The 51,455-nt window shown below is 46.4% G+C and overlaps 2 protein-coding genes and 1 pseudogene across 8 annotated transcripts; 1 reads left to right on the forward strand and 2 right to left on the reverse strand.

Moving 5' to 3' along the window:
- Window positions 1-2,179: 2,179 nt before the first annotated feature.
- LOC150065177 (semaphorin-4D-like) lies at window positions 2,180-24,536 on the forward strand. 7 transcript variants are annotated; one of them, XM_090329746.1, is made up of 7 exons: window positions 2,183-2,459; window positions 3,967-4,080; window positions 4,928-5,079; window positions 7,495-7,670; window positions 7,753-7,909; window positions 9,264-9,485; window positions 24,168-24,536. In XM_090329746.1, exons 3-6 carry the CDS (start codon window positions 5,023-5,025, stop codon window positions 9,375-9,377), a joined length of 504 nt encoding a protein of 167 aa, XP_090185872.1. In that variant the 5' UTR covers window positions 2,183-2,459; window positions 3,967-4,080; window positions 4,928-5,022; the 3' UTR covers window positions 9,378-9,485; window positions 24,168-24,536. The 7 variants fall into 7 exon arrangements, with proteins under 7 accessions (XP_090185877.1, XP_090185871.1, XP_090185872.1 ...); XM_090329747.1 differs by having other exon boundaries at window positions 2,183-2,411; XM_090329748.1 differs by lacking the exon at window positions 2,183-2,459 and adding an exon at window positions 3,549-3,600.
- On the reverse strand, window positions 22,065-40,996 carry LOC150065178 (semaphorin-4D-like). The gene is made up of 14 exons (XM_090329028.1): window positions 40,846-40,996; window positions 39,519-39,664; window positions 36,087-36,149; window positions 34,541-34,639; window positions 32,590-32,683; window positions 31,191-31,304; window positions 30,168-30,319; window positions 27,980-28,155; window positions 27,746-27,899; window positions 26,697-26,919; window positions 25,753-25,868; window positions 23,604-23,779; window positions 23,488-23,531; window positions 22,065-22,360 (listed from the first exon to the last, which is right to left on the reverse strand). The coding sequence occupies exons 1-14, from the start codon at window positions 40,994-40,996 to the stop codon at window positions 22,065-22,067; spliced, it is 2,004 nt and encodes a 667-aa protein (XP_090185154.1).
- Window positions 40,997-47,188: 6,192 nt separating this feature from the next.
- Window positions 47,189-50,484, reverse strand: LOC150065179 (semaphorin-4D-like; annotated as a pseudogene).
- Between the last annotated feature and the right edge of the window lie 971 nt (window positions 50,485-51,455).

The following is a 51,455-nucleotide window of genomic DNA, read 5'->3' on the forward strand; positions in this document are numbered from 1 at the left end:
TGGTCCACCTGCTCCTGCAGTGTGCCTGCCGCGGGGAACTCTGACCCGCAGGCATCGGGCGTGCTTGGGGACAAGTCCCCTTCAGTCTGGAGGAGAACCACACAGGGACAGTTCAAGTGCCATGTGCAACACTACAGGAACAGTCATGGACACACACAAATTTGACCACTCACAGGAACACACACAGGGACACTCACAGGGACACCCCCCCCCGCACACACCCCTGCCCCCCCTCCACACACGCGGGAAGGAAAAGTGGTGATGCACAGGGAGATGAGGGTGGAAGGTGTCCTAGCCGTTTCCTGCCCTGGTCTGTCCCATGTTACCCTAGAATTCCTCCGGAAAAGTCTCCAGAGGCGTCGGTGGCGGAGGCCAGGGCGCACAAAGCATGGACGCAGGCGCCCCAGGAACCCTCTCCGCCCATCACTCAGGCCTGAGCCTCGACCAGTTTGCCAGCAACAACTAAACATCTTTGCAATGGACACGATCCACACAAGTGCACTCTCCGAGGCTTGTGTGGACTGTGAATTCCTGGGAGGACCCCGGGGTTCTGAGTCCTCTGAGCCATTGTGATGTCACCTCTGCACAGCTCTTCCCTTGAGCCCTTGATTATGACCCAAGCTTTGCAAGGTGCCCTGTTCAGGCCTTTTTGTGCCTTGCCCAGGCCGACCACTGGCCATTGTGACCCAAAGCCCTGGACCAGTGGCCCCTCATAGAGCTAGGTCAGAGGCTCTGGCTGAAGGGGATCTATCAAGGTAGGGTCTTAAGCACACAGCCTTGCCCTATCCAGATGTGACCCTGGATAGGAGAGGATGACTCTCACCACTCCAAAGACTCCCAGAACTCTCAGGGATTCAACCTCCTGATTCCTTGTCTCACCAAAGTGAGAAAGTGACACACATCTCTGAGGGACTGCCTTGACAGGGAACACTTGCTAGGAGATCAGATGCACTGAAACAAATGCAACTCCAACTCTTCTAGTCCTGCAGAAGGGTTCAGAAAATGCTACTTGATGGTTGACCACGTGCTCCTCTGCTCCACAGATAGATGCAGGTGACTGAGCCTCAGAGAACATGCCCTGGGTCCTAGAACCTGCCCCAGCCCTCCCACGACCCACAGAACTGAGCCCTCTATGTCCTTTCTGTAGACAGCCATGGAGCTAGGGGTCAGACTCACTGGAGCCTGTAGGTGCCCAATTCTGAGGAGCCCTCCCGTGGACCTAGCCTAACCACAGCACCTGACTTCGGAAAAGTGAATCCCAGTGTGGGAGCTCCATTACCCAGTAGATTGAACTTGTGACTTGGGGAGACTCTGTGCATTCCACGTTGCTCTCTCCTTCTAGCCGGCCTCCCCTCACAACTCCTAATGACTCATCTGACACAGTCATGGCTGTCCCCTGGACTGGACTCTGGTTTAAAGGTGCACCAATTCCATCCAACAGACAAGAGAAAGAAGAGAAAAGAGACTAAAGGAAATAATAGGACTGAGATTCAGCGAAGCGGGTCACTCTCATTGTCCCCCTTTCTGTCTCAGTACTATCAGTGCCACCATGAGTGCCTCCTCCAGCCCCAGTGAATGTATGAACTGCGGAAATGGCAGAGATAAAATTAGACTAGTGAACTTACAGTTTATGCATATCCAGTTTATTATATCCTTAAATAGTCCAACACTACTTGTTCCACAGTCTGTGGAAAAAATAGGCCATTGTATGAAGAGGTCAGGGAGAGAAGCTCAGAACAGACTTTATAATTTGGACAAATAGCCAGGTGATTTTTATTTCCCCACAGACAGATTGCCTCAACTACATTCAGGTGCTTCAACCTCTCAATGCCAGCTTCCTGTATGTGTGTGGGACCAGCACGTTCCAGCCCAATTGTGACTACCTGGTAAGACCATGGACTTTCCCTGTGGGTCAGTTGGGGCTCACAACAGCCTGAACAGTGATTAAAGAAGACTGGAGAACTCTAAGGAGGCATAAGATCATTTGTACCCCCAAAACATGCGGGTATTATGAGGTCAGCCATGGAGACATCTCTCCGTGTGTGTGTGTGTGTGTGTGTGTTTGTGTGTTTGTGTGTGCGCGTGTGTGCAGGGCGGTGGGGGGGCGGGGCGAGTGGGGCGTGGTTAGTGATGCTTCTCTGTAAAGATTCACCACTCTGTGAAAAGAATGTACAGCCCACATGGCTCCTTTTTGTTCTTTGTCCACAGCTGAAGTGTGGCTCAAGGCAGGGTTCGGGGGATTCATGGCACTGGTGAAACACTCTAGAAAATGAACTGCTGACAGCTGCAGCTGTGTGCTTAGACCCCAGAAGCCTGGCTGAAAATCCAGATGTCTTAGGATGCCTTTGCTTTCATTCAATTGTAGAACTTAACATCCTTTGAGCTTCTGGGAAGAAATGAAGAAGGCAAAGGCAAGTGTCCCTACGATCCTGCACACAGTCACACATCCGTCATGGTTGGTGAGTCCTTCTCCTCAGGCTTTCACCCTGGAGTTTATGGCCAAATGTTCTATGCTCACATAGAATAATAAGTCCAATTCCTTCTTTTGTCTTTCTCCCCTGGTCTCATTTCTTTGTGTGTGTGTGGATGGGGAAGGGAAAGGGCTAGTACTGGGGTTTGTACTCAAAGTCTGGGCACTGTCCTTGAGCTTTATTGCTCAAGACAAGTGCTCTCCCACTTGAACCAGAGCTCTACTTATGGCTTTTTGATGGTTGATTGGAGGTAAGAGTCTCACAGACTTTCCTACCTTGGCTGGATATGAACCATAGCCCTTAGATCTCAGCCTTCTGAACAGCTAGTGTAAGCCACTAGGGCTGGCCCCCTGATCTCAGTGTGTGTGTGTGTGTGTGTGTGTGTGTGTGTGTGTGTGTGTGTGTGTGTGTGTGTATGTTGATACTCTGGCTTGAGTTCCAGGGCCTGAGCACTCTCCCTGAGCTTCTTTTGCTTAAAGCTATCACTTTGCCACTTGAGCCACAGCTCTACTTCTCGGTTCTCTTCCCCCCCACCCCCACGTAGTTTATTGCAGATGAGAATCTCATGGACTTTCTTGCCTAGCTGTCTTAGAACTCTGATCCTCAAATCCTAGCCTCTTGAGTAGCTAGGATTACAGATGTGAGCCACTGGTGACTGGCCCTGGTCTCATTTTAATATCAGCTGCCTCAAAAGTAGGTATTTATCCTTTGGCACAGACTCCTGAAGAAGAGTTGAAATCATCATTCAAAGGGATAGCCACCACTGAGGTAGCAATACTACTTTACATCCATCTTTGGTAATCACTGTTCAGACATTCCTCTTTGGGAGAGAGGTTAGCCCCGGAAACATGAGCTGCCTACAGTGGTCTCATGTTTCAGCAGTGGCCTGTAGCTCTTAGAGGTGTGTACTACTATACAGTCCCTAGATTAGAATAATTCCATTCACAGTTTTTCCACTCTATGATGAAGGGAGGTACGTTGTATGGCCATTCAACATTTTCCTTTAGTGCAACGTTCAGTGCATTGCACCAGTTTCTCAGCACCTGATTTCAAAACAGACCTTGAGTGAGGAGCTTTGGCCCTCCGTATAGACTACATAAGTGTTCTGAGCACAAGTATGGTTGGCAAGGTAAACTATGTTGTTTGAATGAAAGTGTGTCTCAAGTGACAGTGTTTTCAACTTGGGATGGTTCTGTAACATATGGTATAGAAAGGTGCATTTGTCATTCCTTCATTGGATGTGAGAAGTGGTTGCTTGCATCCAGTCACTGCTTGGAAACCTCAGTGATGCAATTGAACATGGCATCCACTGTTATTCCAAAGAAAAGACATGGCTGCAGGAACTAGAGGGCATCTCCGAAGTTGGGAAGCTGCTTTTGTCTTCTACAGTGGTACTTAATTAAGTTACAAAGAAATTTATCTTGATGCCACAAAGGAGGGGTTGTTCTAATTATTTTTTTTAATCTCCCTCTTCCATGTTCCTGGGGTATTAAAGATGGAGAGCTATATTCTGGGACAGAATAGAATTTTTTAGGAAGCCAGTACACCATCTCTCGAAATCCTTCCCACAATGTTTTGCGTGCAGAAGACAACATCCAATGGCTGTATGGTAAGATGCTCTGTAATGGTAAGATGTTACAGTGCACTCTGGGTGGCCACTTCTCTTCTTGTTTTCCCTGACCTTTCAGCATCCTGGACTGTTTACACCTTAGAGGCAATGGAACTTTTCAGAGACTTGGCCAGAAACCAGGGCATCCTATTTGGTTTATTCGATGCTAACAGAGCACTATGTTAAGGTCATATTAACCTCCTATGCTGAGAGATTTCTGTAACTGACCCTTGACTTAATGACAAACTCAGATTTGTCACATTAGGAGTTATTTTGGCATGACAATAAAAGCTCAGGTTTTATGCCACACCTCCAGCGCCTGCTACCTCCAGATGACAGCTGGCTTATGTGTGACTCTGGGAACAGGTGGTAAGGTGCTGGTGATTGGCTTTTTCCTGTGGAGAGGGGAGTGGCCAGAGATATTCTAGGACTCCTTAAAACCTCTAGACAACCTTTGGGGATGGATACTGTGGTCTGATATGCAGAGGCAGCTGACTTCTCTTCAGAGTTGGCCAGAGTCTTAGAGGAACTGCTTCGTTTGGCCAGGGTCAATTGGTTTGGGTCTGTACTTTATAGCAGAAGAGGCTCTGCTTTCCAGCAGGAACATTGTCTTGTAGGGCCAGAATCAGGGCCATCTTTCTGAACTTGAGGACAGTGAGGCAGACATGACTGGGCATGGTACTGTCACCATTCCTGGCTCTGTAGTTTGATTCCAACATGGCACACACACTCCAGATATATTTGTAGGGAAGTCCCTGACCCCAAAGCTGCACTGACTGCCTGTGACACCATGGGAGTAGGTGGTGACACACTCTGTGTAAGGACAATCAGTCTCGTGTCTCTGCAGAGCCTAGATTCGTCTATTCGGATGTGATCCGGAAAAGCTCTGATAGTCCTGGGCATGATGATGACAAGGTTTACTTCTTCTTCACTGAAGTGTCTATGGAGTATGACTTTATTTCCAAGTTAAAGGTCCCCCGCGTTGCCAGAGTGTGCAAGGTGAGCCCTGATCTCCCTGCTGACCTAGAAGTTCTTTCCATTCTGTGGGAGCAGGCCTGGAAAAGCATCTTTTCCTGCCCCCCCCCAATCCCTTCCTGCCATATCATTCACTGTTGAGAGGCCTGGCAGGTTCCATATATTTGTTATGAGAACCCCAGCTCTCTTCCCTCCTCCCTCTCCCTCCACCAAGTGTCCACGGGAACTAAGATGACAACGGCACCCAGGCTGCACCCCTTAGCACTGTCCTTAGACCTCCCCAGGGCTGTAGGAAAAGTTAGGCTTTGTTGAGTGTGCCAAGTAGATTCTCTGGGACTTAGAATCCCACTATTAGGAGCTCTTAGTCAACTCAAGAATGAATCACAAATTAGTAAGGGAAGGCTAAGAAGTGAGAACTACACTTCAAAATGTTTATCAGGCCCAAAGCTTGAAGTATATGTGTGTGGAGATATTGGTGGCAAGGATGTATGTTCTTTTTAATTTTTGCCAGTCCTGAGGCTTGAACTCAGGGCCTGAGCACTGTCCTTGGCCTTTTTCAAGGTTAGAGCTCTACCACTTGAGCCACAGCACCACTTCTGGCTCTTTCTATGTATGTGCTACCATGGAATCAAATTTGGATCTTTGTGCATGCTTAGGCAAGCACTCTACCACTAGGCCAAACTCCCAGCCTGGCAAGGATGTCTTAAAAGCAGATGCATAACACCAGACAACTGCCATGGGTAGAGTTAGCAAACCTCAAGGTAGCTTAGCTGGCATTTTAGGAAAGGCAGGGTGACATCAGGACTCACAAAAGATGATTAGCTGCAGCTAATCCTCCATGGAAGTCATTCAGTTCCCAGTTGCCCGGTGACCTTTCCATGAGGTGATCATTATTGGAACCTCTCCAGTCAGTAAGAGTGATCTCATGCCACCGATACACACAATTGGAGGCTTAAGTGTGCTCTCCCCTTAACAGCCTAGCACACGAGGCAGAAAGTGGGTGCTGTGTGTATCTGAGTTGTTTGTCTAGCTCTTCTCTAGCCAGGGCTCACTTAGTTATCAGGTTTCTCTTAACCCATGGCTATCTCACTTCCCAGCTTGCAGAGCAGTGAACCACCCCTGTTCAGGCCAGGATGGTGCATGGCAGTCCTAGTGGATGGTTAATGCAAGAGCAGGGCTCCCAGAAGGTATTTGAGCCACTCTAACAGCAGCCCAGGCTGAGGTGTCCAAGCCTTCACTCTCCACCACCACTGTAGTTCCATAGCTGTCAGGATACGAACAATGGACCTACTTTGGCTAATCGTGACACCTAGCCCTGGGATAAGGGTTTGCATGGCATCCATGACCAAGATCATGCAATATACCCCACCAAATTCATGCTATGAGGCTTGGCCTAAGGACTTCTGTCGTCCCCTCAGAATCCTTTTCTTGTCCTGTATCTTGTCTCACTTCCGGTCTGAGATGAGATGTGCACTTATCTCTCCATCGATGCCACGCTGTACACACAGACCTCAGATGCCTATGAGTCTGCTAAAACATCAGAAGGAAAAATAAAGGCTTCTTACATGCTTCATCATTTGCCTTCCTATGATTACATGGTAGAGATGAGAAAGGAGTAGGCTTGCATTGTGTCCCAGATAAAAGAAGACTCTTTCATGTTATATTCTTTGGCAAGCCTGCCTTCTGTTTTTAGTTCACTGGTTTCCAGGACCCATTCATTCTAAGAATTCCCAGTGGATGCCTAAAACCACAGACAACGCTGAATCTTTATGCACTGTTTTCCTATACACATATGCCTTAGTCTATAAAGTAGATAAAATAAGGCATTAGCTGTAATAAATGATAAATAGAACAGAATCTCAATCTCTGTAACTGAAATCATGGGGAGGTAACCATAGAGAAGGTAGATCAGTTTTATTCTCTCCCAGCCATGAAGTCCTGAGAGTTCACAGTTGACTCCTCTCAGCCCTTGGCCACTGCACAGTGTTTAAGGACCACCTAGTTGTCAGCATGGAATCAGAAATTTGGATCTGTCAAAGAGGACATGCATCCATTTATCCAAGAGAAGTCTCATGTCTAGAGGCTGCCTGCCACCAACCAGGTCCATATGGTTCACTTACAGGTTATTTGGAGATGGACAGGAGCCAAGAAACAGTCTCGTTGAGTCAGAACCCAGTGGCATTCAGAGTGCTGTGGAACAGTTGTAATTAGATGAGTTATCATTAGATGAGTTTTAAGAGAGAGGATTGTTATTTGTTTTATTTTGAGCCAGAAAGCCTGATCTGAGCTAGCAGGAAAGTGTCTGCTTTCCTTTTACTCAGCAAGGCTTGTCCAGGTCATGCTATAAACTACTGAGGTTGGGTATTACACCCTGCATGCAGACCACATGCGGATGGGACATCCAGGTTCCCTTACCATGTCTTGTCTCTGGGGTTTCAGGGAGACCGAGGGGGTCTGAGGATCTTACAGAAGAAGTGGACCTCTTTCCTGAAGGCTAGGCTGATCTGCTCCCAGGCAGACATAGGTCTGACCTTCGACATATTACAAGATGTCTTTATACTGCGGTCCCCAGACCTCAAGGAGCCTGTGTTCTATGCACTCTTCACCCCACAGCTGTAAGTGCTGCCCTGGGAAAATGGCATCTGTTCCCCAGTGCCCAGCTTCACTTCATGCACTCACATGGCCGCTCCTTTGCAGGAACAACGTGGGCCTGTCAGCAGTGTGTGCCTACACGCTATCCACGGTGGAGGCAGTGTTCTCTCATGGCAAGTACATGCAGAGGGTCACAGTGGAGAAGTCTCACATCAAGTGGGTACCCTACTATGATCTGGTGCCCACTCCACGGCCTGGAGAGGTGAGCAGGGCAGGGGCTCTAAGGGAAAGGTTTTTGTCCCTGTTCAAGAGTCTAGGACCCACAAGTGCAGGGCCTCCTAGAAGGTGAGTCTTCTGGCCACCATGCGTCTATACCATGCCCAGCATCCACTGGGCCTGAGAACTAAAGAGGGCAACTTTACCCTTTTCTGTATATTGTGCAACAAGTCTCAGAACACTCTTCCCAAAGGAATGTGCTACTGTCTATTTTTGTGGAACTGATTTTGCACAATGCAGTTCAGTTTCCTGCAGAGAAACACATAATTTCTCTACCAGTGATTTTCACTGTCATGAACTATTCTGTCTACTAGTCAATAGGAGTCCCTTTTTTTTCTTTGCCAGTTCTGGGCTTGAACTCAGGGTCTGGGCCCTGTCCTTGGACTTTCTCAAGGCCAAAACTCTACCACTTGAGCCTCAGCACTACTTCTGGCTTTTTTCTATGTATGTGGTACTGAGGAATCGAACCTGGGTCTTCCTGCATGCTAGGCAAGAACTCTACTACTAGGCCAAACTCTGGGCCCAATAGGAGTCACTTTTTATTTTCTTCTAAGACAAAAAGAATAAAAAAGAAGTTTTAAGCTAATTTGGATGCCCCACTCATTGTTTGTCATGTAGTAAATGGGCCCTAACCTGTCTCCCCCACCCCTCCCCACCAGCTCTGGATATCTGGCCCTGACCAGACATAATCAGTTCTTTCTTTTGTGTGCACTGTGTTCAATAAAAATTAGTTTCTTGTACTCACTAACTTTGGGAAGGTCCCAAATTTTAGGAAGCTGGCACCATTTTTCCTCTTTCTCTGTTATTATGGTGGGAATGCCCAGTCTGAGGGTCATATACAACCTGAGAAATTATTTGGCATATGATGGGGCAGCCATGAAAACTTCCAGTCGGTCTTATTGGTTGTCTCTAGCCTGCCTGTCTATTATTGATAGTATTAAATGGCTGGAGAATGATGTTATAAATATCCAAAATGGCCTCTAGAAGAAAAAAGTTGCTTACCCTTATTTAACATTAGACTGTTTTTGTCAATGTTTGTTAGAATCCTCATCTTTATGGGAAAATTATTATGACAACATGCCTTTAATTTCCAAAGTTTGGAAATTTGTTCACTGGTAGTTAATTCTATACACTGATGATCTGTCAAAATCAGTCACATTGTATGGACGTGAGTTGCATCCTCTGGCTTCTGGGAAGAAGTTCTTTAGCTATCCTCTGTCACCATTCTTTGCAGACTAGTCAGTGTGGATCCCTCAGTGCTATACTTTACATGATTCCCAGCGCTGTCCTTGATTGGTGATGGACAGGCATGTTCACCAGGGAAACTTTTGCCTTCACAGTGCATCAACAGCGAGACACATGCAGCCAACTACACCAGCTCTTTGAATTTACCAACCCAAACACTGTTATTTGTTCAAGACCACCCTTTGATGGATGACTCAGTGACTCCATAGACAACAGGCCCACATTCATCATAAAAGATGTGAACTACACCCAGATTGTGGTGGATAGGACCCAGGCTCTGGATGGAACCATCTATGATGTCATGTTTCTCAGCACAGGTAGGTTCTGGGGAAGTCACAGTCAAAGTGTGTCTGTGTCCTTGGGTAAGAGACTGGAAGTGTACTTAAGATCCTTTGTGGGTAGATCTGACATCTCTCTTCAGGTAGGCCAAGTAGTTATAAAAGCATGAAAGAATTATGGCATCTGGGCTTCCAGATCTCTGTGACTAGAGAGCTTGTTTGAACATTCAAGGCTTGGCCTGCATCTGGGATGGGCTCCTGCAAAGAAGTCCCTGTTGTGGGAATGGAGTGATACCCTTGAGTGCTGCAATTGTGAGCACTGAGCATCCTGGCATTTCCTGAGTGCTGCTGAGAGGCTTTTTTCCTATCCCTGGAAGGAGCCAGGCTGAGATAGGTCCTGATCTGTGGCTGGGGATGGGGGGAATACACTTCCTTTAGGACCAGTACTCTTGCCACAGCAGCTGACAGAGCCTTAAGCCCACCCTGAGGACTTCCCAGCTGATTTGTATGCCCTAGGAATAAAAGCTTATGCTTTGTGTGCCAGGAGTTTGGCCTAGTGGTAGAGTGCTTGCCCAGCATGCATGAAGACCTGGCTTCAATTCCTCGGTAGTGCATATATATAGAAAAAGCCTGAAATGGTGCTGTGGCTCAAGTGCAGAGCACTAGACTTAAGACAGCCCAAGGACAGTGCTCAGGCCATGAGTACAAGCCCCAGGACTGGCAAAAAAAAGCTTATGCTTTGTAAGAAAATCAGAATAACCTGTAACTTGAGTTTCGAATAGATTATTTGTCAGAGGCTTTCTCTTTTAGTTCTTGTGCAACACTGTCCTCTTAATCGAAGCATCTAATTGAGGGAGTAATTTGGGAGTGCAGAAGGGGGAGTATTGGCTCCTGAGTGACCTTGGTGACCTTGATTTGGTGACCTAGGTGTGTCCCTCTGGGGCTGCCTCACTGACCTGTGGTTTTGGCCTTGCAGATCAGGGCACCTTGTACAAAGCAGTCAGCCTAAAGAATGGTATGCATGTCATTGAGGAGACACAGCTTTTCCAGAAACCTGAACCAGTTCAAACCCTACTATTGTCTTTGAAGAAGGTAACCGGGCCCAGACAGCAGGTCTGGTGGCTGCCTTGGTGCGTGGCTTTGCAGGGCTGTCATGTGATACTGGCTAAGCTAGTGTTGGCCATGCTGTTTTTCCTGGCCCAGATGTACTAGCCTTCAGAATGGAGGAAGGCAGAACTAGGGAGACAGAACTTTACTGAGTTCCTACAGCACAAGGCCAGTGTCAAGGTGAAACAGTCCTTGCATCATGGGAAGGAATGTTCTTGTTACCTGAACCAGTGAGATCAGACTGTGTTGGCTCTATGTCATGGTAAATACAGACTTGTCCATGTATGAACTCCTAAGAGAAACAATAGGATACTTAATAGCTCATTATTGACATCGTGCTTCCTCCTGAATGTTTTCTGCTAAGAAATTGACAGTGGATTCTGGAGGATGGGAAGCTGGAAGTCTGGCCTATAGGCCCTTAATTCAGCCTGTAGCCCCATTTATCCTGGAGAAGACATAGAATAGGCTTCCTCTTAGACTCTGGTTTTAGCATGCCATGAGCTTGTTATGGCTAATAATAATAATAAAAACAATCATCATCATATTTTTTCTGTTCACCTTATAAAAACTGCAGGGCCAGGCACGGATGGTCCATACCTGCATATCCTAGCTACTCAGGAGGCTGAGATCTGAGGATCATAGTTCAAAGCCAGCCTGGGTAGGGAAATCTATGAGACTCTTATCTCCAATTAACCACCTAAAATCTGGAAGTTTAGCAGTTTCTCCAAGTGGTAGAACATGAGCCTTGAGGAAAAAAAAAAAAGCTCAGGGACAGTGCCCAGGCTCTGAATTCAAACTCCATGACCACACAAAAAAGTACAGCAAAGGTATCAATGTATGTGAATGAATGTACCTTCTCTCTGGCAAATATCATGTAACCCTTTTATTAATCACAATAAAAATATTTTTTAAAAAAAAGTATAGCAAAACCCTTTACCTGGAGAGTTGTATAGGAATGGCTTAGGTTGGAAGTATTGGATTTCACCCTGCTGATTGTAGCTTACCATCATCTGTCACATTTCCACCTGGCTGTGGAAAGTGCTACTACCCTCTTTTACACCTAAAATGGAGCAACGAAAACAGAATGTAGACAAGTCCATTTCCTGAGGGCTGTGTATTGGCCTTGTTTCCCTGGGCAGCCAGCCATGTGCTCTGCACCTCTGATTCTTCCCCATAGACTGGCAGGAAAGGCACCTCCTCTCTGGGTCACCGTGAGAGTTCCACAGCCTTGTGAAGCACCACTTCCACAGTGAGAAGCTGTGAGCTGTGCCTATACCTGTCTCTACCAAAAGGTGGCACAGAGCAAGAGACTTGCTCAGTTCTTGTCTGAATGCACCACATACACCATGCATCTATCACGTGTACCCCATATCCTACCACATACTCCACACGTGAGATCAGACATACATCCTATCACACAACACACTACATACACCACAGACATGCTGTGTGTTCACTACATTACACCATACTCATACAGCCAGTACCCCACCACATACCATACATACATATCATAGTAAACATACACAGACACCATTTGTCACACCACAGACTTTACACTTACCACATGCAAACCACACACATCAAACACCATGCATAACAAAACACCACACACTATACTACATATAACATACATTCTCCAGGAACATCATATCCAACATCACACAACTACATGCACCACATACTTAGCACACACACACACACACACACACACACACACACACACACACATCTAAACAAGCAGCTGTAGCAGGGATCCACAAGCATCAGCCCCTGTGGGTGTGATATTTCTAGAAATTCTGCCTGTGGGTACCAGTGCAGCTAGCTGACCCCAAACTCCTGGGACCACAGCAGGCAGAACTCCAAGGTGGCCCTTCATGTGGATGGATGCTCATGGTGTGATGGTAGACTAGAGAGTCGCTACAAATACATGCATCGGTCACCATACAACCCAAGGCAGGCTCCCACTGCCTCCCTGAAAAATACCTGGCAGACAGAGCCCAAAGGGCACCTGTAGCAATGCGACTTTATACAGCAACAGGACCCCAGTGCCGACAGTGTTTAAGCTTCAGGACCAGCCAACAACCAGCTCGGAGAGCTCTGTTCAGCCTCCTGACTCTAGCAACTCAAACCCCAACCCGTGTAAGTGTGTGGTAAGCAAGTGGATGGGGAGAAGTCAGGGTCCAGGCCAAGCTAGGCTGCTGAAACCTCTACAGGTGAGGATATTAGAGAAGGGTTCTACTGGTCCCCTGGACAAAATAGTGCCTTCTTGAGAATATGTCAGCCATGAATTATGGGGAACTTCCACACATCCTTGATGGAGGCAAACGTGGATGTGTACGTGTGTGTCTTTACCCTTTTTGTGGCTGTTGTCATAAAGCATGGAGTGATTAGCACATGGAGAGGCCTGGAGCAGCAGCTACACAGGAGTGTGACCAGTGGCCCTGGGTCAGGGAGAGATGGTCTGATAGGGTGATCACTGTGGCTGACAGGATCTCAGCACAGCCATGGCTATGTGTCTAGGTGATGGGGTCAGTGTGGGAGGGGTTTACTTCAGACAGCCATGCGCTTTACACGTGTTCCTTATAAAATACAATTTTGTTTTTATTCTTAAAGCGCTGCACAGAAAGCTTATTTCATTAGACAGATAATGAGTCCACTTCCTTTTGGCCAAGGCCTCCTGTCTGCTTTCTCTTAGTTGCCCCCTCCTGTCCCCACCCACAAGTTGTATAGTTCATTTTCTACATCATTTCTACTGAGTACCACGCCTGCATTTGTTTATCCTTTGTCCCTTCATTTCTGCACCCAACGAGACTGAAACAAACAAACAGAACAACAAAAAGCAAAAGCAAACAATACATTCATGAACCAACCACGTTGGTTCTTACATTAACCCCCCTCTCCAGCCCAGACGGTGACCCTACCTGCTGATGCCAGTCAACTTCATGTCCTTTTTAAGCACTGCCCATATCATCCCGCATACTCAGACTTGGTTGGTGAGAGAACACCAACCTCCTCCTCTGCCCTACCACTCTCCAAATGATGCCTATAGTTCCCACAGTGCCACACAGCCTTGGCCCTCAGCCATGGCAGACTGAAGGAATGCCCGTGACAAACATTCCAGGCGGCTCCTATCTATCCACGGTCTGAACGTGGCTGGTACACAGGGTACTCTGCACTTGATTCTACAGCCCAGCGGTGATGCTCTTGACTTCATCTCTAAGGGAATGCGAAGCTCATGTGGAACCAAGGCCAGATTTTAGGAAGCAGCATTGGGTTCCTAAATGAATGTATATGGATCTAAGCTGTGGGAAGTTAGACTTTGGTAGAGGGTGTAAACCTTAATCTTGGGCTAAATCTTAGGGCTTGACCATATGCCTGTTTTAACTGCTCCAGGCTGTCTGCATTTCTTGGCACATGATCATTTCCTCCATCTTCACAGCAAAGGGTAGATCTGATTTTTTTTTTTTTGCCAGTCCTGGGCTTGGGCTCAGGGCCTGAGCACTGTCCTTGGACTTTCTCAAGGCTTAGCACTCTACCACGTGAGCCTCAGCACCACTTCCAGCTTTTTTTTTTCTATGTATATGGTACCAAGGAATTGAACCCAGGTCTTTGTGGATGTTAGGCAAGCACTCTACCACTAGGCCAAACTCCCGGCCCAGAATCTGAATATTTCATGTCATGAAGGCTGCTTTGGCATGAAGACTACTGAGGACTGAAGGCATGTGAGAGAGAGCCAAAGCTGGATACTCTACACGCCATCCTTTCTGTCTAAAAGCAAGGCATACGTTCCCCTTTATAGCACAATCGGTAGCAGTTGGACATGAGCTATGAGATTTGTAAAAAGAACCTGAAAGGCACAATCCTTTGTTCGGTGTATACATGATGAACGATCCTTCTCTTGCTCTTTTTCTCCATCTCTCTCTGTATCTTGCACATTCTCTCTGCCTGCGGACTTGTTCATTTGCTTACTGACATGCTTCAAGCTATATTCCTAAGGTTAATTTTCCTCTGGAGTATTGGTCATCTGATGTCCTTCATGTAGTCCTAGTGATAAATAGTCCCTGGTTTTATCAGTTGAAAGTGGGCTACTCTGACCAGACATACCTTTGGCCATCACGATGGCACTCTAATCTCACTGTGTTTTTCACTCTGTTCCCCTGGGGGTTTCCTTAGCTGGTCATGTGCAGAGTGAATCCTGGGACATGTCATAATTCTTGGCTTTCCCTATACAGCCTGCTCCTGTATAGGAACTTGACACTCCACACTCCTAAACTTGCCAGGTGCCTAAGTGGGTATAATGCCTGGGTGGATGTAATGATTTGTGTTTCAGAGGCAAGCCACTTCCACCTTGAAAAGACCATTTTTGTATATACTTTCTAGTATCTTTTTTGGTGGGGAGAAGGGGAATCTTGGGGCTTGAACTCAAGGCTTAGGTACTGTCCCTAAGCTTTTAATTAATTTATTTATTTTGTTCCAGGCTAGTGATCTACCACTTGAGACAGCTCCAATTCTACCTTTACTCAGAGTTTCTTGGAAACAAGTGTCTCAGGGATTTTCCTGCCTGGGTTGACTTTGAAAATGCGATCCTCAGATTTCAGCCTCCTGAGTAACGAGGATTATGTTCATGAGCCACCGGTGCCTGCAAACTTCCTATTCTTAACACACCTTGAAATCAATCTCATTTTTTTTGCCAGTCCTGGGCCTTAAGCTCAGGGCATGAGCACTGTCTGTGGGCTTTCTCAGGGCTAGAGCTCTACCACTTGAGCCACAGCACCATTTCTGGCTTTTTTGCTATGTATGTGGTACCAAGGAATCGAACCTGGGTCTTTGAGCATCCGAGGCAAGCACTGTACCACTAGGCCAAACTCCTGGCCCCAATCTCATATTTTTGAAACTGGATTGGAATCTCTTGCAGAGAACAATCCATGTGGCAGCAAATGTGGAAACAAATGTGGCATCTGCTTCCCTATTCCCATATTAGGAAGACTAGATATTGCTCCAACATAGGTCCTTGCACAAACAATTGTTATCTACCATATTGCCCAGTCCCTTCCCCAAATTTACTATCCTTTTCCTTGTCTAGTCATGTTTGTGCAGTGTTTCACCTTTCCATAAAGTGGAATGTCAGCCTCATTCTCACTGTGTCTTTGAATTGTCACTGCTTTTCTCTGTAGCACCAGTAAGAGGAGATATTAAAACTTGCCTATCTTCTCCCTTGGGCCATCTAGAGTCATCTTCTCATTCCAGGGTCTTTAATGCAATCATATTTGGAAAATCCTACCCTTTAACCAGGTAACCTAAGTTCCCCACAGTACTCACCTTCCCTCTGGTCTACAGAGCAGTTTCTTATCTTTTGGGGTTGTTTGTGCCCAGACTTCCTTGCCATGTCTCTATTCCCAGGCCAGTGTATCTCTTAATTTTCTAACTTTCACCAACTTGGGCCATCAAAACTGGATGGCTGGTATGCACTTCCATTTATAGACCCCAGAGGTGTGACTCCACCTGCAAGGCCACCCTCGCTGTGTGTCACTGACTACCAGCCAGCCGCCATTCCTCTGACGTAGGGGCCACAAGTTTCAAAGTTTCCATCAGATCTGCAACCACACAGCCTGGAGCCTGAAGTCTGGGCAAGCCCCTGCCAACCCACACAGAACTATTTTGCAGGAAGACATAAAAAGACAAGCAAGCGTGAGCTGGTCTGAGCAGCACAGCGAACAACCTGCTGTCATTGTCATTCACAGCCCACCATAGATCATATTTCCAACTGACCATATTTCCATCTGGAATGGATTTCTAAACCTGCTGCATTTGCAAAAGCCTGCATGCTTTCATTGCTTACAAAATTACACTCCTTTTTTGATTGCTGTCCTTAATGTACTATGTTATCTCTCATCTCTTTTGCTGTCCCTTGGTTATCTCATATTGTTACAATATTTCACCTTGTTAACTGATATATTTTATATGTGCTTAATTGGTTATTTGAAATTGGATAGGGAAGGAGGAAAATCAAGATGATCTGATGGAGGGTGGGAGGGAAATGGGGACCATGTCATGAGAAAGGGTATCAATGTGAAGTTATGCACCTTTTGTCTGGTGACTATAATGTAACCCTTCTATTAATCACAATAAAAAGTATTTCAGGGCCGGGAGTATTTGGCCTAGTGGTTAAAGTGCTTGCCTAGCATGCATGAAGACCCCGGTTCGATTCCTTGGTACCACATACATAGGAAAAAGCCAGAAGTGGTGCTGAGGCTCAAGTGGTAGAGCTCTAGCCTTGAGAAAGTCCAAGGACAGTGCTCAGACCCTGAGCTCAAGCCCGGGACTGGCCAAAAAAAAAAAAGTATTTCAAAAAAAGAAGAGTGGGAGGAGGGAGGGAGGGAAATGGCGACTATGACATGAGAAAGGGTATCAATATTTGCGAAGTAATGTATCTTCTATCTGGTGAATATAATGTAATCCTTCCATTAATTACAATAAAAATATATGAAAAAATTACACTCCTTTTTTAAAGCCCAAGTGTCATGTTTTATTTTTTCAAAATTTAGCAAATTAACTTAAAAATGACTTTGCTGGAAGAATTACTCAACCAACTGTTACCTTTTCCTCTATGGAAAGATGTTACAGTACAATAGAGTCCCAAAATATACATTTGTCACCTTTTAAACAGAGAGAGAGAAAATATTCATGTGAGAGGCACAAGTTTCATTAATATTGTCCCAACAAATAGATGGGAAAGTATAAAAAATTATATCAGTTGGCCCAGTCCCCATGAAATAGCCAGCCCCCACGAAGATCACATGCTGCCACATTTCTCAAAGCTAAGCACTTTAAGGCACATCCTATTGTGTCCTGCCAAGTCTTGCAATGTCATGAACCTCAAGACACATCATGCTTAGTTCCTCTTTTCCAGCCTGGCTCCATCCCTACTTGGGGAAAGAGGAAATGCAGAAGGAAGCAAATAGGTAGACGAGGAAAGGAAGGGCCCAGAGCCAGCAAGCCAGAGTGGTTATACGTGTAAGGCTTGCCGAAAGGAAACTCCACGCAGTTTAAGAGGTGAAGGTTTTTTTGAGAGAGAGAAAGAGAGAAAACAGACCTACAGCCGCACAAGATGGAGTCAGGTGGAAGAAAGAGAGCTTATGGCCGGAAGTGAGACATTATATAGGGGGAGGAGTGTGGCTACAGCGGGAGCGGATGTGACCTCAGAGGATGAAGAAATACTTCAGACTGGGGGACCTCCCACTGGGGGACATGACAGTTGCCAGGGTTACAGTCTGGATGGGGATTTCCAGAGTGCACAGAACGCCACGGGAAGGAATCATTTCTCCCAGGCAGACCTAACATTCCCACTTTCTGATAATTATAAAGGGGCGCCGACTCTTTCTGGCTATTTCCTGCTGACAAGGGGCGTCGATATTGGGGGACGAAGGCGAGGATGTTATCCGTCCAAGAGAAGGAAACAGTGACTGTCCCATGGTAATAAGCCTGTGTCCCTGGATGAAGTCCAAGTGAAGTCTTATGAGGTCAAGTCTAAACGATAAGAAAGAAAAACTTGAGTGATTTAGAGATAACAAAAGCAATGAGGTGAAGAGGAATACAGAGGAGATCTAATGGAGGGGGAGAAGGGAAAACAATTAGCTCGGCATTACTCACCCTCATCTTCTTCTGAGATACGAGGCAGGTTTACCTTGGTAGGTCTGATAGAAGGGCAATCATACCTTTGTGTCATCATTGGTATAGGAGGTTCAGGAACAGAAGCAGTAGCCCTCTTTACTCTTGACAGATGAATCCTCTGTGGCTGTCCATTGAGCTTCACTGCAGTAGGAGTGGTCAATAGGACCTGGTGTGGGCCTGTCCACTTAGGATGTAAACCAGATGGATCAAGGGTCTTGAGAAAGACTTGATCCCTAGGCAATATTGGAGGAGAAGGGAAAGGGCCTTGGTGGGGCTGGGGAAGGCATTCAGCAGCATGTTGGCGTAACATGTGTCTAAGAAAAGTTAGGACAGGAAGATAATCCATTAATGGAGCCTTTGTGCCATCAGTGGGGAAATTTCCCAGGAGGAAAGGTCTTCCATACATTAGATCAAATGGGCTAAGAAAAGTAGGACTCTGGGGGAGGCACGTAAGCGAGTGAGAGCAAAAGGTAACAGTTCTGGCCAGGATTGCTGAAGTTCTAAAGAAAGCTTGGTGAGTTGTGTTTTTAGGAGAGCACTTGCTCTTTCAACCTTTTGAAGACTGGGGTCTATAAGGAATGAGAAGGTTCCACTGGACATTTAAAGAGGCTGCTACCTGTTGGGTCACTTTGGAGATGAAGTCAGGTCCATTGTCAGATTGAAGTGACCTGGGTAAACCGAACCTAGGAATAATTTCTTTTAGTAAGACAGAAGTGACAGTATCTGCAGTCTCTGATGTTGTGGGATAAGCCTCTATCCATCCTGAAAAAGTATCTACCATAGTTAGAAGGTATCTCTGTTGCTTACATGGGGGCGTATGACTGAAATCTACCTGCCAGCCTTCTCCCAGGGTATGCCCCCGGAGTTGGTGTGTGGGGAATGCAGCTGGTCAGAAACCACCCTGTGGGGAAGTAAGGGAACAAATAGGACAGGTTTGGGTAACAGTTTTTAGTCATGTGATTAGGCCAGGACAATAGATTAAAGATTTCAGAAGGTGGGAAAGAGGCTTGTATCCTATGTGTAGGGCCTGGTGAATCTGAGACAGGAAGCTGTCTGCTTGTGTTTTGGGAAGAACTAGTCGTCCTCCCAGGGTCCTCCATCCCTGCGCTTCCTGGGAGGCTCCCTGTTGAGTAAGTTCCTCGAGCTCCTGTGGGGTATAAGAGGGTTGGATCGGAGGCAGTACCAGGAGTAAGGGAGCTGGAAGTTGTCTCTGGGCCGCTAGCTTTGCCTCCTGGTCTGCCTTTGAATTACCTACCCTGATGACATCCGGTCCTGTCCCATGACCCCGGCAGTGAATGACGGCTACCTGTTGGGGAAGGGAAGCCGCTTCCAGGAGCTTTAAGATAAGTGGAGCATTAGTGACAGGGGTGCCTTTTGTGGACAGGAAGCCTCGCTCCTTCCAGATGGCTGCATGGGAATGGAGAATATGATAGGCGTATTTTGAATCTGTATAGATGTTAATCCTCCGACCCCTAGCTAGGGTTAAGGCCCTAGTGAAGGCTATAAGTTCTGCCTTTTGTGAGGTGGTGCCAGGGGGAAGGGGGCTGCTTTCAATAATGGCGTGATTGTTAACAAGAGCATAGCCTGCAACCCGACTGCCCAGGGAGGTAGGTGTGGAACTGCCATCAATATACCAGGTGTCTTCTGGGTTAGAGAGAAGCGCGTCCGAGATGCCTGTAAAATGGGGTGTGAGTTCTGCCAAGGTCTCTGTACATGAATGAAAAAGAGAGTTAGAGTTGGATGGAAGCAAAGTGGCTGGATTAAGAGGGGGGCAACTTTCCAAGGAGAAGTTGGAATTTTCAATGAATGTTGCATGAAACAACCGTAAGCGGGAAGGGGAAAGGGAGGACAGAGCTTTATGAGATAAAAGGTCCTTTAGTCTGTGGTGGGCTGGCCGAATGTGAGTTTTGTGCTCCTCTGAGCCAGAGTAGCTGCTGCGGCCACAGCTTGAAGGCATGCTGGCCAGCCTTTTACCGTTGGGTCCAGCTGTTTTGAGAGGTAGGCCACAGGTTTGAAAGATGGGCCCGACATTTGTCCAAGAGCCCCAAGGACAATTCCCTGCCTCTCAGTGACATAGAGTATAAAGGGTTTTGAAAGATTGGGTAGAGCCAGTGCTGGAGCCTAAAGAAGTGCCTGCTTCAGTACTTTAAATGGGCTATCAGTGGGATTTGTGTGGTCCGGTGGCTCTTGTTGGGAGCCCTTGTCTGCCTCATAAAGCAGTTTGGCCAAGGTAGTAAAGCCAGGTATCCAAATATGAAGAAAGCCTGCCAGTCCCAGGAAGGAAAGAATGTCCTCCTTGGTTTGAGGGCCAGAGAGAGGCTTTTCTGTCAAGAGTAATTCTGCTCTCAGTGGGAGTTATGGACAGACCCAGATATGGTACCTCTGGCTTTGTTATCTGGGCCTTGGAAGAGGAGACTCTATATCCTTTGGACAGTAGAAAGTTAAGGAGGTCAGCTGTATGTTGATGAGCCAGCTCAAGGGAGGGGCTGCAGAGCAAGAGGTCATCCACATACTGAAGGATGACACTAGGAGACACTTGAAGAGAAAGGAGATCCCTTGCTAATGCTTGTCCAAAAAGGTGAGGGCTGCCCCGAAAGCCCTGGGGGAGGACTGTCCAGGTCAGCTGTTGTGCCTGGGAGGTGTCCCCTGTTCAGGCAGCAAATGTAAGACTTGCCGAAAGGAAACTCCACGCAGTTTAAGAGGTGAAGGTTTATTGAGAGAGAGAAAGAGAGAAAACAGACCTACAGCCGCACAAGATGGAGTCAGGTGGAAGAAAGAGAGCTTATGGCCGGAAGTGAGACATTATATAGGGGGGAGGAGTGTGGCCACAGCGGAAGCGGATGTGACCTCAGAGGATGAAGAAATACTTCAGACTGGGGGACCTCCCACTGAGGGACCTGACAGTTGCCAGGGTTACAGTCTGGGCGGGGATTTCCAGGGTGCACAGAACGCCAAGTGAAGGAATCATTTCTCCCAGGCAGACCCAACAATATGGATAAGAAAGTAACAGTCTAAACAGGTCAGCATGACTTCAACTTTATTAGATCCATTCCCAATGTGTAGGGTTCGAAATAGAAAAACAAAAACAAGACTAACAAAATAGACGGCTGCACCAAAAAATGACGAATTCACATCACATTGAAGATGACGCTGTCACACAGACATAGAAATAAAGTTATGGAATAAAAATTCTCCTCATAATGGACGTTTCCAGATGAGAAGGGAGAGAGTAAGATGAGCATGAAAATCATACTACCCACTTACATCTTTAGTAACAGTCACAGAAGTCACTGGGAATGGGGCTGGGTACACACGACTAGCCCTCAGTCCCCCGGGGCATCCGAGTTGGTGAACCTCAGTTCACACTTGGCATTGACTAGCTTTTGTCTGGTGGAGAGCTCACTGGTCGTCCATGAGTCTGGTCAGTCTGTGGAGACTCTGCTCGTGTCCAGCGCCAGCTTGGACTGCTCTCCATTCTGCTGGGAGCAGCTCATGAGTTTCACCAGGTCAGAACAATCCAAACTGGGCTTCTTCCTGACTAGCAGGCTGAGCAGAATTCCAAGCACCATCTGAGCAAGTAGCCTTTATAGCAGACATAGGCCCAGAGGAAGAGGAGGAAGAGGAGGAAGAGGAAGGGGATCATGAAGGAGCCGTGGTCGCTTGGCTTGAGACACGCTGCCATCTTTGAGTAGGAGGAACTGTGTTGTGAGTATTTTCATGGTGTTTAAGGCTTGGGAAGGGAGATGACGGCTCTGGGGGATGGTGGTCTGAATGGCTAGCATCGAGGGAAAATCATCCAGGTGGATGGCACTTTGTGTTACTCTACATTTTCCCTTCCTAGCAGTTAGGGTTCAGGCCATTTTTCACCTCCAGTATATATCTCTTCAGCACGTGAGAGATGGTAGTGTTGCCCACCCTCTCCACCGACAGGCAGCTGTATATCCCGTTGTCTCTCTCTGACAGGTTGAAGATGATCAAATTTTTCGTACTTGGAAAATTGTATTTATATCCTATGATATTCAACATGTTATTCTGGAACTTCCATACTACCCGGGCTGTGTTGGACTTCTGGGGGCATTTGAGGTATGCTGTACAATGCTTGGCATAAAAAATCTTCTGGTAATAATCTACTCCTAGAACAAAAAAAGTAGTGTGTGTAGGTGTGTAAACTCTATGGTTGCAAGTATATTCACCTACCTCCAAAAATAAAATAATTTCCACAGATTAAACAGAGCTTTGACCCATTGCACAAGATGAAACTTCAGGAGCACTAAGACGAAGACATACATGACCAAATGGTAAGATGAGCTCCAGACAGCAGCTCTTGGGAACAAGCAAACAAGGGAGCTCTGAGCAGCAGAAATCTCATCTCCTACTCTAGGTCCCAGGAAAAAGCTCATCAGCCAGGGAGGCCGAGGTCTAATGAGCTGCACATCTGCTGACCCTGAAGAGGCTTACGCTGGGTGTCTGTCTCCCCTTCTTTTCCATCTGTCCTCTCCAGAAGCCTGCTGTCTACTCAGAGAAATGAGGACGAATGGGACAGAGAATCCCAGCTTCATTCAGTCCCTGCCTCTGGTTACCCAGCTGACCTCCAGGAGGCGGCCAAGGCCAGATGGAAGCCATGAGAACCAGTTAAGGATGGTAGGGCTCTTGTCTGAGGTGCTTGAGATCAGATGTGTTTTGGATTTCTTTGGAATATAAGTATATGTCACATTAGGTGTCCAGAAATCATTTGTTTCAAGTGAATCTAATGGGCATAGTCTGAAGGGAAATGTATACAATTTTTTTAAAATAATCTTGCCCATGAAAATTATACTTACAATGTAGGATTTGGCACATTGGCATTCGAAATGTTTCAGATTGAGAAAGGGAGGGAGGGAAAGGCTGACAGTGCCCTAAAAGAAATGTACTCTTTACCTTAGTAACTGTAACTCCTCAGTACATTGCCTTTATAATAACAACATAAGATTTAAAAACATTTCAGATTTGTGGATTTGGGGTGAGACCTGTCCCACCTGAACTCAAGTACTTTCTGTTGTCATCGTTAATACGACTTGTTTTTGTTTACTGACATCCAGATAAGCAGAACTGGAAGAGTACTTGCAGACAATGCGTTCTTTCCAAAGAAATAAGGAGCAGAGTATATAACATGACATGTGGCTTGGCTAAAGGAGGGGAACACACAAACACACACACACACATATGAGAGGTTGATTGACCTAGTTGTTCCTGATGGGATGGTATAAGAGGGAGAACTCACTTGGGCATGAGGACACATCACCACTCATGTCCTGGATGCAAGTCCTGCAAAATAAAAGGATACCTATCATTCCCTGCTCAGTCATACAGGCTCTTGCCACAGTACCCAGCCCATACCTGCTGGTGCAGTCCCTGGTCTTGGGGAGAGCCATACAGGCATCCTCAGATGGGCTCCAGGCACAGTACGGATCCCGCGCTAGCACACACTCCCCACAGCTGCTGTGCTTCCTGCAGAAGGCCAGAGGGACCTGGACCACTCCTGAGTTGGAGCTGGCATAGACAAACTTGCTGCCCTGTGGTGATGGAAGCAAAGAAGAGCAGGCTTAACCTAGACCCTAGTGAGACAAGGGTTCTGAGATCCTCCAGCCCCTCTGCAACTTGATAAGAATGACCTGGAGTGCTGTGTGCAGGGAGAAAGGCCTCTCTAAGGCAGAATTATCCAGTCAGAGGACTACAGAGAGCCAAGACCACTGTTCACTACAGCTCGTGTGAGAGTCAAGGCAGTGTGTTGAGTGTAAGGGGACAAGGCTAAGTGGGCCTTTGGCCTGAATGCCCCCTCTGCCAGTCTCTTGTGCCCGTTTCTCTTTCAGGAGCAGGCTGATCAACCCCATCTAACTCTCCTGGCCTGTGGAGGGGATCTCCTTGCCTGACTCCCTGGTTGCCTTCCTTCTCTCATTGCAGGTGAGACATTGTCATAGGCAGAAAGCAAACAACACAGGCTCAAGAACAACTCATTCTGGCACAAATGACAGAGTTCATCCGCACAGACAGAGCACTGTATCCCTGCAGCTTGAGTCCAGCTCCATGTGTGAAGACACCATTAGCATGTGCAAAGAATGAGCAGAAGCTTGGTGATCCAAACCAATGTGGAATACCACCAGTGGACTTTCACTCCTCTGTGCCTGAGAGGGGAAATCAGCCGCCGAGCTCCTGTGTGGACCTACCTCAAGACAAGCACTTCACAGACTCTGAGACCCTGGCATCGTATGTCCCCTGCTCCAGGTCAAGTCCGGCAGCTGACCTGGTGACCTCACAATGCTCACAGGCTATCAGGACTTTAGTTATTTCTAAAAAACCATCTTTTGGGCTGGGAATTCTTTTTGTTTTTCTTTCCATATATTTTCTCTTATAATTAATAGAAGAGTTACATTAGATTCACCAGATAGAAGGTGCATTACTTCACAAACATTTATACCCTTTCTCATGTCTTGGGCCCCATTTCCCTCCCCTCACCCCACTCCTCATTTGCTGTTGCTGATCCTGGGGTTTGATGGGGTTGATCAAGTCTTGATGCTTTCCCTGAGTTCAGACGCTCAAGGCTAGCTCACTGCCACTTTAAGACGACACATCTTTATCTCAGGTTTTGGCTGGTTAATTACAGGGAAGAGTCTCATGGCTTTTCCTGCCCTGGCTAGCTTTAAACCTTGTTCTTCAGATCTCAGCCTCCTGAGTAGCTAGGATTACAGGCATGAGCCACCACTCAGCCCCTGGCTTGGGCTCATTTTTGTGGTCTTCTCAATAATCCACGGGAGCTGTCAAACTGAGTGGCACCACAACCCACAGCCAAAAGGCCATTTCAGGCTATACATAGCCATTTCTGCATACGAGCTGTTTCTAAACAGTCTTCCAGGTAAGTGTGTGTGTGCGTGTGTGTGCGTGTGCACACGCATGTGCATTTAAACACATCTATGTGTATGTAAAAACAATTGCTGAACTTTGAAAAGTTTAGGACAAGCTGAACTTGGTGTCAACATTCAGGCTTGCTATTTGAGGACTTGTCTATGGCTAAATGGAGCAATAAGCATAGCTGAGCACTTGGACCTAAGTTTACAGCCTTCATACCTCCAGAATCCATTCGTGGAACAGGACAAAACATTCTTGGGGCCTCTAGTTTGGGAGCAAGTGCACTTTTGAGCTAACAAACTGTAGAGTACAATGAGCAAACACTTTTTCTCACAACCTGACATGTCACCCACACAGTCTCCAGTCTCACAGGTGAGGCATAAGAACGTATTGTCATGGGTTAATGAAAACATGGCTTCTACCGTCTGCGCCAGTGACTAAGTGAAGTTCCATCTCTCTAGTTCAGAGGGTGTACTTTCCAACCTTGACATCTCATATTTCTAGAATGTGTGGAGGTCCAAGGTCAGCTCATCTGGGCTAGACAGACCAGTGCATACAAGCTCGGGAAGACCCATCGAACATCACAGGTACACAAAGCCACAGGCAAGGCAGCATTCCAGCCCTCCTTCCTGGGCATCTTTACCTTCTTTGAAGATAGCAACAGGTTTTGGACTGGCTCAGAGCTGGGAAACAGCCGTGTCTCTTCAATGATGTGCATGCCGTTTTCCAGTTGGACAGCTTTGTGCAGGGAGCCCTGTGCTGCAAGGCCAAATCCACAGGTGGGGCAGAAACCTCCAGAAGGACTCATCAAAGACACTGATATCACAGCAAGCACTCCTCCTTCACTTTCACATCCCTCACTCACTGAGATGCTGAGACTAAGAGGACAAGTCTGCATCACTAATGAAGAAGAAAGCCTTGCCAAATAAACCATTGCACACTCTCGAGTGACAGGCTACTCTGATTTTGATCATGAGTGGAAGTCCTGTCCCAGGGTTGATCCCAACAACCCTCATCCACAAAGCCCTCAGTGAGACAGGAAGGCAGGTTTCATGTGAGGTGGCTCCTGAGCTCCACTGGCTCTGCAGGACTCAACTAGAGATGTTCAGTAGGTAAGCAGAAGTAAGGTGGGAATGTCCAGTGAGGAGTTGGTGTCCTGCCAGCTGCTATGACTGATTCTGGAAGGCACTGCTGAGGGAAAGTGTGCCCCCCAGGTCAGGGCCCACGTCAGCCTGGCTCCTCCCTGGCTGCAGGGACAAAGCCTCCCAGCTGCACTTAGGGATGCCAGGCTGCTCAGTGCTCACAACCACTACATGCACTGCAGTGCATGACCCGCTCCCATTCTCCAACCACAGGGCTTCTTTGCACCAGCCCACTCTGCCTCTCTGTGAGCATTCCAGGCAGCTGTGAGCTCTGCATCTGGCAGGCCAGCTGTGCTAGCACCTCAGGAATCTTTCACTCTATCAAAACCACCAGAGTCCCCTCAGAGGAGATGCTCTGTCATGGAAGCACAGGGGATCATAAGGAACTTCCCAGTCTTCTTCCTCAAGGACACGCACACGGCGACTGCAAAGCCTCGGAACCCACCTGTGCCGATAAACATGACATCATAGAAGGTCCCGTCCAGGGCCTGGGTCCTGTCCACCACAATCTGGGTGTAGCTCACGTCTTTCTTTACTAAGGTGGGCCTGTTGCCTATTGGAGTGACAGAGTCCCCTATCAAAGGGTGTTCTCTGACGAACAGCAGCGTTCTGTCTGGTAAATGCAAAGAGCTGTTGTAGTTGGCTGCACGCGTCTGGCTGTTGATGCACTGTGAGGATAAAATTTCCCGGGGTTACTGCGCCTGACCGAGCACACACCGGCAGTGAGGCCAGGGGCAGCACCGCTCATCTCCAAAGATGGAGGACAGCAAGAGATGGCCTCTCCACGGCAGTCAGAGGAGACAGTGTTTAAGCACAGGCAGAAGATATAACTGTCCTTCACACACAATCTGGGGAGGAAGTATGATCAGTGAAGAGGACAGAGGGTTTCAAATGGACAATACTCATATGATGGAAACATACCAACCAAACATTGCTGAAAAACAGGCATAAAGGATAAAAGGTAAAGATTGTGTAGCATCCTTTCCCTTATAAACAAAGCTCCAAATTCATGAGCATAAAATGCATGGGTTACTCAACCCAGTTCCCAGAAGCAATAATGAAAGGAGCAGTTTCAGATATACAGAGAAAGTCAGTCCTGAGAGAAGCAACATCAAAGAAGCAGCCAAATACCCATTTAAGACACTGGAAACAATGAGCAGGTATTCAGATTATGCAGTTCTCTGCAGGAGACTGAAAAAGAAACGGTTCTAATTGTAAGATGCGATAATGTATGACGTTAATTGTACAAAACTGCCTGTTAGTACCACAGCTTATCGAAAGAGATTGTGCTGAGACTTATTACCCAGCACACAGAAGAGAAAGGACCTTAGCTCAGTGCTTGAACCCAGAGAGCACCGGGCCTCGGACAGAGAGGATAGTGTGGCCAGTTGAACCACTTGCAGGGAAGTTCTGGTTCCTCTATAAAGTTTCAGTCCCTGAGCCTGGACCCTTGAACCAGAAGGACATCCCTCTCTGCAGCCCTGTCGCACTCACCATTCCAGGTCGAGGCTTGGGTACTTTACCATGGTAGATCAGCCACTTGGGGTAAAAATCCACACGTGCATTCTGCATGTAGTTCCCATGAGAGAACACGGCCTCCACTGTGGACAGTGAGTAGGTACAGATGGCAGACAGACCCACACTGTTCCTGCAGAGGGCAGGCTATTTAGGTTCCTGGGATGCAGCAGGCCAGAGGGAAGCACCCCAACCCACAGAGGGCACACATACAGCTGTGATGTGAAGAGTGCATAGATCACAGGCTCCTTATCTGCTGGGGGCCGAAGTATGAAGGCATCTTGCAATACATTAAAGAACAGGCCTAGGTCTGAGTGGAAGCAGAGTAGTTTGGCCTTCAGGAAGGATGTCCACTTATTCTGTAAAATCTTTTGGCCACCTTGATCATCCTGTAATAGGAGAGATAGGACGTTACAGGCAGTCTAGATGATTCTACAATCAGGTAGTCTACCTAAAGTGTATAGTCCCTTTTCAAAGGAATGGTTCAGACAAGATCTATTATATGAAAGAAAAGCACTGTAACAATGCTGGCTTAGATTTGACTATCTTCATCAAAATGAAACATAATACAACAATTTTCTCCCTAAAATCTCATGTGATGATAGCTAAACCAGACACATTTACATCTCCCCAAGCACTGCTGAGCTCTGGCTCTGAAATGGCTTCTGCCTTATCTTCCATGAGTGTGACAAATGTGAGAAGGTGAATATGGGAGGGCCAGGCAGTGGCAGGTAATCTCCACCTGAGGCTGGATGTCCCTCTTAGAGAAATCAACCCTCTGTGCTATCATGAACACTGTTCTAGGGATCTCTAGTAATTATTGCTAATCTTTTATTGTGCCTAATTTGCATATTAAAGTTTCTCATTCATGCATCTGTGTAGGGAAGGAAGCATATATGAGTTTTGGTAGCATATGTGTTTTTAGGAGCCCATTGGGGTCTTGGAACAAATGTCCCATTTGTTAGTGGGAACACACTGAACTGAATCTGGGAATTGTGCACACAGCGGATAGGAGATGGAGACGCTTCTTTTATGTTAGACACAATGATTTTCTATCTCAACGGTGAAGTCCTAGGAGGACAAATGAGGAATTTTCTTTCTGACGACCAGCAGGGGAATTTTCCAGCAGGTCTGCGGCCATTTGTCTGATGGGCTTTTGAGTCCTGCGTAGCAGGGGAGGGATGTGTGTGCACAGGGAGGCAGGGACGGGGCCTGTGCTCAGACCAGCACTGCCAGGTGGTTCAGGACGAGAACTGGACTCTCACAAGGACAAAGGAAGCCACGTCAGACCAGACCTGTAGAGACCAGAGTCTTCTGTTTGGTTTAGAGTGGGGGAGGCAGTTCACAACATATCCCAGGGTATGGATCCTGCCATACCCTGTAAAGGACTGGGCCAAGCTGGGTGTGGTCGGTGTGTTCTGACAGCCCCAGGGCAGGAGGGGAGAATGAGAGCTCTTAGCCCCTTGTGCCAATGCCATTGCAAGGTCCTTTGCATACCTGATGAGAGTTCTGCACTCACCGTGCCCACCTACCACACCACGTCAATTTTATGCCATATGGCCTCATTGTTCTATCATTAATGAATACTGCTAATATTGTTCTATGACTAATTTATGCATTACTATTTCCATAGGTATATATATATGGAATAAAACTGCATAAATGACATTGAGATGAACTCAGGCCTGCAGGTTGAGGAGTGGGCATGTATAGTGGATGACAGTTAGGGAACTGAGTTAACAAGCTGTGGACAGAGGTCTTAGTTAGTAAGATGCTAGTTAGATATGTCAAGTATGCACAACAGCTATTTCCTGCCTTGCATTCTAGACTGTTAAGAGAGAGGTATCCAGAGTGGGGGGGCAGTTAAAACATCTTGTTCCATCCATTACTGATTGTGTTTTCCTGGGTTCCAATGCTCTATCTAAGACCTGTTAGTCTGCTTGCCCTCTAATGCCAGCCAAGCCACTCAAGACAATTCTCTGTGCCCCATAAGCACCTGCATGTAGTAGCATCCTCGCCTCTGCCCCTCCACACACTGGAGGCTTTGAGACTGACACACATTTTACTGCAGATTTCACTTTTTACACTTAAGGCACAGATTCACGGATGTAGACTGAGAGCTTCAAGAAATGAGATTTGTAACTCGTAACCAACTTCTCCTAAGCTGAGGAGGCCTCAGGTCAGCGTTGAGAACCACAGCTGTTCAGTCAACTGCATGGTAGGAGAGAATGTCACTTTTGTCCCACAGATACCACTGGAGCCACCAAGAACAGGAGCTCGACATCGCAGAGGCCTCTCCAAAGAGGCTTCTATGACAGGAAGGGATTGGGTGGCAGGAAAAGGAGCATTTCCAGAGCTGGTCCCACAGGACAGAAGACCAAGGCTAGCAAGCAGCACTCACCACACACACTCTTGCAATGCGGGGGATCTTTAACTGGAAGAAGAAGTCGTACTCCACAGACAATTCTGTGAAGAAGAAGTAGACCTTGTTCTCATCACCCTTGACGCCGGAGGGGCTTTTGCGTATCACTTCAGCATGGACGAAGTTAGGCTCTGTAGAGAGAAGAGACAAGATTGTCCCTGCTCATGGAGTTTTGTGTTCCTGCCTGCCCCCGCCCCCCGTGTCACAGCCAGTCACTGCAGACTTGAGGGCATCCCTGAAGGACATCTTAGAATGTGAGTGTCACATTATAAAGAGACTTCAGTGTGGTGACTGATGACAGTCCCCAGCGTGTCTCCTCCTGTCTCATTCTCTCTAACCACGCATAATTGGCCCTGGTGTTGGCCTGGTGGTATAGGACAGTTCTACCATGATCATCCCACAAGCTTTCGGGAACCGCTTAGCCGGCAGACAGACCATCTTCTGATTTAAATAAATGAGTCAATCCAGTTAGCCCTGACCACAGGAAGCAGATATGCTAAGACTGTGCCATTGGCTGGCCCCCTTCAATGAGTTGGTGGCTGTCCCTCAATATAGGCCATAGGACCTGCCAACAGACCACGAGGCTTCAGAAAAGCCCTGGGCCTTACTTTCCGGCACCCCTAAGGAAAGCCCAGCTAGAAGCCTCCTAGCATCCACCTGCAATTTCAGACCTCAGCCAGGTGTTGGCCTAATGCCTTCTGACCTGGCCCTGGAGGCTGACACAAAGACTGCATCTTTCATGTCACACCCAAATGATACCCCATCCTAATGGGAAACCTGTCATTTCTCCACTTGACATTTCAATGTCACTTTTGGAAGTGTTTGAAGTCCATTTTCAGGGAAGAAGATCGAAGGCACACCTTTAGATTCATAAAGGGTCCCTAGCAGTTCCTGTGGTTCCACTGTGCTGAGGCTGAGAACTCAGGACTCTCACAGCTCAGTGACAGCCAGAAGGGAAGTCTACCAGAGCATTCCCTTCAGCTAATAGACCTGGTGTCTTACCATGCAGCCATGGGATGTCAGATTCCGTTCGCAGATGAGTATGGAAATAGGTTCGGGAGATGATGAACTCACTTCCCAAGAAATTATATGTTGTCCCAGCATAAAGTTCTCCATCTATCCAGGCCCAGAAGCAGGGAGGACAGAGAAATAGGATGTCAGATGAGCCCTCTGTTGCATCAGGGAAATGATTTTCTTTTTTTGTTCCACTACTGATCTTAAACTCAGAGTCCAAAACCTCAAGAATGGCACTTTCCCACTTGAGCCACAGCTCCACTTCCAGCTTTTGGTAGCTTATTGGACATAAGAGCTCCATGGGATTTCCTACTCAAGCTGGTTTTGAATTGTGATTCTCAGGTCTCTGCGTCTCGCTTGACTAGGGTTATAGATGTGAGTTCTCAACATCTGGCTGAAGTCAATTTCTTTGTAACTGCATTAAGCCTTCAAGTGGAAGAGATAAGATTTCCCTAGATATCCCTAGACTTCCCAGATGCCATATCCACTTTGTACCTTGATGACTTTTCTTTGACAAGTGTTACATTGAACTGCATTTTTTTTCCAGGTCTTGGGCTTGAGCTCATTGCCTCAGCACTGTCCTTGGACTTTCTCAACACTAGAGCTCTACCACTCGAGCCACAGCAACACTTCCAGCTTTTTTCTATGTATGTGGCACCGAGGAATTGAACCCGGATCATCGTGCATGCTAGGCAAGCACTCTACCACTAGGCCAAACCTCGACCATGAGCTGCAATTTTTGAGTAATGGAACCCAAATGAAAACTTCCCACAACAAGTAAAATGACAGTAGCATAGCTGCTCCTTCCTTTACCATGGGCTTCATCCTACTTCAACCACAGTAAAACATTGGAAAGCAAAACGCCCTTTCCTTTTAGCCCAAACACAGGTGACCTCACCTGCAGTAAATGTGCTAAGAACACAGCCTGCAGGTAGGAAAAAATCACTTCATCCAAAGCCTTCTTTGTAATATTCCCATGTGACATACACTGTGCTGAAGGTGAAGACGGAATGGGTGCAATCACAGAGTCACTAGTGTATGGCGCTCTGTTTCAGTAGTGGATAGCCATGAGAGTTAAGGAGCACTTGCGGAAGAGTTCCGTAACTCTCATCAAGCAGATGCCTGGGGCTCACGGAAGATCTGATCATTGTATACCAATGATGAATATAAAGCAGTATGCTAAAATGTTGAGCTGGTTATTCCTTGAATGGTGAAATCAAATCTCTTTGTGCTAGGTAAGGGGGTCTATGAAAACAAACACACATATCTGCAAGGGCAAGCAATGTTCAGACAAGGCCAGGAAGGAAAGAGGAAGGAAAGCAGAGATCAACGCCTGAGTAGGAGCCCGTAAGTGTAGGGGGTGAGGAACCTGAGCAGAAGGACTCACCAACCATGGTGGATGTATAAGTGTGTGCAGGGTTAAAAGGACACTTTCCTCTGCCATCTTGCTTTATCCACAGAAATTTAAAGGATGTTATGTTCTAAAATTAAATAATGAGAGAAGGAATCATAAGACATCCGATTTTCCATTATAACAATGTGTCTTTATACCATTTCATTTCATAGATTCCTTGTTCTGGGAAGACCAACAGAGATGAGAAAAATGCATGCTGGACTACGGGAGACTTTCCCTTGGAGACAGGGTGTATGTCACCTAGCTCCATCTCCAGCCTGGTACCTCAGTCCTTGGTTGAGCTATGAAGGATCTCAAAGCTTCTCCTCATATGGAAAATGGAGACAGAGAAGTTGGTAGATCGAGAGTTGTTAGGAAGGCCAGTGAGAACCACAGACAGAGCATGTTTAATAAGTGACCATAGAATGCAGCATTATATTACAATAACACAGAGAGAACCACAATATCCAAGAATCAGGTAATGGGGATTTTTTGTTAAAAATAAAAAGACAAATAAAAAGTAGACCCCCCCCCATAACATATGCCAAATGGACCCATGTTCTCAAATCTCAAAGCAATGACAAGCTGCACTGATAGAAAGGACAGGCCAGGACTTCAACCATGGAGTAATTTCTTTACCTAAATAAGAAATAAAGTGGGTAGAACCAACTGGAAACTTATCCAACCCAGAAAAGCAAAATGAAATAACAGGCAAAACTCAGAGAAATGTCGTAAAATGGTAGCTGAGATGCTTTCTTCCCTGATAACTCTTTGATGAGCAAAAACCTTCTAGAAAACAGCTTTTATTTTTTGTACTTAAGCAAAAAGAAGTGTCTACCTTTTAGGACTCAGGTTGTTATAGCTCAGAAACATCTCCTTCACTCCTTAGCAATGTATAATACCAGCATCAGAGGGCAACAAGTATCACATAGGACCACCGAATGGATCTCACTGCAAGAATTGTGTTTCCTAAGTTAATTTTTTTCTCATGTGAGACAGTGTCTCACTCTGAGCCCTGAACTCCTAATCTCTTACCTTAGTCTCTGGATTGCTTGCTAAGAGTACAAGCAGATGTCACAACCCCTGAGGCATTAAATTCACCATTAGAACCTCTAATGAGGTTATACTTTACTGTGTTATTTCTCTGATACAAGGCTGAATTTCATTTTCACTGCTGAAAATCAAACTCAGGGTCTCTTGCATAGTAGGTAAGTATTCTACCATTCCTGATTCCAACTTGTACATGCTAACATTTCCATGCATGCATAAATGTTCACTGCTCAGGGCCCAGGAGCATGGCCTAGTGGTAGAGTGCTTGCCCAGCATGCAGAAAGCCCTGGGTTCAATTCCTCAATACCAGATACACAGAAAAGGCCAGAATGATGCTGTGGCTCAAGTGGTAGAGCTCTAGGCTTGAAAAAGCCCAAGGACAGTGTTTATGCCCTGAGTTCAAGCACCAGGACTGCCCCACCCCCACCAAAATACACCACTCAAATCCAGGCATCAACATACTGTCACATTCTTTCTGTCCTCTAGAAATCCAGGCTGAGTGCTTTTAGCTTCCACAAATGAAAGAGAACAGGAAGCACTGGATCCTGTCTGTGTCTGTCTGGCTTAATTTACCATGATCTGCCCTCACTCCTTTCCCATCTACCTTGCCGCAAATGACACAATTGTGTTCTCTCTCTCTCTTGTCATAACACAATTTACGGAACTCAACATATCCAAAGGAATTCCAATCACTTAATGTATGAATAATACTCCATGGTTGTAAATATACCATATTTTCTTTTTTATTCATCTATGGATGAGCTATTAGGTGAATTTCGAATCTTAGTGCTTTGTTTTCTACAAGATAATTTTTGCTACTTTATATCTACCCAATCTAGCCACTGCCCAGGCTGCTATGAGTAGGACTGACCATGAAGTGAATCTGTGTACTCACCAGATAGTCACACACAGGCTGGAATGCATTGGTCCCACACACATACAGGACGTCATATGTTAATTGCTGCAGCACTCGCATGTAGTTGAAGCATTCTGTCTGTGGGGAGAGAAACCCCATCAATAGCCAGCCACTACAATGCCCTCCGCATCCCCACTGTGAAGTCTGCATGGCGCTGCCTTGCCTTTCCTCTGGTTTCACATCATAGCCATCTTCTCGCAGCACAGGGCCAGTCCGCAAACACCTAAATCCTAAATTGAACTTGGCTATTTTTATCTTTGTCATGTTCACAATGTTATTTCAGTCCCTAATTGACAAAGCCCTGCTGACCAAACCAACAACTACTTTTACTGTTGACCTCAAATTATATTAAGGACACCTCTGTACAAAGACACATTGGGACAAAAGAAATTCTGTAGAACTAATAGCAATAACTAACCTGTTATAATGAATTATTCATGCAGGCTAATTTGGCTACATTTGTATTACAGAAGAGTCTAGAAACTATTTTCTTTGGGAATTGTTTTCTAGCATTGTATGATCAATAATAATGAGCTAACATTATGCCTTAGTGAACCCAAGATTTTTTTTTATCCCGTAAAGACTGTATATGATCGTAGCTTTAAAAGTCCTAACAAATGGTATTTGCTAATTGTGCTAAGAAAAATGGGCCCTGTTAATGAATTTTAAATGTTTGGTTAAAAATGAAATGGTTATTTAAAAAGAAAAAAGACATTTATTGTACTCTCACAAGCACACAAACCATTTCTTGGGGTGGACTCTGCCTCCCATGAGGCACTGCCCTCTGCTAGAACACACCCAGACTGGAAAGAAGTTTTCTTCCAGTCCTACTCTCACCTGAAGGGAGAAGCTGGGCACAGAGAAGATGTCACCAATTGTCCAGCCACAAGACTTCAGGGGGACTAAGTCTCCACAAAGGGACCCACATGTTAGTTAGGGCTGACAACACTTGGATTGTATGTGCAACACTCAGAACTTGTATAAGCTTAGGGAAGGGTTTTGGCTGTGTCTGTTTGGAAACTGTTGGGATTTAGTTCACAATCGGCCAAAGGGAGGGGTGGGAACCCCAGGTCACTCTCTGGCTCTGCGCAGGGAAGCCAGAGCCAGTGGCCAGTTCCCTCTACCTTTAAGATCCTGCAGTATGTGTGAGTGTGATTCCATCAGTGCCCGCTGCCCTTTGGCTTCCTCAGGGCACACTGGGTTTCAAGACAAATGTTTTAGGAAAAGTGGCTAACCTGTTCTTACATGTGTCTGGGGAAAAGTGTGTTTTGTAAAACATTTCATTTTCAGCTAGTCAATAATGGCTGGACTTGGCTATAATTCAGCTGCCATGTGCAATGCATCCATAACTAGGTTCTAGAAGTTTGAAACCTGGGCATCTGCAGGTACCAGGTGCGGACAGACCCAACAGGAGTATTCAGCCCCTCACCACACCTAGCTACATGCAGAAGATGCTCAATCTCAACTGGGGAGATTAGGCAACGAAAGAAAACACGCGGGGTCTGTAGTTGACAAAAGCATTTACCTCTTTTGATCTCCCTTTTCCCACGCAGTCTGCTTTGGTCTTAGCTGAGGCCTTCCAGTGTACCTAGTAGAGAAGGATGAATAAAAGCTAAACCATGGGATAAACACTCACAGCTCAAAGGCATATAGAGTTCAGAGGCCAGGTGCTTGTGACACGAGGTAAAACCTCAGATTTGAGAGGATGACTGGGGAGCCATTTGGGGCTTCCTAAATATTCTGATTATTGCCCTGATAGAAAGTAGTGGACCATAGAAGGCTCTCAGAACCTTCTGGTCCACTATGAAAGAACAGCAGAAACTAAAGCATTAAAGTGGGAAAAATGATCTTGTAAAAATCAAAACACCAAGCTTTGAGATTCACCTAATAGCCCATAAATAAAAAAAATAAAAAAATAAAATGTGTTATGTTTACAACCATGGGGTATTATTCATACACTAAGTGATTGGAATTCCTTTGAGATGCTAAGTTCAGTAAATTGTGTTATGACAGTCTACTGAAATGAGAGAGAGAGAGAGAGAGAGAGAGAGAGAGAGAGAGAGAGAGAGAGAGAGAGAGAGAGAGAACACAATTCTGTCATTTGTAACAAGATAGATGGGAAAGGAGTGAGGGCACATCATGGTAAATTAAATAAGCCAGACAGACACAGACAGGATCCAGTGCTTTCTGTTCTCTTCCATTTCTAGAAGCTAAAAGCACTCAGCCTGGATTTCTAGAGGATAGAAAGAGTGTGACTGTATGACGATGCCTAGATTTGAGCGGTGCATTGGTGGGGGGCAGTCCTGGGGCTTGAACTCAGAGCATAAACACTGTCCTTGGATTTATTCAAGGCTAGGGCTCTACCACTTGAGCAACAGCATCATTCTGGCCATTTCTGCATATATATAATGAAGAATTGAACCCAGGACTTTCTGCATGCTGGGCAAGCACTCTACCACTAGGCCATACTCCTGGGCCTTGAGCAGTGCACATTTATGCAGGCATGGAAATGTTAGCATGTACAAGTAACACATGCAAAAGAAGAAAGGCTTTTAGAAGAAGAAAGAAGAAAGAAGAAGAAGGAGGAGGAGGAGGAGGAAGGGGCAGGGGAAAGGGAGAAAGACGAAAAGAAAGGAAGAAAGAAAGAAGAAATCTGGAGGCCACCTCTTTCAGCCTTGGCAGAATTATGGTTTCTTATAGGTTGGAGGCCAGAGGTGGTGGTGAAAATATCAGGAGTACTGTCAGCTCCGTACCATCCTAAGGATGATCCAGGCTGCTGCCTCTCAGGAATGAGACTGGGAGCTTCTGGTGTGGGGCCTGCTCTCCAAAGCGATCACAGGGCTGATTGCTGCATAAGACAGATGGGGAAACAGAGGCCCTAGACTCCTGCCTTACTTCCCCAAATGACCAGCACCGCTTGCTGGGTGAGGATAGAAACCGATGAAAAATAACAGGAGGGATTATTCAGTGCTCTAAGACCCGCACAGGTTATGGGGCTTAGCAGTTAGAAAGCCCACAGACCTTCTTGGAAGAAGGGAGCCCTGGAGAGGGGTCCTTCTGAACTAATGCAGTGGGTTCTCCCCAAAATGTCCCAGGAGCTGACAAACCACACAGGTGACAACACTGCACTGGATGTCTAACTGGATACACAAGTGGTTGAACAAAATCCCACTTGCCTGAAAACTCATCTAACTTCATGAAACCCTGAAGGATGGGGGCATCAGTGGTAACTGGTACTGAACCATATTTCCAGGCTTTTCACTAAGAAATTCCAGCAGGCAGAGCTCCGGGCTGAGGGACCAGGAGGACAGGGCTCAGAGGTACAAGACACAGAGAGGAAGGGCTGCATGGGCCTACAGCACCACCCTGTCTGGTGACTTCTGAGAGAAATAGTATTTGCACAGGGTAAGGCTCTGCAAGCCACCCATGTGTCAAAAATTAGGAATAAGCCAGATGCCAGGGATGAGGACAGAGCATTGGCATAGGAGTAGGGACAGCAGATGCTCACCACCAGCTAGGAACAGCCTGGGCAGAGAGCAAGGAAACAACCCCAGGACACTTGGTACCAGGAGGCTGGTCAAAGCCTGCCACCATTTCACAGCCTGCCACTGAGCATCAACTAAGGACCTGGAGTTGGAGCTTAGCTCAGGGGTGGGCATTTGTCCAGCCTGCATGAGGTCCATTTCCATGGCCTAAACCTCTGACAGAAACAAAACAGGACCAATCTGCAAGCAGTGGAAGCAAAGTAAAGGTGTTTACAAGTCAAACCACTGAAACCTCTTTTGCTCTCTGAGTGGCAGTAAGTCCCAAACCCCTTGTGGTGAGGGCTGGTAAGCAAAGGCAGGCCTCCTGCATCTGTCTCCACTTTCTCAATGCACTGAAACGGAAGGATCAAACAGCTTGCGGCAACCCTTTGCAACATATAGGAGTTAGGATTGCCAGTTGAAGAGGGAAGGCAGAAGTAAAACACGATGCACTTACAACTTCGGTGAAAAGCATACTTTGACTTTGTTGCTGTGTGGACCAGTAGGAAGGACTCTGTCTACACAAGGGTCCTGGCTCTCCAGGCCCCTCTTCCCAGCAGGCCCTGCTCCCAGCAAGGGATGTTCCCAGGCAGCCCCACATGTGAGAAGACAAGAGGCCTGCAGTAGCCAGTATTAGGATACAAGGAGCGATGTCAAGGTCAAGACCTAACACAGAACCCAGACTGCTTTCTTTATTTTGTCCATTTGGACAGAATGGCTTGATGCAGCCAGAGTAAGAGCTACCTAGGGACCAGATGATTTCATGTAGATTCAAACTAAATCTTGGAATAATAAAAGCATTCATCCATTTGATTGCCATTGGATGGCATGGATTTTTTTCTCATTCTTTTCCATTTCTTGTTTGTTTATTTGGACAAAAAAGAATCTTTTCCACAAAAACTGCACAGATAAAGGTAGGACCAGAAATTTTTTTCCTTTTCTTCCTTTTTTTTATTTTTGCCAATGCGGGCCTGGGCACTGTCCTTGAACTTTCTCAAGGCTAGTGCTCTACTACTTGAGCCACAGTACCACTTTCAGCTGTTTCTGTGCATGTGATATGGAGGAATCAAACCCAGGGCTTCATGTATGCTAGGCCAGCACTCGACCACTAGGTCATACTCCTGGTCCCAGGATTTTTCTGTAAGGCCACCAAACACAGGCAAGGTGCCAAGTAAGATCAAAGCCTGACCTATGAAACCACAGGAGTGAAGTGCTAGTATAATCACAGTTTTTGGTCATGGTCATGTTAGAAAGTTATCCAAAATGAAAAGCTCAAAGGAACAGTTGATAAGAAATGGCCCCTCAGCACCTCCTGAGATGAGATCCATGAAGGCACAAGGCACTAGAAAGCACAATGTAGTTTATGAGAGCAGGAGAAGATGCACGTTCCAGTGAGGAGATGCCACCCAAAGTAGAGTGTGCCCATCACCCACCTCCTGCTTCTTCTGAGAGATGTTGAGCATGCTCAGTGCAAAGATGGCTTCCCGGGCACCGACGTAGAGCGTATCCTTGTATTCATTCAGCAACAACTCTGAGTAGTTGAAGATCCCTGGCTCATTAAACTGTGTCAGATCTACCTCTGAGGGAACAAGGGGGCCAGCAGGAACAGGAAAGAGAAATAGACCCAAGATGTCATTTATAATCATGGCTGTTGGCTAAGGATTGGGGACAATGACTTTCATGCTGCAGAGGAAGAGAAGGAGCCTCGCAAAGAAAACAACAATGTTCAAGAAACATGTGTGTGCAGGGGTGGGGGACACCTCTCAGCCAGGTTCTCTTGTGTCACCCAAGGATGTGTGTCTTCCTACCCCCCTTGTCTCTCCTGAGTTCGGAGATTCTTGTTCAGTGGTATTCTGGGAGGTCCCAGGCTGGATGTCTTCACCTGCCCATGTCTCTCATCTATGTACCTCAGCCATCCACTGATTAGATCTTAAAACAACATGACAGTTTAGATGTGTGTGTTGTTGTTTTTTTTGCCAGTCCTGGGCTTGAGCTCAAAGCCTGAGCACCGTCTTTGGACTTTCTCAAGGCTAGAACTCTATCACTTGAGCCTCAGAACCACTTCCAAGTTTTTTTTTCTTCTACGTATGTGGTACCTCAAATCAAACCTGGGTCTTCATGCATGCTAGACAAGCACTCTATTACTAGTTCACACTCCTGGCACCAACAGTTCAGATATTTTTTTAAAGTGTTCTTTTAAGGCAGTCTTAAGTATCAAACTTCGTGCTTATGATGTGAAATGCCTCTTGGTGTTTCACTTGGATTATCCTACTTTCTACTTCCATACTGCATACTGGCTGGGAAATGGAAGCAAGAAAGTAGATGCAGCCCATGTTCACTACCTAGTGCTGTGTTTCCCATCCCCTGACCCAGAGTCCCCGGTCCCAAGACACAGGTCCTGGGAGAGGAGATAATCACAGCTGAGACTGGAGAGCAGCAAATGTCACAAGGCCTGACAGTTAAGGAACTCTCTCACCACACTCTTCACCAGTGTGCAGGGTAGGAGCTTATCCCTAGAAGGGCCTGAGTCACTATGGAGTACAAGAAAGACGTTTCCCTTCAGAGATCCCCTAGTCAGGTCCCTGAGCAAGCCTTGAGCAATGTTTCCCCTTACCAAAGCGTCCCACTGCCAGCAGCATGGGCTGCCTGCTCACGCAGAGTGAGAGGCTCAAGAGCTGGGTGCTGAGCTGTTCAAGCCAGTGACCCCTCTGTCCTGTCCCCTCCCTGCAGCACTAGACCCCACTCAGCACTAGCTCTCACCTCCAAGCTCCCAGGTGATCCTGGGTATGGGCGCAAATGCCACCACCATCCCAGATTCCACCAGTAGAGCCAGGAGCAGCCCTCTGATGGGGTCACACCTCTTTATAGGGTGGAGGGCCCCATGTGGGAGGTCTTCAGCAGGCAGGCCCATGGCAGGGAGGAGGAGAAGGAGGAGGAGGAGGAAGAGGAGACTGCAGGGGTTGTGCCAGTGGAGATGACACACAAAGCCAGGACCTGGCAGTTGTGCTCAGAGCTGGCAAGTGGTGGATCCCCAAGAACCAGATATCTCCAGCCAGGTAGGAAGTGGCCTCTCTCTGCTCCAGGGCTTTGAAGATTCCTGTTGCTCTCTTGTGGCCTGCAGAAGAAACACTGGAAGAGGGAAAGGCAAAATCAATTGCCAGGATGTCACCATCATTCTAACAGTGGCCTAGAACTGCATCAGAGCTGAGGCCTTTTGTAGGCCAGACTGGGAATTCTGGCCTCTGTGGCACATCACAGGTACAGGGCAATGGCATGTAGAATAGACCATTAATACCACATGTGGACGCCAGCCACTGGGACTAATGGAAAATCTCTCTTGCTTGTGTTCTGAGCCTCTTGCTTAGCCAGTGGTCCAACCCTTTCCTCCAAGGATATCACCATTACCACCTGCTGTGGTGACCCCCATTCTGTTAGGCAGTGACTTTCACATGCCCCCAGGTGGTACGGGGCCATTTCACCAGGGTTCTCTTGTGCCACACCTACGTTAGCCCACCTGTTCAGAGATGGGATGCTTCTACAGTCCCTGGTGGTTGTGACACAGGCAGAGCACAATGGAGAGGCCCAGACACAAATGGGGATTTCAAAACCACAAAAGGCTACTCTAGACTGAAGCAATAGTATCTTCACCAATTCTCTGGGAATACAAGACAAGATTCCAAAATCAGGCCAGCTTGACCATGGGTCATAATCAAGACCCAGTGGAAGAGGGCCTGAGCCCAAAGGAGGCTCTGACTCATTGTCAGTCCACAGATGTGCACTCCTGAGAGGAGCATGCTCCCGCGCATGCTCTGTGAAGGCCCAGAAGTGCCTCCCTCCTGACCCACCAAGAGTGATCCCCATTGTTGATGCCAGGTTCCCTTTACTGTTGACTGTCACCTCCATTTTCCACCCCTTTTTCTGCACATACTCTATGGGTGTCACTGGGACCAAGTCAACAGAACTTCCCTCCAGAGCCCCTGGGAACCACGATCCTCCTCTCCTCACACTTCATTATTTTGAGACCCTGCTACTTATTTTGAGTCATGGTGTTTCTGCGTTGCCTATTCTTGCATCCATGCCATCTTCCCTTCGGCCTTCTCGTTAGCTGGGATGGCAGGCATGTGCTATGACTTACCCCTCCCCTACTTCTTCACCACATTCGAAGCAAAGCAACTCATATCCCATTAATAGCTCACTGCGTGCTCACTGTGCAGAAATGCATCAGCATCACCAGAACGATAAAAAGTAGATGACAGCCACCATCTCGCTGTGATGAAACCAGGCAATGATGGGACTACAGGTGGCTTGGAAAGTCTAAGCCAGCCTCATCAGGGTTGCCTTTGCCCTGTTCTTGAAAAAGGAGAGTTTTAGTTGTATAGACGGTTACCGTTATATAAGTCAGCAGTAAGTACATTTGTTTTTGGACAGTGTCACTCCTTCCCTCCCTGTCTCCCAGTTTTACCCTCCCAGCCACACACACACACACAAGTTGTTCATTTTCAATAGAGTGTCTAGTAAATACCACTGCTGCAGGTGTCCCCCGTTCTCCCTCCATTTCTGTGCCTCACCTTCACAAAGACAAAGAAACATGACAAAATGAAAACAAAAAAAACATCTTGCTTCCTTTTCTCTAAAGTTCCTTTTGATATTAGTTTATATGATCATTGGCACATAAGCATTGCACCAGTACACGTGCTCTTCCTCTAAGTGTACCTCCTTCGGTTTCACTGTGTGTGAATGCCTAGAGGCTTGTATAATTGGTTCTGCCCTGTGTATTTAGATCTGGCTTCTGCATGTAATAATTTCTGTGTAAACTTTGTCATGTTTACATTCAGAATGTCCATTAATTTCTACACTGTAAACTGAGCATCTAGTGATAGGCTGCCATCCTACCTGACTGCAGGCTGGTTAACTGGAGTCCCGTGACTTATCAGCACTTCACGAACCCAAGCACACTACCCATGCTCTCTGCAGTTCACAAACCTTTCTTTCTTCTCAACTTCAGCACAGGGAGGCAGGAGAGGCAGGGGATAAACTCAGGTGATGAAGTTACAACCCAGAAGGGCACTTGAGTCTGCCCACTTCACATTGCCACACATGTTGCCAGGCAGTGTGTGGCACAATCTACTAAACAGCTCTCTCATACTCACTCTGGTGACCCCAAGGCAGAAGAAAGCCCAAAGAATAAGTTCTGCTCACCTCTGTGCAGAGATAGAACCAGAGAATGAGCCCTCTCTCCAACCCAGAGACCCTGCTGTATGCTGCAAAGGGAAAAGGCTCCACCTTTATCTCACTGCACGGATAGCCAGAGTCTCCCTCTTGTGGAAGCCCAGATGTTGTGGCAATGGTACCTGGCCTGGAACTCCGTGGCTGAGCTCCCAGACTCGGTGTCTGAATGCCTGTAGACGAGCAGCCCCGGAAGCCCTGGTACCCCAGTGTGTCAGCAGTGGATGGCCTGTGAACGGTGCTTCTCTTCGTCTGAGCTACTGATTCAGCATGTGTGAGTCACAAGGGGAGGGGAGAGCTGGTGAGTCACTGTCCTTGAGCCCCTGTGTACAATGTACGGTATCGTTCTGTCCCTAAGTCTCTCACAGGCTCTAAGGCCATTGTTCCAGCTCCTTCTGGGCAGGACGGAGATGGACATGGCATCTTCTAAATGTCTGTTAAGCAGTGGGCAGAGCTCTGTGTGATTTACCTGTACCTCACCCAGAACTTTCCTTCACCATCACTGCAGGCCTAGGAAGCAGATATTACCATTCCTAGGACAGGGACAAGTCTAGGTAAGCAAATATACCCGGCGTTAACACACATCTGGGCTAAGAGAGGCTTGAGAGGAGCCTCAAAATTCCATGCTTCAAGGAATCTTGAAACACTATAAAGTGCTTATTTCTGGCCTCAGCATAGCCATTGTTATGGCACATGCATTCTGGCAAGCAAGCTTTTCCAAATCGGTACCCACTGCTCCTTAGGCCCTTTAAAAATGCACTCTGATCTTTATAGGTTTTTTTGGTTCAATTTAGAAAAGTAGCTGGAAGAAAAACAACCCTAAATTACCTGAGATGACCAGTGAGGTCCTCAGAAGGATGGGGTGGTAGGTTGCTTCATGAGTCGATCTGCTTGTGTAAAAACTCACACGCTAACACCTGACTGAAAATGGGAGTCATAAATCTTGTACTCAAGATCCGAAAGTGGCTGATTTTCCCTGACTCCATGAGGACAGGCTAGTGGGAGGAATGGCAAAATGCCAAGTAACTGTCAGTAACAGAGGTTCTGGAAACGCGAGCCACACAGACAGGGATTATTCAGAGGGCACAAAATGCACGTCATAAAAATGTAAGGACCTGCGAAAAATTGTTACTAATATGATTCCAATAAGCATGATAATAATGGCAAATATGCACTCCAGGGTGCAGATGAAATTTAAATGGAGGATGATATCACAAGGTATCAGGGAGCAGACATGGCAACTGAGCTTTCTTTCCACCCTAAAGATGACCAGTCTAGCAAGGTCTTGGACTATCACAAGGTGGATTTCATTTTACAGTAGCCTACCAATATAAGAATTAATGATAGACTCCATTCTAGCCTAAGGTAGGTCAAGGAATACTTTCTGAAATAATACATTTTAACTTACATACCCTAGCCAATAAACCAGGCCTTCGAGGTCAGATGTATTTCGGTAAGGTTTCTCCTGTAGCCACCATCTATAGGTAACTGCTACATCTCCTTGAGGGAGGTGCCATGAATGTGTACGTGTGTGTCTTCACTCCTGTGGCTGTTGTCATGAAGTGCGGGGTGATAAGCACATGGAGAGACCTGGGGCAGCAGCTACGCAGGAGTCTGACCAGTGGCCCTGGGTCAGGGAGAGGTGGTCTGATATGGTGATCACTGGAGCTGATGGCAGACAGAACAGCCATGACTATGTGTCATGTATCAAAATGACCAAATCACACCATGTTAAAGATGAGAAATCCAATTTATTGTTCTTTGCCCTGGAATAAATTCTCCTATTAAGAGGTGTTAAGAGACTGGGGAGTTGGAGTGTAAGATGAATGCTAAAAATGTATTCACTTCTTTTTTAAAAAAATATGCATTGTTTTATTGATAAAACCTTTTGATTTTAGTATATGAATGCGGCCTAGGTTTACATTGAGACAAAAATTTTTTATAATTGTTTTTTATTTCAATGTATAGAGGGGTTACAGTTATATTTGCCAGATAGAGGGTGCATTACTTCTCACACATTTATATCCTTTCTTATGTTTTTGTCCCCATTTCCCTCCCCACCCCCTCCCTTCACTTTTCCCCTCCTATTTCAAATAAACAAGTAAACATCTTTATAATGTACCAGGTAACAAATTGGGATACAGTAACAATATGAAATTAAGCAAAGGGCAACACAAGAGAAGAGAGCAAAACATAAATCATAAAGATTAACAGTCACTTATAATTAAGCTCTTGTGTCCATGTCCTAGAGGTCCATTAATTTGGCCTCATCCTAACAACAGATGCTGTCAGGGATGTGGCCAGGAGGCATCACTACTACACTGGTGGTGGGAGTGCAAACTCATTCAACCACTATGGAAAGCAGTATGGCAGTTCCTCAAAAGACTAAACACAGAGCTCCCCTATGACCCAGCAATTCCACTACTTGGCATTTACCCAATTGTCCAGAAACAAGGACATACTAAATCCACTAGCACAACGATGTTCATTGCCGCACTGTTTACCATAGTGAAGATATGGAACCAACCCAGATGCTCCTCAGTTGATGATTGGATCAACAAGATGTGGTGTTTATACACAATGGAATTCTATGCTGCTGTCAGAAAGAATGACATCGCCCCATTTGTTAGGAAATGGAAAGACTTGGAAAAAAATCATATTAAGTGAAGTAAGTCAGACCCAAAGGAACAAACATAGGCTCAATGGTTTCCCTCATCTGTAATAATTAGTACACATCTAGAACTCTCCTAGCAGAGGATTACAATAGCGCGTTCACTTCTTTAGTGGCAGTCATGAAAGTCAGGTGGAATGGTGGCCTTGTTGTGATAGCTTTGTGACAGTGGGCAGTTCCCTCTCTTCTGAGAGGGAATAGACCAATGGGAAATTCCATGGGCAATGAGTGGGGTGATGTGTAAGGCAAAAGAGACATCGTTTCAAACAACTGAAGTCATCTCTGTAAAGGTTCCCTGCATCTGGACAAGAGGTTTCCACCAGAGCCGTGGCTAGGGGTTATACAATGAGCCTCCATTCATGGTCTAGCCCTATTGCCATCAGAGCCACAGGTCACCTTCCTTCACGGAAAGCCCGTGTCATGAAGGTGGAACAGTCCTCTTGAAGAGTCAAAAAGAAAGGAAGGAAAGCCGGGTGTAAGTGGCTCACACCTATAATCCTAGTTACTCAGGAGGCTGAGATCTGAGGATCGCAATTCAGAGCCAGCACAGGGAGGAAAGTTCATTGGAAATTATCTCCAACTAACCACCAGAAAACCAGAAGTGGTGCTGTGGCTCAAAGTGGCCGGGCACTAGCCTTGAGCTGAAGAGCTCAGAGAGGCCCCATGACCAACAAAAGAGAGAGGGGGAGGGAGAGGAGCTGGAAGCAGGCAGGAAGGCAAATTTGTATGAAAAAATGCCTCAGCTCAAGAGGAAAGAAACAAAAACTGAGCTTCCAGGTGAATGTATTAAACAATAATTACTCTATACGTAGGCAAGAACACACAGTTGACATTCTATAATTTTTCCCTGACAGAAAATTCCTCTATTATATGAGTTTCCTTCTCTGTATGGATTTACTGGTGATGGTGACCTGCTCTTTCTCATAGCTGGTGTTCAGAGTTGACTTGGGATCCTCTCCATTTACCTAGGAGAAGCTTCTGGGCTCCACCAATGTCAACCTTTCACACTGCTTTCCGTTAGAAAAATACAACTTGTCCTTCTTCCCAAGTAGCAGGGCATGAATTCAAACAGAATTTCAAGCAGTTACAGGCAAATATCCCTGCTACCTTTTTTAGACCAAGATAAAAAAAAAAAAGAAAATGAAATGGAAGAAGGAAAGCACAAGAGGGATTGATTGTCACTGGACTTGTGATATCTGTCGTCTCTGAGCAAAGCTGGGAAGCTGTGTTGAGGACACAAATTTGCAAATATGCACAGTGCTGGGAAGTTCTGGGCAATGTGGCATGCAGAGCTTGGGGCTGAGGAAGATGAGCTCTGAGTAAACACCGCTGACACTCTGGTGGTTCTCCTATCTTCTGGAAGGCTAGTAAGGTTAGGGCCGTGGATCCATTGCCACCTCCAAAATGTGAGTGCCAAGAAGTTGCAAGACAGTTTTGTTGTTGGCCCTCTCTTCTGACAGGCACTGGTACATACTGCTCTCTCCTTTTGTCAGTCTGAAGATAACCAAGTTTTTGTTATCCACACACATGTACGTATGATTGTTGGTCTTCAACACACGATCCTGGAATTTCCACACAACCTGGGCCAGGGCAGACTTTGCGGAACATTTGAGTTCTACCCACCATGCTTGAGAAGATGCCGCTAGTGGCCTGGATTATTTTTACCTGGAATGTCAAGATACATGTGCACAGCATGGACAACTCTGTTCAGATACTCAACTGCTTTTAAAAAATTGATTAATACCCTATATAAAACAATAGCCTTACTCACTGGAATACAATTCATCTTCAGGACAATTGAGATTATAACATGCACTAAGAAACAGAAGATAATCCCTGCCTAGTGACTCCTGGGGACAAGGAAAAGACAGTCTGAGTAGAAGAAATCCCACCCCTCATTGCATATCTCAGGAGAAAATGCAGCAGGCTTGGGGAGACCAGGCCCTGGTCAGCTCTATAACTAGCAGTTACACCCTGGGTCAAAATTCAAATGCTTCTCCTAATGACTTCAGGGAATCTGGCAGTCAGTGCCAGTCTTAACCTTCTCTTCTACTTTTCATCACCTGAAGACTGCTGTCTGCTCAGAGGAGAAGAAGGCTGGTACCTGAACATCCTGGCCTCTAGTCACAACACACTCCCAAGTACTCAGCCACAGGGAATGGGGTCCTGCAAGCAGGTGCACAGCACCGGAATAACTATGAGCTGCATGCCTCTCGTGAGCGATTGGGATCAGAAAACGTTTTGATCTCACATCTGTTCATATTTTAGACTATGTACAGATGTATGAGATAACACCCTGGGGTAGAGACCAGAGTCAAAATATAGAATCCATTTGTGTTTCAAGTACATTGTGTTTTGTTTTTGTTTTTGTTTTGCCAGTCCTGAAGCTTGAACTCAGGGCCTGGGCACTGTTCTTGGGCTTTCTCAAGGCCAGCACTCTACCACTTAAGCCACAGCTTCACTTCCGGCCTTTTCTGTGTATGTGGTACTGAGGACTCAAACCCAGGGCTTCGTGCATGCTAGGCAAGCACTCTACCACTAGGCCACACTCCCATCCCTCAAGTACATCTTATACACAGAGCTTGAGTAAATGTATGCATTTTAAAGCACAATTTTACGCATGAAACGGTTTTACAGTATGGAACTTTTCACTTGTTGCTCACACTGGCATTTGTGGATTTTGTATCAGAGCAGCTCAGTGTGTGCTCAGCAGCTGCTTCTTTCTCATTCTTAACAGGTTATGATTTTAATGAGCTCCAGCTAAGCAAAACAGAAAAGATGTACCCACATACCCTATGTAGGTTCAAACACTTTCTATAATCAAGGGAACAAAGATCACGCACTGGTGTGGAACACAACACAAGACCTTTGTTCAGAGTGGATAAAGAAAAACAAGATAAACAAATACCACAGACTCAAAGCACTATAAAATGGTAGGAGACCTAGCTACTGTTGCAGTGATATTTCAATGGGGATCACTCACCTAGGCATGAAGACACATTGCCACTCATGTCCTGAATCCAAGTACTGCAAAGAAAATAACACCCATAAGTCACTGTGCATTCATAGAAGAGTTTGCCCCTGGTAACCAACCCCTACCTGCTGCGGCCCTGGGCCTCATAAAGAGCCAAACAAGTAGCCGCAAATGGGCTCCAGACACAGTAGGGGTCCTGTGCTAGCACACACTCCTCACAGCTGCTGTGCTTTCTGCAGAAGGCCAGAGGAACCTGGACCACTCCTGAGTTGGAGCCGGCATAGATAAACTTGCTTCCCTGTGTGTAGGAAGTAGAGACAGAAGAGGCATAAGTTGGATATCCAAGCCCCTCCAGAAGCTATGGGAACAGCTATGGAGTGTCTTCAAGTGCTGCAGACTCTTCTGACCTCTTGTACTGTCACCAGCTTCAGCAGCGCACTGGACACCAGCAGTGATCAGGGGTATTGACTGTATCTCATGAACTCAGTGGAAGAAGAGCATGAATGTGGTAGCACATATCACATCTTCTCTGTCTTTGGCCTGAGAATCTTGTTTCCCATTAACAACCTCGAACACCTGGAACTTGAATCAGATTCCTATTTAGGAATCACAAGTCGGTATTTTTAAAAGCAGGTGAAACCCAGCTTTCATTCACCATCAGTGGGTACATTCAGCATCAGTTCAGCATTTGGCTAGAGCTCATGAACCCCCCCTTAAACTCAAGTCTCACAGGCTGCAGGCTTCCCAAAACCCAGAGCCACATACTTGTCTCAGTAAGCACTGATACACATAGGACAGAGACTCCTCTCCCAAGATGAAAACTGTGATAACAACAAATAAGACTGGATCTGGACTGGCCTCAATTACCTCTTCATTCTAGACCTGGGAAGTTTTTGACCCCAACCCCTCCCAGATCAACTTGGGATAGTCACCTTTCTATGGATGTGTATATACATTTTCTGAGAAGGAGACAGAGTGGATGCTACTAGGGACACCTGTGAGGTGGCAGGGACAACTCCTGCAGAGAACTGTTGGTCCTGGACAGTCTTGAGGTGCTCGGCCCCATCTATTTACCCAAGGAGAGGGAATGAGTAGAAGTAGAAGGTGGGGTTAGCTGTGGGTAGTTTTATCCTAAGCTGTTTCCTGAGAGGCTGGGCTGGAGCTCGAATGCAATCACTCTTTGACAACTGAGTCAGACCTCACAAAGTCAGTGGGTAAACATGGAAGTGAGAGGGAAACCACCTCCTAAAGGACAGTGAGCATCATCCGTTGCAGCACATGCCTCTTGGTGGATGCTAACCTTAACAGAGGGAAATGGGTACATTCCTTCAATGGTATATCTTCAGGAGTCGATTTGAGGAGCCCTCTTCCCCACAGTGCCTCATGGAGTTTGGTGAAGCATTTGTATGGAATTGATATAGTCCTCCTGCCTACAAGATGACAACCTTTTATACTATCCAATGTAATGTAAGCACTGCAGAAATAGCTCTTAAAATGTCTCGTTTGGAAAATGATGACACTGACGCATGTTCGCTGTAGACCCATTTTTTCTAAGACTGTCTGAATTGCAAATGTAGAACTATAGTTATGGAGCTCCTAAATGCAGAAGGCTAACGGAACTTCTTACTGTCAAATGAATACATGTGGAACATATCCCACACACTCTTTGATGTATCTCTTCTGGATGTAAAGCCAGATATACTGTTCCACAGGTCAGGGAGAAGACATATAGAGACTTGGACAGAGACCATTGCAGAGGTAAGTAGCTAAAAGCTACACAGATATCATGCCCCAGGAGGCATTCCTTCAAGGTGTTCTGTTCTCCTGACTCACAAACCAACAACAGTCATAAAATACAGCAGACATGACACAAAGCGCCTTGGCAGGTCTCAGGAGGCAGAGACAGATGTGCAGTCACAAGCAGATAATGTGGGTAGAAAGAGTGTGGGGATGCAGACCTAAGTCTACGAGATTATTCTGTACATTACTCTGTAGCACACCAGGGGAGGTCTTGCTATCATCAATAAACAAACTGGAAGCAGGATGACATCCAGTTACACAAGAACCATAAATAAGGAGAACAAAGTCCAGGCTAGCCCTGGAAAACATACAAGACTATGTATAAAACAAGGATTCTGCAGGCATGGCTCTCGTCTGCCTGACGAGTACAAGGTCTAATTCAAAACACAACACTGTCAAATGGGAAAAGAGGAAGGAGAAGGAGGAAGAAGAAGATGAGGAGGAGGATAAGGAGGAGGGGGGAGGGGGATCATCTAGTGAGCAGCAGTGCACAGCTTTAATGAGGTACATGAAGGGGCAGCCATCTCCTTCCTGGTAGCCAGAATAGAGAGGACAGCGGGAGGGGAAAGACAAAGACTAGCTGATACAGCCATGCTGCAAGCTTCTAGATTTTTTTCAGCCCCTTTAGGATCTCAAGACGAGGATCCAAAGCAACACAGATATCCAGTAATCCAGAGACTCAGAGATCACTTCACGTAT

This window comes from Megascapheus bottae, chromosome 3, assembly GCF_031878675.1.
Source record: "Megascapheus bottae isolate mThoBot1 chromosome 3, mThoBot2.hap1, whole genome shotgun sequence".
Taxonomy (NCBI): Eukaryota; Metazoa; Chordata; class Mammalia; order Rodentia; family Geomyidae; genus Megascapheus; species Megascapheus bottae.

Coding starts and splice junctions, on each gene's coding strand:
- LOC150065177 (XM_090329745.1), top strand. CDS start 2,397: ATGAAGAAGGCAAAGGCAAGTGTCCCTACGATCCTGCACACAGTCACA. Junction 7,671..7,752: donor GCACTCTTCACCCCACAGCT/GTAAGTGCTGCC, acceptor GCTCCTTTGCAG/GAACAACGTGGGCCTGTCAG. Junction 7,910..9,263: donor CCACTCCACGGCCTGGAGAG/GTGAGCAGGGCA, acceptor TTGCCTTCACAG/TGCATCAACAGCGAGACACA.
- LOC150065178 (XM_090329028.1), bottom strand. CDS start 40,996: ATGGGCCTGCCTGCTGAAGACCTCCCACATGGGGCCCTCCACCCTATA. Junction 26,920..27,745: donor CCAAGCCTCGACCTGGAATG/GTGAGTGCGACA, acceptor TTATCCTCACAG/TGCATCAACAGCCAGACGCG. Junction 22,361..23,487: donor TGATGTGTCCTCATGCCCAA/GTGAGTTCTCCC, acceptor TTTTTGTTCTAG/GAGTAGATTATTACCAGAAG.